Raw genomic sequence first — 72,089 nt, 5'->3', positions numbered from 1 at the left:
GATAGATATTGTGTTAATAGACGTAATTAAGATATATTCCAAGTTTCATTGAATAGTATTGAGTACTTCCGGTTTTATGAGCCGATGAAAATTGTCTATGGGAGTTTCTATGTTAAATTGAATTCACGCATGTAACGTTTTCTCTAATAGTTTTTAAGCAAATATTTTTATATTTTGTCCTTGTAATGAGGGACTAAATGTGCAGACCGGAAAAGTTGTGAGGAAAAAAATTCCGAAAAATAAGGGACTTGCAGGGGTCAGTATTAAAAACAGCCCTTTAGCTATAACTTTTTTATTACTCATCCAATATTCAAACTCTTTTCAGTTATTAGTTCAGAATAAAGAGTACAATTTAAAAATCTGGTCCAAAGAATCACTTTTTGACTCTTTATAGGGGTTTTAAGGGCCTAAAAATGATAACTTTATCACATTTCAAAAAAATTAAAATTCAAGAGTTATCTCGCTTTGCTCAATGACTGGTTAGCATTAAAGCTTTTGGCATAACAAAACTCTTGAGTCTTAAATGAGTACTTTCTTATATATGAATTTTTAGAACTTTTATTTCAGGAAACAAACGATACAGTTGGATAAAAAATACTGAAGTTGTCTTTCTTTGGGCATTTAATTTCTTAAATTTTAACGTGTGGGTATATGCTCATGATATTTTCCTAATTTTGAATATACAGATTCTGAGAGAAAATATGATAACTTTAAATAATGGGTTTTAAGGGCTGTCGAAAAGCCCTTCCTTTTTGTTGGAGACAAAAATAGGTCTAGTTATTATTAGGGCTTTTCGACTTTCGGTCGAAAAGACCTATTGTTATTCTGATGTTTTATTAGGGCTTTTCGACTTTCGGTCGAAAAGACCTATTGTTTTTGTTCTGTTTTATTATTATTTTTACTTATTCTCGACAAACTTTCGTCAGCGATTTTTTAAAAACAGAAAGGAATATTGAAACAATTATGAAATGGACTAATAGCGTTTCTAAATGGCACGCGTATGTCCCTTTTTGGACTTCTGGTTCCGGTACTTCCGGTTTACACAAGCAAAATACGAGAAATAAAAAGAATCAATATATTGTTTTTATTTCTTGAGGAATTTCGTTGTAATTTTAGAGTTAGATTAACCTTGTTGAGTTGTTTAAAAAGTTTCGTGTAGGCGAGTTTCTATCTCTTATCAGTTTTGAGATTTTAGGCCTCTAACTTGAGAAAAGGGGGGATGACAAAACAAAAAAATCAGAAAAAGCTTAGGAATGCTATAAAACGGATAGATATTGTTTAAATAGAAGTAATTAAGGTATATTCCAAGTTTCATTGAATAGTATTGAGTACTTCCGGTTTTATGAGCCGATGAAAATTGTCTAAGGGAGTTTCTATGTTTAATTGAATTCACGCGTGTAACGTTTTCTCAAACAGTTATCAAGCAAATATTTTTGTATTTAATATTTGCAGTAAGGGACCAAATGCGCAGACCGGAAAAGGTCCTGGAAAAGAACTTTTGAAAAATAAGGGATCTGTAGGGATCAGTTTTAAAAACAGCTCTTTAGCTGTATCTTTTTTATTATTCATCCAATTTTCAAAATCTTTTCGGTTAATAGTTCAGAATAAAGAGTACAATTTAAAAAGTATGGTCCGAGGGGCCACTTTTTGATTCCCTATAGGGATTTGAAGGGCCTAAAGATCACAACTTTTTTAAATTTCAAAATTATTTTTTGGAAGAGTTATCTCGCTTTATTTTAAGAATATAGAGCACAAATACTCTTAGAATACCAAGTTTTGCGTCCAAGGACTGAATACTTACTTTGAAATGATTTTTTTGAAAATATTCTTCTGGAAATTTGATGTGTAGCTACTTGTTAAGTTCTGGAGTTATCTTTCTTTTCACACTGCACTACCCATGAATTCCTATCTAAGCAACTGGTTATACCAAGGCGTTCAGAAAATATGGAAATAGATCAGACAAATTTTTTTAAACATTTAAAAAAAAAGGAAACTAGGGCTGTCGAAAAGCCCTTACTTTTTGTTGAAGACAAAAAAAGTTCTAGTTAGGGCTTTTCGACTTTCGGTCGAAAAGACCTATTGTTTTTGTCTTTTTTTATTATTATTATTTTAAGACAAATTTCTGTCAGCGATTTTTTGAAAACTGGAAGGAATATTGATACAAGTTAAAATTGGTCTTACAGCAAATGTATCAGTCTATGAAATACAAGGTTTTGAAGTTCCGGTTCCGGTACTTCCGGTTTTTACAAGGGAAATTGCAAAAATTGTTTGAAACTCAATTCTTTGTTTATTTTTTAATGTAGAGCATTCAAATTTTAGAATTACCTTTATCATAAATAGTTGAACAAAATTGTAAGCGTAGACAACTTTCTATCTCTTACTGTTTTTGAGATATTAAGTCCTAAACTTTAGAAAAGGGGGGATGAAAAAACAAAAAAATTCAAATGACCTTTTAAAATTTATTTGACGCCTGAATATTATTAGGATAGAAGTAATTAACATATATTCCAAGTTTCATTGAATAGTATTGAGTACTTCCTGTTTTATGAGCCGATGAAAATTGTCTATGGGAGTTTCTATGTTAAATTGAATTCACGCGTGTAACGTGCTCTCAAACAGTTATCATGCAAATATTTTTATATTTTGTATTTGCAATAAGGGACCTGATGCGCAGACCGGAAAAGGTCCTGGAAAAAAACGTCTGAAAAATAAGGGATCTGTCGGGGTCAGTATTAAAAACAGCCCTTTAGCTGTATCTTTTTTATTATTCATCCGATTTTCAAAATCTTTTCGGTTAATAGTTTAGAATAAAGAGTACAATTTAAAAATTATGGTCCGAGGGGCCACTTTTTGACTCCTTTTAGGGGTTTGAAGGACATAAAGATCACAACTTGTTTAAATTTCAAATTTATTTCTCGGAAGAGTTATCTCGCTTTGCTCTAAGAATGTAGAGCACAAATACTCTTAGCATACCAAGTTTTGCGTCCAAGGAATGAATACTTACTTTGGAATGATTTTTTGAAAATATTCTTCTAAAAATTACAGGTGTAGCTACTTGTTTAATTCTGGAGTTATCTTTCTTTTCACACTGCAGTACTCATAAATTCCTATCTAAGCAACTGGTTATACCGAGGCGTTTAGAACATTTGCAAATAGATTAGAGATATTTTTTGTTTGACACTTTAAATAAAAAAGGGAAACTGGGGCTGTCGAAAAGCCCTTACTTTTTGTTGAAGACAAAAAAAGTTCTAGTTATTATTTTTCTTTTTCTCGACATAATTTCCGTCAGCGATTTTTTGAAAACGGAAAGGATTTCAGAAATAACTATACAATAGTCTTATAGCATTTTTAAATGTCACCAGTATGTAAGGTTTTGGACTTCCGGTTCCTGTACTTCCGGTTTACACAAGCAAAATAGTAGAAATTAAATGAATCAATATATTGTTTTTATTTTTAAAGGAAATTCGTTGTAATTTTACAGTTAGATCAACCATGTCGAGTTGTTTAAAAAGTAAAGCGGCGGCGAGTTTCTATCTCTTATCAGTTTTGAGATTTTAGGCCTCAAACTTGAGAAAAGGGGGGATGAAAAAATAAAAAACTCAGAAAAGCTTAGGAATGTTCTAAGACGGTTTAGATTTTGTTCAAATAGAAGTAATTAATGTATATTTCAAGTTTCATTGAAAAGTATTCAGTACTTCCGGTTTTATCAGCCGATGAAAATTGTCTATGGGATTTTCTATGTTAAATTGAATTCACGCATGTAACGTTTTCTCAAACAGTTTTCAAGCAAACATTTTTATATTTTGTATTTGTAATAAGGGACCTAATGCGCAGACCGGAAAAGGTTCTGGGAAAAAAATTCTAAAAAATAAGGGATCTGAAGGGGTCAATATTAAACACGGCCCTTTAGCTGTAACTTTTTTATTGTTTATCTGAATTTCAAAATCTTTTCGGTTTATAGTTCAGAATAAAGAGTACAATTTAAAAAATATGGTCCGAGGGGGCACTTTTTGACTCCTTATAGGGGTTTTAAGGGTCTGAAAATGATAACTTTATCACAATTCAATTTTAAGAGTTATCTCGCTTTGCTCAATAAATGATTAGGATATATATTGTTTAGATAGACGTAATTAAGATATATTCCAAGTTTCATTGAATAATATTGAGTACTTCCGGTTTTATGAGCCGATGAAAATTGTCTATGGGAGTTTCTATGTTAAATTGAATTCACGCATGTAACGTTTTCTCAAACAGTTTTTAAGCAAATATTGTTATATTTTGTACTTGTAATTAGGGACTAAATACGCAGACCAGAAAAGGTCTGAGGAAAAAAATTTGGAAAAATAAGGGACCTGAAGGGGTCAGTATTAAAAACAGCCCTTTAGCTATAACTCTTTTATTACTCATCCAATTTTCAAACTCTTTTCAGTTATTTTTTTAGAATAAAGAGTAGAATTTAAAGATTATGGTCCAAAGGGCCATTTTTTGACTCCTTATAGGGATTTTAAGGGCCTGAAAATGATAACTTTAACACATTTCAAAAAAAAAAAAAAATTCAAGAGTTTTCTCGCTTTGCTCAATGAATGATTAGCATTAGAGCTTTTGGCATACCAAAACTCTTGAATCTTAAATGAGTACTCTCTTATATATGAATTTTAGAACATTTATTTCAGTAAACAAACGATATGGTTGGATAAAAAATTCTGAAGTTGTCTTTCTTCGGGCATTTAATTTCTTAAATGTTAACGTGTGGGTATATGCTCATTATATTTTCCTAATTTTTAATATACAGATTCTGAGAGAATAATGTGATGAATTTGAATAAGGGGTTTTAAGGGCTGTCGAAAAGCCCTTCCTTTTTGTTGGAGACAAAAATAGGTCTAGTTATTATTCTTTTTCTCGACAGATTTTCCGTCAGCGATTTTTTTTAAACGAAAAGGATTTATGAAATAACTATACAATAGTATTATAGCATTTTTAAATGTCACCAGTATGTAAGGTTTTGGACTTCCGGTTCCGGTACTTCCGGTTTACACAAGCAAAAAAGTAGAAATTAAATGAATCAATATATTGTTTTTATTTTTAAAGGAAATTCGTTGTAATTTTAGAGTTAGATCAACCATGTCGAGTTGTTTAAAAAGTAAAGCGGCGGCAAGTTTCTATCTCTTATCAGTTTTGAGATTTTAGGCCTCAAACTTGAAAAAAGGGGGGATGAAAAAATAAAAAACTCAGAAAAGCTCAGGAATGTTCTTAGACGGATATATATTGTTTATATAGATGTAATTAAGATATATTCCAAGTTTCATTGAATAGTATTGAGTACTTCCGGTTTTATGAGCCGATGAAAAATGTCTATGGGAGTTTCTATGTTAAAATGAATTCACGCATGTAACGTTTTCTCAAACAGTTTTCAAGCAAATATTTTTATATTTTGTATTTGCAATAAGGGACCTTATGCGCAGACCGGAAAAGGTCCTGGGAAAAAAGTTCTAAACGATAAGGGATCTAAAGGGGTCAATATCAAAAACGGCCCTTTAGCTGTAACTTTTTTATTGTTTATCCGATTTTCAAAATCTTTTCGGTTTATAGTTTGGAATAAAGAGTACAATTTAAAAAATATGGTCCGAGGGGGCACTTTTTGACTCCTTATAGGGGTTTTAAGGGTCTGAAAATGATAACTTTATCACATTCCAAAAAATTAAAATTCAAGAGTTATCTCGCTTTGCTCAATGAATAATTAGCATTAGAGCTTTTGGCATACCAAAACTCTTGAATCTTAAATGAGTACTTTCTTATATATGAATTTTTAGAACTTTTATTTCAGGAAACAAACGATATAGTTGGATAAAAAATTCTGAAGTTGTCTTTCTTTGGGCATTTAATTTCTGAAATGTTAACGTGTGGGTATATGCTCATGATATTTTGCTAATTTTTAATATACAGATTCTGAGAGAAAATATGATAAATTTAATTATGGGGTTTTAAGGGCTGTCGAAAAGCCCTTCCTTTTTGTTGGAGACAAAAATAGGTCTAGTTAGGGCTTTTCGACTTTCGGTCGAAAAGACCTATTGTTTTTGTCTTTTTTTATTAGGGTCTTCCGTTTCCGGAACGGAAGACCCTTTTGTTTTTCTTCGGTTTCTTTTTAGGGTCTTCCGTTTTCAACGGAAGACCCTCTTGTTATTCTATTGTTTTTTTTAGGGTCTTCCGTTTCCAACGGAAGACCCTCTTGTTATTCTATTGTTTCTTTTTATTAGGGTCTTCCGTTTCCAACGGAAGACCCTTTTGTTTTTCTACGGTTTCTTTTTTTTCTTGTTCTTATTATTATTATTCTTTTTATTTTTTTTCCAACTCGAATATTTCAAAAACGCTTGCATCGATTGCTTTATAATTTTTAGGTTTTATGTGTTTTTGAAAGATCTCTATGATATGTAAAAATTATTTGATGACGTCATCAAATTCGTCAGATATTGACGTTTTTCACGTTTTAAAAAGTGATTTTGTCCGGAGCTTTTCTCCTTTTTGATTTAAGATAAAGCTATGATATTTACAGAGCACGTAGAACTACCTTTTTACTTATGACATAAGGCTGGAAACTTAATTCGGACACTTCCGGTCGAAACCGGAAGCAAAACCAATTTTTTTCAATTTTCATGTTTTTTGATTTTAAAAATTAAACGTATGTATCTTACAGTAATTTTCATGCTGAGTACAAAACTGAAATCCGTTTAAAAATTGGACGATGCGTTACAGAGATATCGGGGTTTAAAAATTGATTTTTCCGGAAATTTGGTTTCCGCGTCCTTGGTTTAAAAAATAGCGTAATGTTTATGGTAAAATTAACTCGTACCAAAAATAATTGTTAAGTCGTACTTGAACACATTCGGATTTTTTTTGTTAAGTCGTTCTTGAAATCAAAAAGGTTTTTGTTAATTCGTACTTAAAATCATTCGGATTTTGTTAAGTCGTACCAGGAATAAATCGATTTTTTCATCTTTTTATTTTAGTTACTCTTGTAATTGGTTAAATAGCTCTGCTTCTTACAGGAACTTCGAGCTTTACTTCCGACATTAACGGAAGACCCACTCGTTGCTTTGCAACGAGCTTTGCTCTAGTTATTATTAGGGTCTTCCGTTTTCAACGGAAGACCCTCTTGTTATTCTATTGTTTCTTTTTCATTATTATTAGGGTCTTCCGTTTTCAACGGAAGACCCTCTTGTTATTCTATTGTTTCTTTTTCATTATTATTATTTTTCTTTTTCTTTATTTTTCTGACTTTTTCAAAGCTTAATATCTCAAAAAGTTTTCAACAGATTTACATGAAACTTTCAGGGATTATAAAGCGTTATTGTGCCTCAAAGTTTTAAAATTTTCAACTACAACGTCACTTCCGTTTTTACGTTACGTCAATTTTTAAATTTTAAAAAAGTAATTTTGTCCAGGGCGTTTTTCAAAAACGGTTCAAGATAAAGACTTGGAATTTTCTGTGTTGAAGCAATGATCGTTTTTATTTGGACATAAGACTGGAAATCAGTTTCCGTCACTTCCAGTCTAAACCGGAAGTGTTTTAAAATTTTCGAATTTTCGAATTTTTCGTTTTAATTTAAAATGTTTACGAGGTTTGTAGAGTTTGTTATGCTGAACACGAATCTGAAATCCGTTTGAAAATCGGACGATGCATTACAGAGATATCGGGGGTTAAAAATTGATTTTTCCGGAAATTTTGATTCCGCGTCCTTGGTTTAAAAAATAGCGTAATGTTCAAAGTAAAATTAACTCGTACCAAAAATAATCGCTAAGTCGTACTTGAACACATTCGGATTTTTTTGTTAAGTCGTTCTTGAAATCAGAAAGGTTTTTGTTAAGTCGTACGTAAAATCATTCGTATTTTGTTAAGTCGTACCAGGAATAATTCGATTTTTTCATCTTTTTATTTTAGTTACTCTTGTTATTGGTTTAAGGGCTCTGCTTCATACAGGAACTTCCAGCTTTACTTCCGATATTAACGGAAGACCCACTCGTTGCTTTGCAACGAGCTTTGCTCTAGTTATTTTTCTTTTTCTTTATTTTTCTGACTTTTTCAAAGCTTAATATCTCAAAAAGTTTTCAACAGATTTACATGAAACTTTTAGGGTTAATGAAGCATTATTGTGCCTCAAAGTTTTAAAATTTTCAACTACAACGTCACTTCCGTTTTTACGTTACGTCAATTTTTAAATTTTAAAAAAGTAATTTTGTCCAGGGCGTTTTTCAAAAACGGTTCAAGATAAGGACTTGGAATTTTCTGTGTTGAAGCAATGATCGTTTTTATTTGGACATAAGACTGGAAATTAGTTTCCGTCACTTCCGGTCTAAACCGGAAGTGTTTTAAAATTTCCGAATTTTCGAATTTTTCGTTTTAATTTAAAATGTTTACGAGGTTTGTAGAGTTTGTTATGCTGAACACGAATCTGAAATCCGTTTGAAAATCGGACGATGCATTACAGAGATATCGGGGGTTAAAAATTGATTTTTCCGGAAATTTTGATTCCGCGTCCTTGGTTTAAAAAATAGCGTAATGTTCAAAGTAAAATTAACTCGTACCAAAAATAATCGCTAAGTCGTACTTGAACACATTCGGATTTTTTTGTTAAGTCGTTCTTGAAATCAGAAAGGTTTTGGTTAAGTCGTACGTAAAATCATTCGTATTTTGTTAAGTCGTACCAGGAATAATTCGATTTTTTTCATCTTTTTATTTTAGTTACTCTTGTTATTGGTTTAAGGGCTCTGCTTCATACAGGAACTTCCAGCTTTACTTCCGATATTAACGGAAGACCCATTCGTTGCTTTGCAACGAGCTTTGCTCTAGTTATTATTCTTTTTCTTTTCTTCTGACTCCTTTTTTGCTTCATAACTCAAAAGGTTTTAAACCGATTTTAAAGAAATTTTCAGAGATTTTTGCAAGTTGGCGTCCCTCAAAAATGTTAAAGTTTTGAAGAGAACGTCACCTCCATTTTGACGTGACGTAATTTTTAAAAATTTCAAAAAGTCATTTTGTCCCGGACTTTTCTCAAAAACGCTTTAAGATAGAGGCTTGAAAATTTCAATGGTTATGATTTGGTCGATTTACCTCTGTAATAAGGCTCGAAATGAAAATCTGTCACTTCCGGTCGAAACCGGAAGTGAAACAAATTTTTCGAAAAAATGAATTTTCTGATCAAATCTAAAATGAATATGTTTTTTGTAGAGCTTATTAAGCTGAATCTAACACTGAAAGCTGTTTTAAAATCGGACGATGCATTACAGAGATATCGGGGTTTAAAAATTGATTTTTCCGGAAACTTTGATTCCGCGTCCTCGGTTTAAGAAATAGCGTAATGTTCAAAGTAAAGTTAACCCGTACCAAAAATAATTGGTAAGTCGTACTTGAACACATTCGGATTTTTTTTGTTAAGTCGTTCTTAAAATCGAAAAGGTTTTTGTTAAGTCGTACCTAAAATCATTCGTATTTTGTTAAGTCGTACCAGGAATATTCGATTTTTTCATCTTTTTATTTTAGTTACTCTTGTTAATGGTTTAAGAGCTCTGCTTCTTACAGGAACTTCCAGCTTTACTTCCGACATTAACGGAAGACCCACTCGTTGCTTTGCAACGAGCTTTGCTCTAGTTATTATTATTATTCTTCTTGTTTTTCCTTCTGACTTCTTTTTTGCTTTATATCTCAAAAACTATTCAACCGATTTGCAAGAAATTTTCAGAGATTATGTTAAATAGTTGTCCCTTGAAGATTTTAAACTTTCAGTCATTAAGTCACTTCCGTTTTCTAGTTACGTCATTTTTTAAAATTTCAAAAATTGATTTTGTCCAGGACTTTTCTCGTAAACGGTTGTTTATAAAGACTTGAAATTCTCTGTGATTGTAAATCTGCGGATTTACTTATGGCAAATTTACAAAAAAAAATATTTTGTAACTTCCGGTCGAAACCGGAAGTGATTCTAATTTTTCGGAATTTTCATTTTTTTGAGCGAATAATAAAATTATATGCATGTTGTAGAGTTTGCAAAGCTAAATGCAAAACTAAAATTCGTTTTCAAATCGGATGATGCATTTCAGAGATATCGGGGTTTAAAAATTGATCTTTCCGGAAATTTTGATTCCGTGTTTTTGGTTTTAAAAATAGTGCATATTTCACACTGAAAGTAATTTCTACTGAAAACAATTCGTACTGATAATTAAACTATATATAAAACACAAAATTATATGCATATTGTAGAGTTTGCAAAGCTTAATACAAAACTGAAATTCTTTTTCAAATCGGATGATGCATTGCAGAGATATCGGGGTTTACATATTGATTTTTCCGGAAATTTTGATTCCGTGTTCTTGGTTTAAAAAATAGTGTAAAATTCACACTGAAAGTAACTCCTGCTGAAAACAATTCGTGCAGGTCATAAAACCGGACTCTGTTTTTTAATAGTTAATTAAAGTGTTTATCGATACAATTTAGTTATTTCGATCGATAATTACGTTGTTAGTTTTTATTAGTCTTATTAGTTTTAATCGAAATAATCATCGTACGATTCCCCATTTCAACTCGCCATGTTTTGACGGGTGATACTAAAACAAGTCCCACGGAGAAAACAAGTCCCACGTAAGTCCCACGAAAGTCCCACGGCAAATGCGGCTATATATCGATATAATTATGATTGATTATGATTAAATGTGATAAAATAATATTAATTCACACAACAGAATATTTTTATAAGTTTTTATTACGGATTTATCGACGAAAAATTAAAGATTTTGGTAAAGATAGATAACTCGTACGTAGAATTCGTACGGTAGCAGAAGAAATATGTATACCCGTCGTTTATTGATGGATAATTTAAATTTTCTTTAACAAAATAAAATCTAATAGCAATAAAAAAAAATGACTTTATATTAATTAAATAACACAAACTAAGTAAAAGTTGGGTAAGTAGACAACTCCTACGCAGAATGCATTCGCCCGCCGAGAAAAGAGCACACCTGCCGCTTAACTGATGGGCGATCTTAATGTTTTACTTTTATTTTCTAACTTAAAAAATGATTATATTAATATTGATAAAAAAAAAATTACCACATTTATTGATTAACACTCACTAAATTAGTAAAAATCATGAAAGTAAAAAAAAAATTAACGCAGAATCCATAATCTAAACAACTAATTGCTAATTTTTTTATTTTATTTATTTATTTATTTATTTATTTATACATTTATTTATTTATTTTTTGTATGTTAGTCTTTTATTTCATTGTACTAAAAAAATGCATAGATAAAATTATTAATTTCTTTACGCAAATTTAGAAAAAAAAAAGCGCGAATGACTTAAAAATAAAGGGAAAACTCTACACAGAATTCTTACGACTGTGGATTTAAAATGCACGCCTGCCATTTATAGTTATGTCATTTTATTTGTAAATTATTTCAGGTGGCTGTAATGTTAACATATTGCCTTATGATTATGTTCAGAAGAGAAGTTTACGTATTGCTGTGATTAATTTATTATATTACATGAAGTTGGGTGATACGAGTTTTATATAGTCCGTATATCACTCCTTTTAAGTTTGACCCAGTTCTGCTCTCTCTAAGAACCGTCATGTTGTAAATTTTGAATTTACTGGGTGGGTTTACATACAAAATTTACACATGTTGGAAATTTTGTATTCACACCCACCCAGTAAATTCAAAATTTACATGACAGAACCATGCCTTCATTCAGAGTATTTTTTGGGGAGGTGGGGGGGGGGGGGGTATTCAGGTTTGTCCGGGGAGGGGGTCGAGGTATATTTTTGGTCATTTTACGATGAAAATTTACGAATTTTGATTTTTTTCCCGGGGGGGGGGGGGGGGGATTCCACCCCATCCTCCGAATCCCATCTCGATCAGCTCATGAAAAGTCTGTCGGTAGTGGTGAAAATCTTCCTAAAAGTCAAAGAAAAGATCTTGCATCTACTCCAAGAAAAAAAAAAAAAGAATGATGACTGAAATAAAAATTTGATGGAAGTTCATGAGTTATACTAACATATACATGTATTGTTATTAAATTGTTATTGTCAGCAAGAACATTCTAGTCTACGGCAGCTTACCGTTCACGAGACAGATCCACAATCTTTGGGTCTAAAGACCAACTCTGTTTTAAATGGGTTTTTTTTTCTACATAATGAATGAAAAATCGTCATATTTTCGAAACCCTTACGATAAAAGAGAAGGCTTTGAAAACATGTATAAATATATAGTTGTTTGCTTGTCAATTTTCAGCAAGGAATCAATGTGTTTTCTCGAGATTTCCATTATATTCCCCCAATTTATTCGGAAACCTATGGAAATCTATACATATGTTAAAAGTAACTTTCTACTGAAATAAATGTTTTCGACTTCTTATTTTATCGAATTATTCATAATAACTGCTAGAATCACACAAGCGTATATGCATGCGCGGATCCAGAAAATTTTTCCAGGGGGGGTCCGAAGGATAATTGTATTTGCCAGGGGGGGGGGGTCCGAGGCTTATTTTCGCGATAATTTTACTATGTAAATTTAATAAATTTTCATTTTCCAGGGGGGGGGGTGGGTCGGGACCCCCCCCCCCCGACCCCCCCTCTAGATCCGCGCATGGTATATGTATACAAGTATGTATATTTATAAACATGCATTTCTTTCTCTCTTTCTTTGTCTTCTCTCCTTCTTTCACTTCATCTCTCATCTCTTTCTCCGTCTTCTCCATTCATCTCTCTCTTTCTTTCTCTCTTCATGAACGGAAAAACCATACAAACATCGATAGAGAAAAATACTTCTAAACGTTCGAAAAGCAAAATGTCATTCCGACAATTTTAATGAATCACACTGAACAGAATGCATCGAAGGTCGAGAAATGTTTTACATTTGACAAAAACAGGGACGTATATTCTTAGTATATACGTCCCCGATGAAAAGAAAGTCAAGAATAATGTAAGAATAATGCATGGCTGCATTACCAATTATAATTGATTTTTTAATGTATATACATGTATTTATTGACATGTGCATATGTTTTTCATACGACAAACAATCATTCACTTCACTTTCCCTCAAACGGTTACACGCAGAGTTTTGTATAAAAAAAAGAAAAAAGAAGCGGGACCATTGTCACAATCTGAACACGAACACGTTGATTAATGTATTTTTTTTTATCTCTATAAGTCATGAACTAATTACAAAATAACTTGCTCATTATTTCCTTTACTACTTTACTATAATATGTGGGGCTAATGGGGGGGGGGGGGGGGGGCTACATGTCCAAAGATGATTGGTGATCGTTGGCTCTACCTATACACGTGTATATATACACGTGTTAGTTTCGATTTACAGTCAAGTCGTACACAGACCAACTCGTATACAGGTCAACTCGTATACAAATATTTCCGCATAAAAAAACGAAAGTCAACTCGTATACAAAAATTTCCGCATAAAAAACTAAAAGTCAACTCGTATACAAAATTAATTAGTGGATTTATTACATTCATATACCATGAAATATTGATATGAGAAATTCAAATTCAGCTCCAATATTAATTTTAGGAGGCAATAGATTGCTAGCCGTATATCTTCCTTTTTATTTATTTTTTTAATATTACAAAAGTCAAATATATATGTAATTATTTATGTGACTTTTATATTCACTTTTCATTTTTCACTCATTATATCAATAAACAAATTTTTACCTTATAAATCAATGGTATATTACCTACAGTTCGTCGACAGGAAACACACAGGTTCGTACCATGTTGAAAGAAGTTTGGGAAATTTAGATATATTTTTTTCAAACAAAATAATGAGGAGTATCTTTATTAGCCTTTGAGAAGACATCCGTTTCAGTGGAGAAGCAAGAAACACCGCGCTTGTTGTTTTAACAATTATTGTTTTGATGTGTAGAAATAATTACCAAATAATAATGATTTGATTGACATAATTAATAATCGTTAATTTTTTTGTTGTAATTTCACATCGTTACCGAGTTTATTGATAATGCACAATTATGTACATGTATGAATTTGCTACGTTTTGTGTCTAACTTTTTGTATACGAGTTGACTTTCTAATTATGGTGATTTTTTGTATAAGATTTGATTTTAGGTTAAATATACGGGAAATTTTGTATACGAGTTGACCTGTATACGAGTTGGTCTGTGAACGACTTGACCGGACACCGTTAGTTTCTTGTATATTCTGTGTGAATTGAACGGGTTTTTTGTCGCTTAGGAAACAATAGACCTTTACCTACCTGTATATTGGGAGAAGACCGTGAAGCACACCGTGTACACAACCCCCACCCCATCTCTCTCTCTCTCTCTCTCTCTCTCTCTCTCTCTCTCTCTCTCTCTCTCTCTCTCTCTCTCTCTCTCAAATGTTTTAGGTGACTAGGAAAACAGTTATGAACGAGTAGATCTACGAAACACAAAAAAGTTATGTTTCAAAATACTATGCAGTCCACTTTTATTATTCCCGTTGATAGAGCAAGGTCGCTACATGCAACAGGATCAGAGTTTCTGACACCCATTTAAAACTTATATGTAATCTTTATGTAATCTATATGAAATTGAAGACGAATAACACTCAATCCTTATATATCTCATGTACACTTACACTGAAAACTGAATAAAAAAATATTATAATCCATCAGTGTTTTAACTAGTCAAACTTAAGTATAATTTCAATAGTACATTTATAACCGTAAACATTTAAACATGTGTGTTACTATCTCCAAGAAGCTTATAAAATACAAAAAAACAAAATTGTTTTTGCAAAGGAAAGTATAATTCATTATTATTTACGAAACAGACCAGACATATATTAACCAAGAAGATTGCCATGTCATTGAGTTAAATCATTTTACAACGTTAAACATTGAACCGGGTGCTTTTTTTTTTTACCTCCATTGAAAATTGAAACCAAAATATACCCGGTTACATTCGTTACACTGATATCATGCAATGTAAAATTTTGCTACAGTCTTATGAATGACGTATATAATATTTGTTTTTAGAAACAAAATCAGGACTTGAAGATTTACATATAGTTTGGTGAACTAGGCAGTGAAAGTCTTAGATCTAGATATGAAAAAGAACAGGCTAACGTACTTGTGTAAGCATTCCAGATTTTATATTTATTTGTTCTCCAAAATTCATAATTTTAGTAAATTTATATTGAGAAAGAATATACGTTTAAAGCAAAGTGCACGTACATTTTCGTATATACACAATCAGTTCTGTACAATGTTAGTAACTGTTTACATCTTGAAAAAGTTGGAGAAGATGTAAGAATTTTTCTTTGGCTTTGTAGATGATTTTCGAGCACATACTTTTCATGAGCTGAATCTAGATGGGATTCGGGGGTGGGGGAGGGGGAGTTGGAGTTCCGCCCCCGTGGAACAAATCAAATTTCTTAAATTTCCTCGATCCCCTCCCTTAACAAACCTGAATATACCCCTCAAAAATATTCTGGATGAACGGATGGTTTTTATTACGTTTTAATATTAATGATAATCTGATAGTTATTTGTTGAATCGTTAATTGGTTTAGTTAAATGATATCAAGATCACGCATTTTTGCGTCAGACGAAAAAGTTATGATAATATTTAACAGTATACTTTTTTAAAACACAATAATTCTTATTGAATTCTTATTAATGTATACGAGGGTTATTTGAAAAGTTCGCGGACAAGTTGACTTGTGAGCGGACCATTTACATGATACTAGCAAAACTTTTCAGATTTAACTTTTATTTTCTAAGAAATATGAAACGATTTGTTTGTTTTAAATGCACCATAAAAAATATACAGCTTAATTATTTGATGAATATGCTTCACGGAGCATGTCAGTTGTTTTTTTTTTTTAACTTTTTATATTTTGTACGCATTTTTCCTTATTAAGAAAATGTACCGTTGACGTGCATAAAAATAAGCGATATTTCATATGACATCACAATAACTTATGAGGGTCATTTTATGAAAGTTTTAAGTTGAAGAATTTCTGACCGTTTTATCGCCGAACTTGGACGAACAACGCTTGAAAAATAAGTCAAAAACTATTTATGGACATCTTGGAGCACCGGGCCGTCATTAAATGTTGTGTGCACGCAGGAAAATCTCCGATGGAGACCAAAGGGTTCTTATATGAATGCTACTATTTTTTTTTATAGGAAAAACGTTTACAACTTGAATCACAGAGGTTTACAGCTGGAAAAACTGGGTTTTTTTAGCCCTTGCAGCACCCCCCCCCCCCCCACAGCCGGATCGATCTTGCACTTATAGATTTCGCTTATTTACCTCATCTAAAGTCGAAACTGCAAAAGCTTGACAAATAATGGTTTGAACGTGCATTTTATAAATCGGTTAAATGTCTTAAAAAGTGTGTGGAACTGAAAGGTGTTTAGTTTGAAAAAGAGTAACAAGTTTGACTTTCAGTTTTTTGACGTCACCTGACTTCGTGGAAATACGAAATGTTGCTCCGTAAATCTAATTCACGCAAAGTAAAAATCGCTGTATCTTTTGGGAAAAAAAATTAAAATTCATATCATTTTTTGCATACTTATTTTCAAATGGTAGTCATTTAATAAAACATACGCCATCCTACAAAGTTCACAGTAATTTTGCCGTAAATCACTGTCCGCGAAGTTTTCTAACAACCCTCGTACAGTTGATTAAAAATAAAAACTAAGGTAATGAAAAAATCATATCCATTAATATAGATAGGTATTCGACAAGGGTAATTTAAGCGTACACATGTACATTCCTTCAGGCTTGTGTGTTTCGTATAGACTAGTTCTTAAATCTTTCACTGTATTATAATTTATCATAAAAGCCTCAGTGACAGGCATAATAATTTTTTTTTTATTAATATGATCATTTTTAAGTTAGGAAATATAAAATATTAAATTAACCTATCAGGTAAGCGACAGGAGTGCTCTTTTCTCGGCGGGCTAATGCATTCTGCGTAGGAGTTGTCTACTTACCTGATTTTTACTTAGTTTGTGTTAATTAATGAATATAAAGTCAACTTTTTACTGCTATTAGATTTTATTTTGTTGGAGAAAATTAAAATTATCCATCAATTAAACGGCGGGCATATAGATTTCTTCTGCTACCGTATGAATTCTACGTACGAGTTATCTACCTTACCAACATCTTTGATTTTTTGTCGATAAATCCGTAATAAAAGCTTATAAAAATATTTTGTTGTGTGAATTAATATTATTTTATCACATTTAATCATAATCAATCATAATTTTATCGATATATAGCCGCATTTGCCGTGGGACTTACGTGGGACTTGTTTTCCCCGTGGGACTTGTTTTAGTATCAGCGTGTTTTGACTGCGAACAAACAGCTGATAGCGGTGTGTCTACATTTTTAAAAAAAGCAAGGCCTGCAAGACGTCGATAGTGAAAATTTCAGCTCAACTAACGTATGACAGATTATAAAGGTATGTTTCAATACAGGATATGTCGTATTTACTTTTTCTTTTCAGAGTATTTGCACTTAGTCTTTTCAATCTAATCCGAGATTCCTCTGACTCTAACCTCCGCTTTTGAAGTACGTCACAATATAAAAGCGGGCGTTAGAGTCAGCGGAATCTCGGAATATTATATGTCCAGTGTATTTTCACGGTAGCTGCAGAACTGTAGCTCTCCGGGAAAAAATAATGACAGACCGGAGAGCTACAGGGCCACCCATTGAAAAAATTGTACATGTATATTTATTGCGCAGAAAAACGTGCGCTAGTTTTGGACTGATTTACCTTATTTATACGCAAATTCTGTGAAAACAATTAGTACCATTAAATTCTTCATGCAATTTACTACTGATATCGCCTCTTTATTTGCCTCAGACTTTCTCCGAAACACGCTACCGACCTCGGAAAATCAAGTATGTTGAATTTACATCGAGATCGAGAGTCGCCATTTTTACATGTAAACAAAGTGGACCACATGATTTTACGGGACTGGTGATGGTGTTTAAAAGACTATCCGAGGCAAGTGAAGAAAGGATATCAGTAGTAAATTGCATGAAGAATTTAAAATTAAAAGCGGTGGGAGTCCTAAGGTACACAAGAATAGAATGTTGTAATTAGAGTGCATGTTTGCATGATGATAACTTTACCCAAATATTTAAATATAGCAGATCTTTACAATATCGCCTTCACTGAATTTATAAATTAAAAAACTCAGGCTTGTGTTTAATTAAATAAATATATTTGACAAAGTAAATATTCAATCTAATTAAAATTAGACCTTTTGTCTCGCTCTCTATATGGTTATTGCTTGTGTAACAGGCATGTAAAACAGAGTGCGAGATGAAAAGTCTCAAATTTCATATTATATCAAGCTCAGAATTTAGGTCAATGTTCCATGATATCTATTAAACAGTCTTCTCAAGATATAAGTATTTCACAGAATCATTGTAATTTGAGAGATAAGATTATCTTTTATACATATTGATTCATTTTAGGTAAGCTTTACATGCATATCACATCTACATAGTATGTAAATAATTTTTACTGCATGTGCCTCAGATCTCTCTCTGTCTCTCTCTCTCTCTCTCTTTTAATCTTGGCGAAGACTCATGAAACTGTCAGAGGGCATCTTAATTTTATGACAAAAATATCTCGATCTTGTAAAAGAAATCCAAAGTGCATTGAATTTTAAAATGAGCATGTATTATTAATCCCTCATTTTTATGCGCATTATACATAGTATTGTTTTTAAAACATGTAATTCGTAAGAAAAAAAAACCCTCGCTAAATTTATTCGCAATAAACCCCAGTAGAATTGACAAAACATGGTATACACGTAGCAGAAGCTTATACTTTGACACTGTTTGGATTGGTAATATTCCTTTGTAGTTTATGAATTGAAATATTGCTGTCGCACTTCAAGTAAAACAAACTCTCTCGCTCACTCCTGCTCTCGCTCTCTCTCAATCTGATATGTCTATACCCAAGAAATTATTTTAATGTTATGATATTATGACTTGATATGCACATTTTTGTTTTTGTACTGGCTAAATGTTAATGTCATATATTTGGATATGTCATACTTATAACACTGCATGGTCAGTGTATTTTTTCCAAAAATATTATGTATATGTTAATGTAAACACAGCTATTACAAGTACATGTATGTTAACACAGCTAATTTTTTTTTTTTTTATTTCAGCTTAAAGCAGACTCTTGTTACCACATGGCTTTTACCTGTTGATTCTTGTGGTTTCAGCTCTTGAGGTTAACCTGTCACCTCTACCCACATGCATATTCCTTGTGTTCTACAGACTATCTACTGGTAATTCAAATTAAATTGGATAATGCATGAACAATAATGGAACTTTAAGAAAGCATCATGTCCTATTGTGGTTTGTTCATGTTTGATAAGGAATTATGAAAAACAAAATTAAGGCTGTTTAAAGAAATATAATTGTTGTGAAAATTTGTTTTTCAATAAAAGTATGCAATTATGTTTCCTTCATTTTTTATTTTATAAAGATATTTAGATGTGTTTACATAGTTGAAAAATCACCCAAACTCTTTCCAATTTTCTCCATAAGATTACATGTAGGATATGTAAATGTACATTTGACTTTTGAATAACACCAGCAATGATAATTACTTTTGAAATGAGCAAGAAACAATCTATTTTCATCCTTTTAAGGTATATATGCATAAAAAAGTAGAAAAAAACATGTCAAATTTGAACATTTTTAATGGAATTCTCCTCCGCCTCCAGCTACCCGGGTGTGTTTGAATTTAATTTTATTTAAGGCAGATGTTGAACTTGTTGATCTTACTGTTTTATCATGGTTAAAAAGAGACTAGAAACCAGAATAGATTAGATATTTAATAAATATGATTGTTAACTTACTTTTTTTCATCGAAAAAAGAAATCACATGCAGGAATACTTGTCTATTTAATTATTAAAATGCTACAAATCATTCAAGAAACATAAAAAGATCAAATTTTAGTATCATTGATGATTGTTTTCAAATATGTGTGAGAAATGACTCATAGAAATTGCCACAAGTTTCAGAAAATTAGGTAAAAGATTTCAAACCATGACTTTTTATGAAAATCAAAAGATAGGGGGTGGGTATACATGTAAGGGCATTTCTAAGTTATGTGATGCTTTTATCAAGATTATATCATGTAGATGTATGTTGTATTGAATAAGGTTTCTTATTAAAGGTGGTTGAACAACAATTGACCTCTAAAAGGTCAGGTAAAGATGTTTTACTAAGGAGAACCCTGTAAATCTGTGTTGAGTAAAAGAAATTGGAAATGGTGGGTTCACTTAAATGGCCATATGTTTATTAAACCTCAATGGAATTGTCAATATGTGGTATACTTTTTTCTCAGAATTGCATTAGCTTTCTTATTCTAAGACAAAGACATCTGTTCATAAAATGTACTAAGTTAAAGGTAGCAAGGGACCATTCGGATAAAGTACCCGTTAATATTTTTGTAAAATTAAGGTACATCACTACACCTAGACTTATACTTTTTAAGACACTACTTCACAAGATGGCGATTTAAATGTTTTTTTGAACTCTTAATATCGTTTGATTGGGTTGTATACCGTCATAGCTTAATGGTTAAAGTATTGGGTTTCTAAAGCGTTTGAGTTTTAGTCCGCCTGGAGCTTTTGTTACTGTTTATTGAATTAAATTTTTGAAAATGTAATTGTTCATCCAAATTTGCATATTTTTTGCCTATTTGACTTAAACACTTCTTATCAATTATGATATCTATCATAATCAAGTAATTTTCTGCTGATTTGAGAAAATATTTCAAGGTGTTTTGAGCCACCTTAAGTGATGCTGCACAATTGAAGGCTTATGAGTGTTGCTAAGATTCATAAAATGAATTTTAATGATCATCATTAGAGGGATCTCCCTTGTTGGAATTGGTATGCAATATGAAAACCCCTAATGTTTAATACGTACATGCGAATTGAATGGTGAAACTTGCGGCTAAGACTGTTGTGTTGACTTTACACTGTGAAATTGCAGGTTACAAATGGGAGGTTATATAACTCGAAATTTATGTGGATGGGACATTATATACCTATTCACTGGGTATGAGGATGATAGCAAGTTTATTGTCCTCCAAGACAGCCACTATTTCATGGGGCGAAGCCAAGTGAAATAGTTGCTGTTGAGGGGGACAATAAACTGTCTGTCATCCTCACACAACACAACAGTCTTAGTCTGTCTTTCTGTCAGTAAATAGCTATAGATATCTTAATTATTATCCTGAAGAAAACTTTATTTGTTGGCGATGCAGAATTTCTTGATGATAAACAAATTAGAATTATCCGACTTTGAATTTAATGCTGTGATCGGATTATACCAGAGGTGTTCCGAGTTTAAAAAAGGGAAATTGTATGCTGCTGGTGAATACTTTCGTTGACTATTCACCATGGACAGATAGCATAGAAACTATTTCACAGTTAGATGGAATAGCATGTTTATTCATTGTAATTTTACATAGGAAATATTCACAGAAATATAATAAACTTTACATTGCTAAGTTTCTGACATTTGATGGTGCAACAAGCAGAGTTTGGAAGGTCAAAGGTGACATCTTTTGTATCTGACTCCTTTTCGGCTTTATAACTCAAAAAGTTTATAACCGATTGAGATGAAACTTTGAGAGATTATGTGCAACTATTATGCCTCTAAGATCCTAAAGTTTCTTTGAAAACGACCTTTCCGTTTTTACGTTACGTCATTTAAACAAAAAATTTTAGAAAGTCATTTTGTCCGCAGCGTTTCTAAAAACGCTTTTAGATAGAGGCTTGAAATTTTCACTGGTTATGATTTGGTCAATTTACCTCTGTAATAAGGCTCGAAATGAAAATCTGTCACTTCCGGTCGAAACCGGAAGTGAAACAAATTTTTCGAAAAAATGAATTTTCTGATCAAATAAAAAATGAAAATGTGTTTTCTAGAGCTTATCAAGCTGAATCTAACACTGAAAGCCGTTTCAAAATCGGACGATGCATTACAGAGATATCGGGGTTTAAAAATTGATTTTTCCGGAAATTTTTATTCCGCGTCCTTGGTTTAAAAAATAGCGTAATGTTAAAAGTAAAATTAACTCGTACCAAAAATAATTGTTAAGTCGTACTTGAACAATTCGGATTTTTTTTGTTAAGTCGTTCTTGAAATCGGAAAGGTGTTTGTTAAGTCGTACTTAAAATCATTCGGATTTCGTTAAGTCGTACCAGGAATAATTCGATTTTTTCATCTTTTTATTTTAGTTACTCTTGTTAATGGTTTAAGAGCTCTGCTTCTTGCAGAAACTTCCAGCTTTACTTCCGACATTAACGGAAGACCCACTCGTTGCTTTGCAACGAGCTTTGCTCTAGTTATTATTATTATACTTTTTCTTTTTTTTCTGACTCCTTTTTTGCTTCATAACTCAAAAATTTTTCAACCGATTTCAATGAAATTTCCAGAGATTTTAGCAAGATATCGTCCCTCAAAGATGTTAAAGTTTTAAAGACAACGTCACTTCCGTTTTGACGTTACGTCATTTTTAAAATTTTAAAAATGTCATTTTGTCCGGGACTTTTCTAAAAAATGCTTTAAGATAGAGGCTTGAAATTTTCAATGGTTATGATTTGGTCGATTTACCTCTGTAATGAGGCTATATAATTAATATTCGTCACTTCTGTTCGAAACTGGAAACGAATCAAATTTTTCGAAAAATTGAATTTTTTGATCAAACAAAAAACGTATACGTAGTTTGTAGAGCTTTTTATGCTGAATCTAATGCTGAAAACCGTTTGAAATTTAGAGGATGCATTAAAGAGATATCGGGGTTTAAAAACTGATTTTCCCGGAAATTTTGATGCCGCGTTCTTGGTTTCAAAAATAGTGCAAAATTCACACTGAAAGTAACTTCTACTGTAACAATTCGTACTGATCATTAAACTTATAAAAAAACATAAAATTAGATGCATATTGTAGAGTTTGCAAAGCTAAATACAAAACTTAAATTCGTTTTAAAATCGGATACTGCATTGCAGAGATATCGCAGTTTAAATATTGATTTTTCCGGAAATGTTGATTCCTCGTTATTGGTTTAAAAAATAGTGCAAAATTCACACTGAAAGTAACTCCTGCTGAAAAGATTTCGTACAGGTCATAAAACCGAACTCCTTTTTTATATAGTTAATCAGAGTGTTTATTGAAACAATTTCGTTAATTCGGTCGATAATTACGTTGTTAATTTTTTATTAGTCTTAATAGTTTTAATCGAAATAAATACCGTACGATTGACCATGTCAACTTGCCATGTTTTGACTGCGAACAACAGCTGATAGCGGTGTGTCAGAAGAATGGCCTGCAAGACGGCGATAGTGGAAATTTCAGCTCAACTAACGTATGACAGATTATAAAGGTATGTTTCAATACAGGATATATCGTATTGACTTTTTCTTTTCAAAGTGTTTGTGCACTTTTCAATCTATTCCGACATTCCTCTGACTCTAACCGCCGCTTTTGACGTGCGTAACAATATAAAAGCGGGCATTTGAGTCAGAGAAATCTCGGGAAATTATCTGTCCAATGTATTTTCACGTGTATGTTTTGCACACTACTCTTTTGAATTTCTATTTATTATTATGTATATGTATGTCTTATTTTGTATTGAACAACACACCACACACTGTAAAACTGTGCAATTAAAAGGGGTGGGGGTCCAAAGGCACACAAGAGTAGAATGTTGTAATTAGAGTGCATGTTTGCATGATGATAACTTTCCCCTAAATATTTAAATATAGCAGATCTTTACCATATCACCTCCACTTAATTAATGAATTAAAGAACTCAGACAGGCTTGTGCTTAATTAAATAAATATATTTGACATGGTAAATATTCAGTCTAATTAAAATTAGAACTTTTGTCTGGCTCGCCATTATATTTGATTATCGCCTGTGAAAGAGCATGTAAAACAGAGTGCAAGATGATAAGAACTTTAAGTTCAGATTTTAGATTTATGTTCCCTGATATCTATAAAACATTTTTCTCAAGATTTCATTATTTCACAGAACCATTGTAAATTCTTTGAGATTAGTTTATCTTTTATATATATTGAATTTTATTGATTCATTTTAGGTAAACTTTACATGCAGAACACATCTACATTGTAAACAATTTTTACAGTAAGACTAATGTATGTAATAATTTTTACTACATCTGCCTCAGATCTCTCTCTATCTCTCTCTCTCTCTCTCTCTCTCTCTCTCTCTCTCTCTATTTCTCTCTCTCATGCTTTTAATCTTGTCAAAGCATCACAGAGCAACATCATTTTGTGCTTATCTCTATCTAGTAACAGAAATTAACAATGCTTTAAATTTCAAAATGAGCATGTAGTATCGTGCAATCCCTCATTTTTTCATTGTGCAACTAAAATCCAAAGCTTTGAAAAATTGTTTATGGAATTTTATACATACTTAACATAATATTGTTTTTAAAACCTGTCATTAATTAGAAAAGAGAAAAAAATCCTCGCTAAATTTATTTGCAAAAAAAAAACCCAGTATAATTCATTTAATAAAAAATGGTATAGCAGAAAATTAAACTTTGAGGCTGTTCAGATGAAATACTGTAAGTCGTTTTAATTCCACCGTGTTAAAATTTCATGATTTTTACTAAAGTATCGATTGCGATGGTTTTAATTTCACGCTGCTTAAAAATTCAATTGATCAGAATAGAAGCATTTAAATTTCATAATATTTGGTTAAAGTGTTCAAACTAATGCTTCTTAGGAAAATCAAAAAATAGGGGGATGGTATACATGTAAGGGTATTTCTAAGTGATGTGATGCTTTTGTCATGATAATATCATGTATATGTATGTAGTTTTGAATAAGGTTTCTTATTTAGGGAGGTTGAACAACAGTTGACCTCTATAAGATTAGGTAAAGATGCTTTATTTATGGAGAGCCTTATGAAACTGTGTTAAATAGAGGAAAGTGGAAATGCTGGGTTCACTTAAATGGCCGTATTTTTCTTAATCCTTAATGGAATTGGCAAAATGAGGTATACTTTTTCTCAGAATAGCATAAGCTTTGTAAGTTTAAGACAAGATGACTTTTCAGAGAATGTTAGTGTAAGTTTCAAGACTAAATGGTATTTTCAGATTTCTCATTTAACTGTAATTTTGAGTGGCTTTTGTACCAAAAGTAGTCTATTTTGGGAAAATGGATGATTTTGTTGGTTATATATGTCATTACATGATTTATTAGCTATAATATACAAGGGAAGTAACTCCCTTTTAAATGTGTAGAATGACCACCACTAGAGTAAATTGGCTTAGAAAGTAGGTATTTCCTATCCTGATGACAATTAATAGGCTTAAGTTAATTACCGAGATAAGAATTAATACTGTAAAAGAGTTTTGATCAATTGAATTATTTAAATGATAAATTTGCAGCAATTTTGCTGTCTGATTTCATGAAATAACATTAAGCAACCTGACTTATATAACTCAATTTTTTTAAAACAGCATATTTTTCTTTCAAATAAAATTCACATGTAGACAAATGCAGTTATCAAAGTATACAATATGTCAAAAAACTCAAAGTTTTTGCTCTTTCCTTTCCAAAAGTGATATTTTAGATATATTTACTGAATTCAAAAAGCCACCCCCTCTTTCCAATTGTCTCCATTACCATCACATGTTGGATATGTATATGTACATTTGACCTTGAAATAACATCTGCTATAATAATTACTCTCGAAATGATCAAGAAACAACATATTTTTACCCTTTTATTGTATATATGCATCAAAAATGTAGGAAAACATGTAAAATTTGAACATTTATCATGGAATTCTCATCCGTCCCCAGGTACCCGGTTGTGTTTGAATTTCATTTTAATAAAGAGCAGACATCACACTTGTAGGTCTTACTATTTTAGCAAAGTTAAAGGAGACTAGAAACCAGAATAAATAAGATATTCACTAAATATGATTACAAGCTTACTGTTTCATGAAAACAAGAAATCACATGTATGGCGACATGTCTTTTTGTGAAAAAAAATGTTACATTTCATCCATTTATCAAGAAAAGATCAATTTTCAATATCAGTGATGGTTGTTTTCAAATATGTGTGAGAAATGACTCAATGGAATTGCCACAAGTTTCATAATATTAGGTTAAGGTAACTCCATACTCGTAAAATTCTCTGATGAAAGTTGAAAAACCGAATTAATTTCAACTTAATAGACTTTAATTTCATCAACTGTTAGAAAAAATATACATGTCATCACACTTTTTGAGATGCCAGATAAACATAAACTAAAGCATATTTTAGCATCAGAAAACCGTATTTTTTTTGTTAAAAATAAAATTTTTCTAGGCAGAAATTTGTTTATCTTGTTTAATTTTATTGTCAACTTTATCAGAAAACTAAAACTACAAAAATCTTTTAAAATTCATTGTTGGGATAAGAAAAACTATGGCATTTAATAGACATACAACTGATAGAAAAGTAAGAAAAAGAGTTATTTCCCCTTAGCATCGATAAAATGTATAAGAAATTGGAAATTTTGCATAAAATTTAGCTGCGAAAATATCTTGAACCTACCAATACTTCTAATTACTTCTCTGTTATTATATTCGCATAAAATAAATAAAACTATCTTGCACAAATTTTAAAGAACTCAAAGTTTTACAAAAAAGTATGACATATTACAGAACACTGGATCTACTTTAAAGTGTTCAAACTAATGCTTCTTAGGAAAATCAAAAAATAGGGGGAGGGTATACATGTAAGGGTATTTCTAAGTGATGTGATGCTTTTGTCATGATAATATCATGTATATGTATGTAGTTTTGAATAAGGTTTCTTATTTAGGGAGGTTGAACAACAGTTGACCTCTATAAGATTAGGTAAAGATGCTTTATTTATGGAGAGCCCTATGAATCTGTGTTAAATAGAGGAAAGTGGAAATGCTGGGTTCATTAAAATGGCCATATTTTTCTTAATCCTTAATGGAATTGGCAAAATGAGGTATACTTTTTCTCAGAATAGCATAAGCTTTGTAAGTTTAAGACAAGATGACTCTTCAGAGAATGTTAGTGTAAGTTAAAGGTAGCAAGGGACAGTTTCGGATAAAGTACCCGTCAATATTTTTGTAAAATTGAGAGTTGCTGTACTTGAAGGCTCATGAGTGTTGCTAAAATTCATGAAATGATTTTTAATGATTATCATTAGTTAGAGTGATGTCTCTTGTTGAAATTGATATTCAATATGTAGGCCCCATATGTTAGGTACATGAGATTCAGAAGTAAAATGCGAAATCTGTGGCTATGACTGTTGTGTTGACCCAAACAAAAACTTTTCTTAAGAAATCATATCAAAATCACTTAAAAGTCATATCAAACTCACAAATTCATGATTTTGTTCTATAATTTAGATATGATCCATTAAATGAATCATACCCAAATCATAGATGACAAATAAGGAAGTATGATCCTGATGTGGTTTGTTTCTTGGTTTTGAGTCTGCTATGATTTTCTCGTGATTCTGGTATGTGCTATTATCTTAGAAGGCAACAGAGCATGCGTTTGAAATGATTCTTTAATTGCCAGATAAACTGACCACTTAGAATTAAGATTTCTGCATAACAGAAAGTTGAGTTGCAAATTTTGAATGTTCATCTTGGTGCCTAAATGTGATGTACATGTCAGGAAAATTTGTTATTGTTGGGCATCTTGCTCTATCTTGGCATATTTATAAAGTCAATTTATGGAAGTATTTTGGGAGAATATATTCTTATTCACTTGAGGTAAATAATATTTTATAAAGACTAATTTACAATACACTATCACGTGATTTATTAAGTGAAGCAAGCAACTAATGCATGGATGTACATGTATCATTAGTTCAGACCGGGATCTACAGACCTGCAGCAAGGTTTTGAAATGCATACATAATATTTTAATTTTTACAATTCATGTAATAATTGCTAGAACAGTTTGAAATAACAATATAATTATCATCTAAATTATGGAAGACTTTGATCTTGTGTTGTAATTCAGATTATATTGGCTTAACAATATAGTTCATGTGACATATATGTATACTATTTTTCATATTTGGTAATTGACAATGTATTAAAAATATTAAAAGTATATAATTGTCTGTTGCAAATTATAAATGAAGTGGTCATTTTTTCTTTAAGAAATTATTGTATAATTGTTCTTTAACAGGTCATATAAGAATCATGGTTTTGATATGAGTTGTACGTTAGTTACAACAGATCATACCAGGACCATGGTTTTGATACGAGTTGTTAGTTACAACAGATCATACCAGGACCATGGTTTTCTTGCAATTTGTTTAGTTTTACAGATCACCCGAGAATCATGATCCATTAACTCATTTGCATGTGAAATTTTCCTTTACCAAAATCATCTCAAAACCATGATTTACACACAAGCCATTGATATGATCCCGTAGGCTATTTTTTCTGTTTGGGGACTTTAGACAGTGAAAATGCAAGTTACAGACAGGAGGGTAAATAACACGAAAAGTAGGTGGATGAATATACACCAGTAAGTTTCTGACATGTGATGGTGCAACATGCACATTGTACGGAAGGTCAACCCTTTGCAGGGAATTGGCTGGGGGAGGTCTAAAAAGCTGAAAAATTAGCAAAATATGGAAGGGTCAATATCTCATAAAAACCAGTATGTAGACAATTTTACAGGTTTTGACTAGTAATTTTCTTCAGAAATTGGCCTTATAAAGAGTGAATTAAAGGTATTTGTGCTGAATGGGAACTGAGGAAATTCTAGTTACAGGGTTCCGAAGACACACGTCCCCAGGCTACAATGAAATGTATCAAAAAAACTGTCCTGTGCCATCTAATGTCATGAATCAAGATATGTCATACTAATTACACTGCATGTTCAGTGTATTTTTTTTCAGTAATACTATGCATATGTTAATGTAAACACAGCTATTATTAGTACCAGTACATGTATTAACACAGCCTATTGATTTTTTTAATTTCAGCTATTGGTGGCCACATGGTTTTTACCTGTTGATTCTTTTCAGCTCTTGAGGTTAACCTGTCACCTCTACCCACATGCATATTCCTTAATGTGTTCTACAGACTATTTACCAGTAATTCAAATTAAATCGGATAATTCATGAACAGTTACTGTAATGGAACTTTAAGAAAGCATCATGCCTTGATGTAGTTTGTGTTTGATAAGAAATTATAACAAACAAAATTATGGCTGTTTAAAGGAATTTACAATTGTTAGCTGTGAAAATTTGTTTTTCAATAAAAGTATGCAATTATGTTTCCTTTTTTTTATTTTTAGCTCACCTGAGCCAAAGGCTCAAGTGAGCTTTTCTGATCACAAATTGTCGCTGTCGTTGTTGAAAACTTTTCATATTTTCATCTTCTTCTCAAGAAGCACTGGGCAGATTTCAACCAAATTTGGCACTAAGCACCACTAGGTGAAAGGGATTCAAGTTTGTTCAAATGAAGGGCCACGCCCTCTTTATAGGGGAGATAATTGAGAATTGTTGAAAATTTGTTGGTATTTTTCAAAAACCTTCTCAAAAACTATTCGGCCTTAAATGCTTAAACTTGTGTGGAGGCATCCTCAGGTAGTGTAGATTCAAGTTTGTTCAAATCATGGTCCCCGGGATAGGGAGGGGCCACAAGAGAAGGATCAAGTTTTACATAGGAATATATAGAGAAAATCTTTTAAAATCTTCTTCTCAAAAACTATTAGGCCAGAAAAGCTCAAATTAAAGTGGAAGCATCCTCAGGTAGTGTAGATTCAAGTTTGTTCAAATCATAGTCCCAGGTGGTATGGTGGGGCCACAATGGGGGAATGGATTTTTACATAGGAATATATAGAGAAAATCTTTAAAAATCTTTTTCTCAGAAACTAATCAGCCAGGAAAGCTGAAACTTATGTGGAAGCATCCACAGGTAGTGTAGATACAAAGTTGTGAAAATCATGACACCAGGGGTAGGTTTGGGCCATAATGGGTGGGTGGGGGGGGTCAAAGTTTAACATAGGAATATATAGAGTAAATATTTAAAAATCTTCTTCTCTGAAACTAATCAGCCAGATGATTCTTTATTATTGTTAAGACTTTGGCCCCAGGACAGTTCTTTGGCCTCACAAGAAGGTTCAGAGTTTGATGTAGGTTTATATCCCATATATAAACTATTGTTAAGGATCTTTTTGAGAACTGCAATACTCAGCATGCGATATGACTATAAAATCAATATAAAATCATCCTTTTAGAAAAGGAACTAATGATCATAAACATAAGAATATTTAGGGGGGAAAATGGATTTTATTTAAACAGGATCTACATGTATTATTGTACATTGTCCAGATAGTTTGCATTGTGCTTCCATTAAGCTGATTTTATCATACCTATTGTTCCTCAGGTGAGCGATGTGGCCCATTTGCCTCTTGTTTTAGTTTTTTTTTTATTGTTTTTCAATATTAAAAATTAAACATATGTAACTTACGGTAATTTTCATGATGAGTACAAAACTAAAAGCCGTTTTTAAATCGGACGATGCATAACAGATATCGGGGTTTAAAAATGGATTTTTCGGAAATTTTGATTTTGCGTTTTTGGTTTCAAAAATAGCGTAAAGTTCAAACTCGTACCAACAAAATAATTCGATTTTTGTGAAGTACTTTGACACCTTTGGAATTATTTTTTTGTTAAGTCGTACTTAGAATCGTTATGGTTTTTGTTAATTCGTACATAGTATCATTCGTATTTTTTTATCTTTTAGTTTTAGTTGCTCTTGTTTTTTATTTAAAGACTCTGCTTCTTGCAGGAACATCAAGCTTTACTCTTTACATCACCGGAAGACCCACTCGTTGCTTTGCAACGAGCTTTGCTCTAGTTATTATTATTATTTTAAGACAAATTTCTGTCAGCGATTTTTTGAAAACTGGAAGAAATACTGATACAAGTATACATTGGTCTTAAAGCAAATATATCAATTCATGAAATGTAAGGTTTTCGTTTTCCGGTTCCGGTACTTCCGGTTTTTACAAGGAAAATTGCAAAAACTGTTTGAAACTCAATTCTTTGTTTATTCTTTAATGTAGAGCATTCAAATTTTAGAATTACCTTTATCATAAATAGTTGTACAAAATTGAAAGCGCAGACAACTTTCTATCTCTTACCGTTTTTGAGATATTTAGTCCTAAATTTTAAATAAGGGGGGATGAAAAAACAAAAAAATTTCAAATGACCATGAAAAAATTATTTGACGCCTGAATATAAATAGGATAGAAGTAATAAATATATAGTCAAAGTTTCATTGAAAAATATTGAGTACTTCCGGTTTTATGAGCCGATGAAAATTGTCTATGGGAGTTTCTATGTTAAATTGAATTCACGCGTGTAACGTTTTCTCAAACAGTTATCAAGCAAATATTTTTATATTTGGTATTTGCAATAAGGGACCTAATACACAGACCGGAAAAGGTCCTGGAAAAGAACTTCTGAAAAATAAGGGATCTGTAGGGATCAGTATTAAAAACAGCCCTTTAGCTGTATCTTTTTTATTATTCATCTAATTTTCAAAATAATTTCGGTTTATAGTTCAGAATAAAGAGTACAATTTAAAAATTATGGTCCGAGGGGCAACTTTTTGACTCCTTATAGGGGTTTTAAGGGTCTGAAAATGATAACTTTATCACAATTCAATTTCAAGAGTTATCTCTCTTTGCTCAATAAATGATTAGGATAGATATTGTGTTAATAGACGTAATTAAGATATATTCCAAGTTTCGTTGAATAGTGTTGAGTACTTCCGGTTTTATGAGCCGATGAAAATTGTCTATGGGAGTTTCTATGTTAAATTGAATTCACGCATGTAACGTTTTCTCAAACAGTTTTTAAGCGAATATTTTTATATTTTGTACTTGTAATGAGGGACTAAATGCGCAGACCTGAAAAGGTATGAGGAAAAAAAATCCGAAAAATAAGGGACCTGAAGGGGTCAGTATTAAAAACAGCCCTTTAGCTATAACTTTTTTATTACTCATCCAATTTTCAAACTCTTTTCAGATATTAGTTTAGAATAAAGAGTACAATTTAAAAATTATGGTCCAAAGGGCCACCTTTTGACTCCTTTTAGGGTTTTAAGGGCCTGAAAATAATAACTTTATCACATTTAAAAAAATTAAAATTCAAGAGTTATCTCGCTTTGCTCAATGAATGATTAGCATTAGAGCTTTTGGCATACCAAAACTCTTGAATCTTAAATGAGTACTTTCTTATATATGAATTTTTAGAAGTTTTATTTCAGGTAACAAAGGATATAGCTGGATAAAAAATTCTGAAGTTGTCTTTCTTTGGGCGTTTAATTTCTTAAATGGTAACATGTGGGTCTATGCTCATGAGACTTTCCTAATTTTTAATATACAGATTCTTAGAGAAAATATGATAAATTTGAATAAGGGGTTTTAAGGGCTGTCGAAAAGCCCTTCCTTTTTGTTGGAGACAAAAATAGGTCTAGTTATTAGGGCTTTTCGACTTTCGGTCGAAAAGACCTATTGTTATTCTGATGTTTTATTATTAGGGCTTTTCGACTTTCGGTCGAAAAGACCTATTGTTTTTGTCTTTTTAGGGCTTTTCGACTTTCGGTCGAAAAGACCTATTGTTTTTGTCTTTTTTTATTATTATTATTAGGGCTTTTCGACTTTCGGTCGAAAAGACCTATTGTTTTTGTTCTGTTTTATTAGGGCTTTTCGACTTTCGGTCGAAAAGACCTATTGTTATTCTGATGTTTTATTAGGGCTTTTCGACTTTCGGTCGAAAAGACCTATTGTTATTCTGATGTTTTATTAAGGTCTTCCGTTTCCAACGGAAGACCTTATAGTGATTGTAATGTTTCTTATTAAGGTCTTCCGTTTCCAACGGAAGACCTTATAGTGATTGTAAGGTTTTTTAAGGTCTTCCGTTACAACGGAAGACCTTCTAGTGATTGTAAGGTTTTTATTAAGGTCTTCCGTTTCCAACGGAAGACCTTATTGTTTTTGCTTTGTTTCTTTTTCCCTATTATTAAGGTCTTCCGTTTCCAACGGAAGACCTTATTGTTTTTCTTAGGTTTCTTTTTCCCTATTATTATTATTATTTTTTTTTTTCTTACCGATTTTGTGCACGCGATATCTCGGAAACGGCTCAACTGATTTACGTCAAATTTTTAGTTCTGATAGCTATTGATCTGAACCTTGTTGGAAATTTTTTTTTGTTGATGACGTCACTTCCTGTCTTGAGATATCGTGGATTTAACAGTTTTTATAGGGGTATTTTGTACCGAGAACTCCTCTTTTACCATTTAAGATATGATGTTGAACTTTTCAGGGCTGATAGACGAAAGACTGAAATAGTGTCTAATGGTCTTTAATCATCTTTATCTCAAAAAGCGCCGAAGCTCGCCCGAGCTCGAAAATGAAGATTCCAAAGGCGTCGTGATTTTTGTTGGTTTACTTTAAATATCTCTTTTCCCGAAAGTATTTTGTTAAAACATGTAGAACAAAAAAACTTAATTAAATCAAGAGCTTTTATTTGAGATCAAGAAAAAGGGGCTGGCTCTTCAAATTAGGGGCTGAGAGGGCTCTAAAGTCTTTTAATAATAACTTTAAACTGTGAAATATTTTTTAATATGTTATAGAAACAATTATGTTCATCGTAACATTAGTTATGTATACATGATAAGTGTTTGCTCCTATGTTACGTAATAAGGGATTTTCAGGGGCCAGAAGTCCAAAATTTTGATCGTCGATACCTCAAAATGGAGAAAAAATTTGAAATGCGGTATTGAACAAAAGATGCTATAAATATTGTGGTTAACGATATGGAACTATACTTTCTTTGTTATCCGGTCCCTAAAAGGAGTTATAGGGTTGGCCCCTAAAGCGATCTTTTTTCAGATATCTCGAGAACGGTTCATAATTTGTAAACGCTTATTGAACCAAATGTGTTTGAAATGAGATCCTCGATTCACATTTTGTTTGATTACAAAATATATATAAATACATCAGGGTTAAAATGATGTGCATTCAACAGTATGAACAATTTTTCTCTTGAAACGCCCTTGTACATGTAGTTTATCAGGTTTCAATGTGATGTATACGGGGATTTTGTATTGCAGCAGACGCGGGTGATAACTTTGAAAAATTGCGCGATCGAGGTATTCTGATTTTGCTCCTGTGTTTTTTTTCGATTGAAAGTTAATTATAATGTGTCAATGAAGATATCATAGAAATTTCTCTTTCATCGATCAATCGGATCTCCTTTAGATGCTTATTTATTTTATTTTTTTATCAATATGCTGAAATACTAAATGTTTGAAAATCTTGAACAACATCGGTGCATTAGAATACAATAAGAAACGTATTACTTTACATATTTCCCGGTACCTTTTACTAGTGATCAGAAGAATTTAGTTTACGAAAGATAACTCTAACGTATTGTGAAAAGAAAATCAAAGACGACAATGGGGAGTTATCTATCTTTTATTGTTAATGTAGTATCGTCATTCTCACCATGAAAATTGTGTTTAATGGTCCCTGTTTCGATTGTGATGATCGGCAGGCCATTCAAACATTTAAGAAATGAATTTAATAATGTTTCTATTGATCGACGTATCAAATGAAAAATTGACCGGAAACCTTAATTAATGCACGTAGTTATTCCTATAAACATAATTAAGAAATCAATGTAGATTGAAAAAAAAAATAATTTCATTGCAAAAATCGCGCGAAGCCGTCAGAATATTACACAATATAATATACACAAATTAGATGATTAGATTCTCTTTACGAAATTTTATCGTACAAGTTAATCAGTTGGGTTCAGCGAGGTGAATAATTAGAACAGCGGATGGTACATGAACTACGCAGTTACGAGATATTGGAACTTGCTGCAAGCAAATCAGCGTTACAACGCCTAAAGATATTTAACAGCATAAGAAGTACAAGCTATTTAAAGTGTTAAGTTATATTGATCTCTCGGACTCGGTAAACAGTGTAAGTTTAATTTTGGGAATAAAAACATTAATTTTGTATTGCAATCTGGCATCAGCTCGGCAAAGCCGCCATTGTGAAACAGTACATGTATTGACCCATTTTCAGAATTCCTTTAACGTTATCACGTGGAAGTCGTGTAGGGGTCCTAGTGAACAAAATTATATTTTGATATGTTATTTAGTTGTTGTGTGTCCTTTGTTCTTGTATTCGATACTTTAAAGGTGATTGTTACATCGAAAATCGGAATTATCTCTGGTTAAATTCAAAGTCCGACAACTCGATTTTGCTTTACTGACTATTTAGACACTGGCAATGTTATTGTTCTCCTTCACTGTCCAAGTATCTATTTTACACGCTATTGTAATTAACACAGCATTTATTATAATATAAAATGCATAGCCAGTAAAGAGGTGTAAATGTTATGATATAACTTGCACGTTATTCATATTTTTTCCCATATACACACATATTTATTGACCCTTTTGCCATAACAGTTATTAACTCTTGTACTGCTCTCTTGCAGGGGCAAATTGATATACTTGTCTGAAGTTTTAGTATGTAGAAAATTAAATGACGTAATTTAAACAATTGATGTCGCGTCATATTTCAAACTATGTCATTTTGTCCTGCAAAAGAGCAGTACCACAGTTTATACTGTGAAAGGGTCAATTCAGGTACTGGCAGTGTGCGACCATTTCTCACCGAGTACCTTTTCTCGCCAGTACATTGTGACGTCATTTTATCAACACATAAAAATTTAGATGAAAAATGACGTCACAATGTATTGGCAAGAAATGGTACTCAGCGAGAACTGGTCACACGCCAGTATTGTATTATATAAACATGTAAGTTATATCACAAAGCTAGTGATTTGGACCATTGTGAAAGTCATCTAGTCATTAGTACCATGATTATTTTGTACATGTCCATCATTTTATATACTTTGTTTAAAGAGAGTTATAATTCAACACACATATCCCCGTTGCATTCTTTATTTATAAGGTTCCATCAAAGTATAAACAATTTCCTTATTTTTTACAATATGAATATGGATTTTTTAAATACATCTTTTCAAAAGTAATTACATGTTCTAGTTAGCATGGGTTTGAAAGATATATGTAGTTGTTTAATATCATTCATTTGATATTGTTTTATATAAATGATCACAAAATAGTCATAAATAACTAAGTAAGACACTGAAAAAAAAGATACTTATATTTAATCCTGTTTCACCCCCCAAAAGGAATGGGTTGGTGGGTGGATTTTGTTTTTTATTAAAAAAAATTTTTTTGAATGGCTTGACCTGCCATTTTAGTTTTCAAGATCAATATCACAAATCTCATCATTTTATTTCAGATGGATACTTTTTTGAATAATTTAAGATGAATAATACAAATATAAAATTGACCATAATAAAATTCAATGGAAAATCAAAGTGTTTAAAATATAGATATCCAGATAATATTGATTTTAATTTAAAAGTCTATGTTGTTATATGAGTCTTCAAGAAACATTTATAAATGGTTTTCCATGAGTCCTGTGATAAGCATTGAAAACATTTTCATGACTTTGACATTATTACATGATTTGAAGCTGATTTTAATGGGAGAGGGAGAAAACATCTGAAATGTTGACATGGGAAAAAATATTTATCAATTTAAAAAGTAATTTTAGAATACCGGTATTACTGATCGATGATAAGATTAATCACTCCCGGATTGAAACACTAGTATAGTCGTAAAGTTTTAATGATTGATATTTTTATTTATCATGATTATGACTATCTTTGCAAAACAACTGTGCAAACTTAATAGATACATTGAGTTTTAGTGAATTAACTGAGCTCATGATAAGCATGTGAATACATATTTATACTAATATTGTAATTGTAAATAAATGGTGGGAGGGTGAGATATTTAACACCCCAACTGAGATTTATTTTTGTGCAAGCTTCTAACAATTTGACTAACGCAGGTGTAATAGACTTGTGTGAAACTTAGACATAAGCCCATTGACTAAATCAAGATCGGCTGAATCAGGATCCTCCAAAGTTTTAGGAATGATTGATCTAAACCCAAGTCAATTAGTTTGTGGTGGCCTGTTTTGTTTTTAAGCAATCAATCAAGCAATCAGGTTGTACATCATATTTTTTTGGTCATTTCAGTAGAATATTTACACAGAATTAAGGAAAAAAGTAAATCTATGACAAAATTTGCCGCACATATATTACTTTCATTGCCCAAAATATATTTTAAAATGATATGCTTATAAGTACGTGTGTGATGCTGCATCTAAAATGGTCTGATTGACAGTCGGTGTATCTAAGGAAATTGTGTTTTTTGTGTGAAACATTTTTTTTCAGTATTAGGTGGTGGTAACAGTCCACTGATTTTAATATCTCAAATATGGTTTGCTTAAAAGGACATGGTGATGAGGCCTAACAAAAAAAAATAGTTCTTTCCGCTTTCATCCTGAAAGAAAGTAGGGGTGGTTGGTCTGAATTTTTTTTTAAATTTTTCAAATATTTTTTTTTCCTTTAATATTGTAGTATCCATACATGCTGGTTAGAAACTGACAGTGCTGAATGGTATAAAATGAGAAATACTTTTAATATCATTCCTGACTATTAAGCTGGTCTTAAGAAAATACAAAAATGATATTATATATCAGATACTTCCTATGCCAACGATGAGAGCATTATTAAAATCTACAACTCATGAAAACATACAGCCATTATTGATTTTGAAACAAAACGTTTGAGTTACACTGATTTGAGAAGAGTAACTGCTTCAAGCGTTTTTGTGACCAAAATTTTGAGTATTTTTTTTTCCAAATCAGATGAAAACAAAAATAAACGATTTTCCATCAGAAATCCTTTAGGAAAATTTTTGAGTCGGGGGGTAAAAGCTAGGGTCGGTCGGGAAAGCGGAAACAAACGATTTTTTTTTTTAGGCCTGACTTGATTTGGAAATTCAAGTTTCATTGTCAAATTGAATTGTTGACTTAGCTACACATTCCTGCAAACAAGTTTATAAGTATTTTGATGAATCATTCAAGCTTTTATTAGCTCACCTGAGCCAAAGGCTCAAGTGAGCTTTTCTGATCACAATTTGTCTGTTGTCTGTCGTTGTCGTCGTTAACTTTTCACATTTTCGTCTTCTCAAGAACCACTGGGCAGATTTCAACCAACTCAAATTAAAATGGGAGCATCCACAGGTAGTGTGGATTCAAATTTGTTCAAATCATGGTCCCCGGGGTAGGGTGGGGCCACAATTGGGGGATCAAGTTTTACATAGGAATATATAGAGAAAATCTTCTTCTCAAAAACTATTAGGCCATGAAAGCTCAAATTTGAGTGGAAGCATCCTCAGATAGTGTAGATTCAAGTTCTTTCAAATCATGGTCCTCGAGGATAGGATGGGGCCACAATAGGGGAATGATTTTTTACATAGGAATATATAGAGAAAATCTTTAAAAATCTTCTTCTCATAAACTATTAGGCCAGAAAAGCTCAAATTATAAACTGCCGGTCTACTAATTCGCAAACATCTTGTCGAGTTTGAAATTAATGCGTGACTTTGAATTAGAGGTATACAAACACTTTTTTAAAGTCCGGTGAATGATTAGTTTTCAAGCATGTGTTTTACATTGATCGATGAAAGAAGCCACTTCCAGTGATTACATTACTTAAAAGACATTCCCATATTATCCCCAGCAATGAAAGAAAAGGTTTGCAATTCTTCAAGATGATTGAATATATCTTTTAACTTGGCCATAACAGTAAACTTGACTTGCAGTTAAATTATTGCAACACTGCATGATTTGTGATAAGGGTGTAAACTTTTTTTTTGCTATTGAAAAAGAATATACAATTTCCAGTGATTACATTACCTAAAAGACTTTCTCATATTATCCTCGGAAATGAAAAAAAAAAGGTTTGCAATTCTTAAAGATGATTGAATATATCTTTTAACTTGGCCATAATAGTAAACTTGACTTGCAGTTAATTTATTGCAACACTGCATGATTTGTGATAAGCATCTAAACTTTTTTTTTCCTATTGAAAAAGAATATACAATTTCCTAAAAGTTGTAATTTCTCTTATATGTTACATTTTGGTAGCTAAGGTTATTTCTAGTAAGCAAAGGCAATTGTGAAAGTTGCTGCACTGGAAGATTATTTTTCCCTAAAATCAAAATAGCTTAATAATTTGATGGTAAATGCATGAAAACTTTTTGTTGTACGGGTTGATTGTACTAAATTTCAAAAATCTTTCATTTTTAAGTTGAAATTGTTAATTACGATTATCAGAAACCCCTACTACATAATTTAATACATGCATGTATATAAAAATATGTGCTTTGAAATATGCGCAAAAAGGCCACATGGAATGCTACTGTTTTTTGGTTCTAAATCTATGTTTTTCCACCACTGGCAGTATTGACATTTGTTGATTCTCAGTTTAAAGACTGGACCTGGATAATTCTTAAGCTTCGGACACACAAAGGGTTCAAAGTTTGATATAGGTTTATATTTATTTGAATAGACGTTTAAGATCTTTTTGAGAATGCCAATGCTCAATATGTTATACAAATACAAATATACAGATTTCATTGGCACTAACACAATTACAATAATTGGGAAAGGGCAAATGAATATACAGGAACATTATTGTATGTTTACAATAACTGCATGTACAGTATATAACTACAGTCAGTTCAAGCATATCGTTTACAACATACACCCTAGCATAGCATGGCATTGAAATCTCATAACATATCATAAAAATCTCATACCATGGCATCAGAATCAGGGTTGGCAAAAAAGCGGGAAATACTCATATTTCCCAGGACGGTGGGAAATACTGGTAATTCCCGGGAATTACTGGTATTTCCCGGGAAATACTGGGAAATAAAGTACAACTACATATTATAGTACTTCAAACTTATACATTAGTCTTAATCAAATCTGTAGGGATGTAGACAATAGTACACCTTGTCAGCTTTTTGACATTTTATAATGTTCTTTGATTTTAACAAGTTTTGACTGCCCAGTAATGCATTGGTTATCTTCTTATGAATACTCCAAACATGGTTCAATCATTGACAACATTGTTGTTTTGTTTTTAAGACTAGTCAGTTATAGGTGAATCTATACAGTTATCATAAACATGATATCAAAAGTTCTATTTTCTGGTTATTTGGTGAATGTGAAAATGGTGCAAAAAAATTGTGAAAAATAAAGTGTGACTGTGTCACTACCTCAGTATGCAACACACCTAAGAAGAAGCCAATCAGCCCCACTTATAGTATATATCTGCCCAAAACAGGAGCACAACACTGTCAAGTGTCATTTATTAAAACAACATGTGTGATTATTAATTGTTATTTGTAACACCTACAGTAATTATAACAGATTATTTTGTGCTTTGAATTATAAATCTGTAAAAAAGAAAACTTGAAGTTCAAAAAGCTGGACTAAAATTTGTTCTTTAGCAGCTATAGAAGTCTTTGGGAATAGGTGATTGGTGAATTTAAGATTCATAAACTGGCAGTGAAATGGGAAAGTAGCTAGGATAAATTGGTTTTTGATGCTTATTGTTAATATCTTTTATCATAATCATATGTTTTGCATTGAAAAAATTAAAGAAATAAAGATTATAAATTTGTATTTCCCAGTATTTCCCAGATTAGTGAAAAACAGTAGTATTGACCGGGACAGGAAATACAGGTATTTACCACCGGTAATTCCCAGCAGTGGTATTTCCCGGCCAACCCTGATTCAGAATTTCATACCACAGCATACAAACTCAATACAATCTCATACGTCATAGCATTCAAAATTATTAAAACCCGGTATTAAATATTTTTATCTAAAATAATAAATGTTCTCATTGCAGATTAGTGCTTAAATCTGACTTCTAATAATTTTACTTCAAAATGTTCAGAACTCTTTTGCGTATATGTTGCACTATCACATGTCAGAAACTTACTGGTGTATAGTTTACAATGACCCATCCACCTACTTTTCGTGTTATTTTACCTCACGTCTGTAATTTGTAATTTCATTGTGTAAGGTCAACACAACAGTCATAGCCGCAGGTTTTGCATTTTACTTCCGATTCTCATGTACCTAACATATGGGGGCCTACATATTGCATATCAATTTCAACAACAGACACCCCTCTAACTAATGATAATCATTAAAAATCATAAGCCTTCAAATACAGCAACTCTCAATTTTACAAAAATATTGACGGGTACTTTATCGGAAACTGTCCCTTGCTACCTTTAACATACACTAACAGTCTCTGAAAAGTCATCTTGTCTTCAAATTAAAAAGTTTATGCTATTCTGAGAAAAAGTACACCACATTTTGCCAATTCCATTGAGGTTTAAGAAAAATATGGCCATTTAAGTGAACCAATCATTTCCACTTTCTTTTATTTAACACAGATTCAAAGGGTTCTCTATAAATAAAGCATCTTTGCCCAATCTTTTAGAGGTCAATTTGTTGTTCAACCTCCATAAATAAGAAACCTTATTCAATAATACATACATCTACTTGATATTATCATGATAAAAGCATCACATCACTTTTAAATACCTTTACATGTATACCCTCCCCCTATCTTTTGATTTTCACAAGAAGCATTAGTTTGAACACTTTAACCTAATATTATGAAACTTGTGGCAATTTCCTTGAGTCATTCCTTACACATATTTGAAAACAACCATCACTGATATTGAAAATTGATCTTTTTTGGTAAAAAGATGATTTGTAGCATTTTCATTCACAAAAAGACATGTCGCCTTACATGTGATTTCTTGTTTTCATGAAAAAATAAGCCTATAATCATATTTAGTGGATATCTTATATATTCTGGTTTCTAGTCTCCTTTTAATTTTGTTACATTAGTAAGACCTACAAGTGTGATGTGTGGTTTTAATTAAAATGAAATTCAAACACACCCAGGTACCTGCGGGTGGATGAGAATTCCATGAAAAATGTTCAAATTTTACATGTTTTTCTACATTTTTGATGTCCATATACAATAAAAGGGTAAAAATATGTTGTTTGTTCATTTCAAGAGTGATTATCATAGCAAATGTTATTTCAAAGTCAAATATACATCTACATATCCTACATGTAATGGTAATGGAATCCATTGGGAAGAGGGGATGGCTTTTTCAATTCTGTAAATACATCTAAAATATCATTTTTGGATAGGAAGGAGCAAAAACTTGAGTTTTTTGACATATTGTATACTTTTCTACATGTAAAGTAGTACTTTATCCGAAACTGTCCCTTGCTACCTGAACTTTTCTGTCACATTTCTCAGAGATGGCTGAACAGAATTGTACAAAACTCTTGGATACGATAGGCCTGGCTATATAGATGTGCAATCTGGTTTGATTTTTCTAAATCGGGGTTGGCCAACCACTTTTCTGGGGGGTCAAAACGTTGGGGGTCTAACATTGGACCTTATGGGAAAAATTGTAGACTCTATTGTAAATGGTTATAACTTGAAAATGGACAAAGGTAATTATATAGGGTTTTCAGAATCATATATTGACTGTTACATGCAATATATAGGGTTTATTAGACCTGACCCCTGGGGTCATCCCCACCCCCCCCCCCCCCACCCTCCCCCTAAAATTGGAAATGACCATATATCTCAAAAACTGTTAGAATTCTGAGCTTTAAACCATATACCGGTATATTCTTGTTCCATGTCTTAAGGGGAATCAAATGTTATGTAGATCATGGGCCCTTGGGGGTGGTCCTGACCCCCCTCAAACAGGAAGTGCCCAAATATCTTGAAAACGGTCGAGATCCCCACCCTTAAACCATATATATTCTATTTCCTTGTGTCAAGGGGAATCAAATGGTATGTAGGTCATGGCTCCACGGGGGTGGTCCTGCCCCCCAAAAACAGGAAGTGCCCAAATATCTTGAAAACGGCTAAGATCCCCACCTCTAAACCATATATATTTTAGTTCCTTGTGTCAAGGGGAATCAAATTGTATGTAGGTCATGGGCTCCGAGGGCGGTCCTTACCCCCCTCCTCCCCCCCCAAAACGGGAAGAGCCCAAATATCTTGAAAACGGCCGAGATCCCCACCCCTAAACCACATACATTCTTGGACCTATTGGTAAGATGAATCACATGGTAAGTAGGTCATGGGCCCCGGGGATGGTCCTGACCCCCCCTCAAACAGGAAGTGCACAAATAACTTGAAAAAAGTTAAGATCCCCACCCCTAAACCATATATATTCTTGTTTCATGTGTCAAGGGGCATCAAATGGTATGTAGGTTATTGGCCCCAGGGTTGGTCCTGACTCCCCTCAAACAGGAAGTGACCAAATATCTTAAAAACGGTTAAGATCCCAACCCCTAAACCATATATATATATTTGTTCCTCGGTTTAAGGGGCATCAAATGGTATGTAGGTCATTGGCCCCGGGGGGTGGTCCTGACCCCCCCCCCCCCAAACAGGAAGTGCCCAAATATCTTGAAAACGGCTACTAACTCAGCCCCTTTTATATATATTTATTCTTGTTCCTTGGGTCCTGGGGAACATCATGAAACTTCAGAAATAAAAATAATCAAGTTCTAAATCTTTTTGTCTGTAAAGTTTGACCCATCTACCAATGATGGCCTCGTTCGTTTGGGAGACTTTATAATCTCCCCGATTATAATTACATCTTGTTCTTCATAGCATAGCACACAAATCGCATTGCATTGAAACCTCGTAGCATATCATTAAAAGCTGATACCATAGCATGACATAAAATTGTAAAAGATATGCATCGAATGACTGTATGAAATTATACTGTTCTGAAAGTGGCTCAACATAAGAATATCTAGGAAACATTTTAAAAATCTTTAAATACAGGATTTATTTTATTCATTGTCCCAATATTTTGATTATAACTTCATTAAGCTGATTTTCTAATGTCTCTTGTTTCTTAAATGAGCAATGTTGCCCATTTGCATCTCTTATTTCTATAGGTAATAACTAAAGTGCTAGTATTAATCCATTATATTTGTTATATTACTGTGGTTTCATCAATATTCATTGAATACCAATTTTCGTGGATTTCGTTATTAATTTGATCCACAAAATTAAGTGTTCATTGAAGTGCAATTTCTATCAACATTTTGTATTGATAGGGTCATTGGCCACAAATTTATGTATTCTTGAGACTGTGATTTTCACTTTATCCTTGAAAATTGATACCCTTGAAAATTAATGAAACCACAGTAATTCCACTTATGCAGTGGTAAAACAGTTACTGTTTATTTGAAATTTGTGCTTATTTTTTATATTTTTTCCATTACATATATTGCGGACAATTTTGACATGGATTATGGATACAGCTCACATAAAAGAAAACCCGGTTTGCTGTCAAATTGACAGCTTTTCAGTTGTTTAGTTTTATTTACATATTCTGTTTGTAAATAATTCATCAACAATTTTACCTTAAACTAAGTCTTAATTGCAAACAATTTTTTTAATGAAATTCGCTAGAGCTACGTCACTAAAATTTCTCGACACAAACCATTCCTTTCTGAACAAATGAGAATAACATCATTGGTTTGTTAAATGCTTAAATCCCATGATCCAATTTACAAAATAAAATCGTCAAGAATAAAACTAATATTAGATTATTTGATGTTAGAATTTACTTGAACAAAGTGCGGAAAATTTGATAATTTTAAATACGTCTCGACAGAGTAACATAAAATAGCAAAATGTATATCCACATAGGTGAGACCTGTAGGTCTGCAGCATATATAGGGGTTGTAGGGATAGTGATGATAAAAGACAAACATATGGGGGACAGTGCCTTTATATGAGTGGTGTTCAGCTTTATGCCCATTTCAATTACCGTAATAATAATGCCTCTTTCTTTTAATGATTTTCAGTTGTTAAAAAATACTTGGCAAATATGAAGGTTAATTTTAAAAAAATATATTTCCTTATAGATGCCAAAAAGAAAAAGACCAGTTAATGAACGAAAGCGACGAGAAAGAAATAGAGAAAGAAGAAGGCAGCAAAGACAGAAACCTGTCGACGAAGATGTACCACAAGTTGTAACGATATCTTCTGTCCCCTGCGGGACAGAGGATGGAGCATGCTTAGCTCCTCCCGGTAATTTTCCGGGGCTTGGTTCTATGGGGTTTCCACCTAAAGAGGAAAAACCCCTGGCCAGGGTGCAGGCCTCGCCTCGAGTGAAAATGCATTCACCTGCCCTGAGGTTGCCATCTCCTCGGGGAAGTCGTCTGTTTGTCCATGAACAGGACAAGGCACCGTCCCCTGACTCCCTAGAAAGGGTTTGTGCTCCACCGAGGGCACCTGGACCGGACACCGTGCACGTGTCCGGACCAGCAGGTCAGGCGCAGCTGGAAACCTCTATGTATGGAGGGACCAGCAGGAAAACAAAAGATGAGGGCTACTTAACGGAAAACAAAAAGGAAACTGAACGGAAAACAAATAGATATGAACATGAAAACAATGAGAAACATATTTCAGAGATAGATAATGAAAGAAACTTGAACAAAAGACATGCAGATCAGTGTTCACCACAATCAGGTAATGAAAGTGACAATGACAAATATTGCTCAGTTCAAGGTTCATTTCATCAAGCTGATCCTTTGTTTCTAGAAAACTCTGGTACTCAATGTGTTGCTAATTGTTTAGCAGGATTAGCCTATCACAAACTAAAGAATGCAAAGTTTTGGAAAACAGTTGACATGGACAGAGCTTTAATCACAGGCGACGAGCTGTACACATATTTGCAAAGAAGCTCAACAATTAATGATAGGTACCTACTTGTAGAAGAATTGCCAGAACGTTTTGAGTGTTTTGATCACTGTTACAAATTTCATGCAAATGAATCGATCACAACTGTTATTATGGCTGATGATAATTTAAACTATGCAGATTTTAATGCAGTACACTTAGATGATGCAATTCAGATTGCACTTGCAGACAATGATGGATGTTTTGTGTGTTTTGGTGGAAACACTCTGCTCTTAGGCAAAACAGAATGTGGCTTTTTTGCTTTTGACTCCCATTCTAGATCTTTAAATGGAATGTGTAGTGTTACTGGAAAGAGCACAAGAATTTTACTTAAAGATTATAAAGAAGTGTACTCACATCTTCAAAATCTTGCTCTCTCTATGGGGTATTCAAGAAATGTTGAGTGTAACTTGACAAGTGTTTCCTGCAAGATGATTTCATTGGAGAACACAAATTGTTGGTATGAAGACGACGGAGATAAGGGTATATCACAAAAAGAAAAGTTGTCACTAGGAAGAAAAGATGAAACACCTGATGAAAACGATGATTTGCTATTGGTTGGTTGTGACAATGTACAATATGATTATTTTCCAATTGATACAAAGTTGAAAAAACAGCTATGTGAGTACTTAAATATTCCTTACATCAGCACTGACAATTCTAGTGACATCCAGTGTCATAGGACACATATCAGCAAACCAAGACATGAACAGGCGATTTCAGGAGACGGAAACTGCTTCTTTAGAGCTATTTCATTCAGTCTAACAAACTCTGAGGATTACCACAATATAATTCGTAATGCTGTTTGTGCTCACATGATCAAAAACAAAGACTTATTCAAACCGTTCTTACGTGATGGTTTACAGTCAGTTGATCTCTACCTCTCTTCTACCCAAATGTTACAAGAAGGTACGTGGGCTACTGAGGTTGAAATATTTGCAACAGCTCACTTACTGAATGTTGATATTTATACATATTCTGGAGAATGTTGGTTAAAGTTTTCAGTCTGTCAAATAGAAACTGGTATGCAAAGCAGACCTGGAGCAATTTACCTAAATCATCATCAACAAAACCATTACAATATTGTGCTTTCTGTAACTGGAGAGGAATCGGATTTAACCCCAATGCAACAAAACAAACATCCCCAAGAGTATAAAAAACGACACCAAAACCGCAGACGTATGAAGCAAGAAAGGGAATCAAAATCAGACATGCAGGGAACATCTTGTGCTGCCGAGACACGAAAAATTTCTCAAAGAAAGAGATACCACGAAGACGTGGAATTTAGAGAAAACAAACTAAAAGCAGCCTATATTAGATACTCTGAAGATGAGCAATTTCAAGCTAGTGTAAGACGGGTGAGCAAGGAGAGGTATAGAAATGACATCGAATATCAAAACAGAACGAAAAAAAGACCCAAGATGAAGTATTCTACAGATGAGAAACATAAAGACAGTGTCAAAAAAGAAAGTATTCTGAAATATGCCACGGATTTTGATCATAAGGAATATGTCAAAAAGAAAAGTGTTGAAAAATATGATATGAATGAAAGGCATAGAAATTGTGTCAAAAACAGAAGCATCGAGAAATATGCAACAGATGAAGAACATAGGAATAAAGTCAAAATGAGGAGCATCAAGAAATACGCAATCGATGATAAACACAGAGAAAATGTAAAAGCAAATAGCAACAAAAGGTACAAGATGGATAAAAAACACAGAATGGAAGTCAATATTTCAAGTACAAAGAGATATAGGGAAAATGAAATATTTCGGGAGAAAAAGCTTTTAGCTGCAGCTAAAAAATATAAACTTGATGACACATTCAGGTCAAAGACAAAGGCTTCTAGTAAAGATCTCTATGACTCTTCTGCAACTATAAAAACAGAAAAGAAGGAAAGAGTTAAACGTCAAAGACTTGCTAAAAAAACTATCTTTGAAAATCAGGAACAGGTTATAAAGGCATTTAAAGCAAAGGCAATGCAAGGAAATGATTATTCGTGTTGTTGTTGTGATCGACTACTGTTTCAAAACCAAGTTCAAAGATGTGAACGAAAGACCTATGCCAAAAATGAGCAAGCAGCAAATGTTGCAGACATGTGCATTCAGGATAAATACAGTCACCAATGCACAAATTCATGTCCTGAAAATTGCATCAAATCAAAGATATGGATTTGTTACACTTGTCATCGGAAAATATTGACAGGAAATATTCCTGCAGAGGCAGCTATTAACAAAATGGCACTGGAGGATATTCCAAAAGAACTGAAACAACTAAACAGCCTTGAGAAACACTTGATTGCTATGCATATTCCATTTATGAAAGTATCTGCTCTTCCTCATGGAGGACAACAAAATATTCATGGACCAGTCGTATGTGTACCATCAGACTTGAAAAAAGTTACCAGGTTACCAATGAAGCCGGATGATGATATGTTACTTAGAGTAAAACTGAAGAGAAAGTTAAATTACAAAGGGTATGTTGAATACCAGTTTGTTGATCCAATACACATATTTGAGGCTTTGAATTTTTTGAAACAGAACAACCACTGGTATAAAGATGTATCAATTGACACAAGTTGGGAAGGAAATGTTGAAAATGATCATGAAATATCTGGGAAACATGACTTATTATCAGACGATGATGATCCGCAGACCATTGCAACAGATACTTGTTTACAGCCTGTGGATATTGCCCAAGAAGTCCTTGATCATTACTTTGATGACATTTACAATATTGCCCCGGGTGAAGGAAATAATCCAGTGAGGATGTTACAAGAACAAGGCAATGAAGCAAAGACGTTTCCGTATCTTTTCCCTAGTGGACACTTTTCCTGGAATGACAATAGAGACACAAGGATAACATTGTCAAGATACTTTAACAATCGTCTTATGAGTACTGACGACCGATTTGCAAAAGACAGCAATTATATTTTCTTTAGTCAGTTTATGTCTGATTTGAATCAAGTGATAGAGAAAACACAGATATCTATTAGGAAAACGGTCACAAGATTAGGAACTTACGAAAACGTGACGGCAAAAATGGTACAAAATCCTGAAGTACTTTCTAAGTTGATGAAAAACGACGAGGCTTTGCGATTTATGCAACCTATACGTGGAACACCAGCGTATTGGTCAGCTGCACAAAAGGATCTGTTTGCTATGCTTCGCCAGTTAGGAATACCGACTTGGTTTTGCTCGTTTTCTGCTGCAGAACACAGATGGAATGATGCAGTTGCAACAATATTAAGGCAACAAGATGATAACAGAGATCCCAGCAAGTTGGATTGGTCTGAAAAAAATGAGGTGCTTAGAAGCAATCCTGTAACAGTGGCCAGAATGTTTGAGCACAGATTTCATCTTTTTCAAACTGAGGTGATATTTTCTCCATCGGAACCAATTGGGAAAGTATCAGATTATTTCCAAAGAGTTGAATTTCAACAACGAGGGTCACCACATATGCACTGCTTATATTGGATTGAAAATGCTCCAAAACTTGATGAAAACGGAGAGGATGCCGTCTGCAATTTCATAGACAAATATATCAGTTGTGCAGTGCCATCTGAAGAAGAAGACATGGAGCTCAGGAATACAGTATTGGCTGTTCAACAGCACAGCAAAAAGCATTCAAAATCATGCCGAAAGAAGGGCACAGATTGTAGGTTTAATTTTCCAAGACCACCATCTGCATGCACATTCATCAATTCGCCACAAGAAGAAGAAAACGATGATGATGTTAATGTTTTAAAACAGGAACACTCAAGTGCTAAAGAGATATTGCTTCAAGTATGGAATAGTGTGCAAGAAATAGCAAATGAATCAGACAGAACGGAAGATATTTTTGAGCATCTAGGTTTGACACAACCAGAATACGAGGAAGCACACAGACGATTAGCGAAGAAAAGAACAGTTGTTCTTAGAAGACAACCATGTGAACTTTGGATCAATCAATATAATCCATGCCTCTTAAAAGCTTGGGATGCCAATATGGATATTCAGTTTGTTTTGGATCCTTTTAGTTGCATCGTTTACATCATTTCGTACATATCAAAGTCTGAGAGAGAAATGGGAATGGTGTTAAAACAAACAAAAATAGAGGCAGAAGAGGGAAATGAAAGTGCCCGTACGACCTTGAAAAAAATTGGGTCTGCATATTTGAATCATCGGGAAGTAAGCGCACAAGAAGCTGTTTATCGTGTATGTAACTTAAAAATGAAGGAATGTTCGAGAAAAGTTGTCTTTATACCTGTAGGTGACAACCCCACTAGATTGACTAAACCTCTCTCTCAGCTTGAAAGAAAACAAAAGACAAAAGATCATGGCAGTCTTGACGATGACGGTGATGAAGAAGATATCTGGATGACAAATATAATAGAAAGATATGAAAATCGACCATCAAAGTCAACGTTTCAGAATATGTGTCTGGCAGAATTTTGTTCAGAATTCAGAGTACTAGCAAAGTCCCAGGTTCCTAAAACTTTCAATGAAAATGTCTTTGAACTGCAAGATTCGAAAGGATTTGTCCAAAGAAGAACACGCACAAAACCGGCAGTAATCAGATATCCAAGATTTAATGAAGAGAAAATGTCTGAGAAGTATTACCAATCTATCTTACAGTTGTTCTTGCCATACTGGACTGTTAGTCAATTGAAACCACCTGGGTTTGATACGTTTCAGATATTTTATGAAAATGGACATGTAAAAATTAGAGGAGTGAATGCTCTGCAATCAGTCAAATCAATCGTTGACACAAACCGAACACGTTATGCTCAAAATGAACATTTACTTGTAGAAGCGCAAGAAACGTTCGAAAACATCGGGGAACCAGAAGATGCATGGGCACATCTTTGTCCAGAATCAGAGTTAATGAGACAAGAATGCACTATATTAAGAAATGTACCAGCTGATTTGAATGTCACAGAGGAGCTTCCAGATATGCAAACTGATAACAACTCGGATGTACTTTACAAAGTTCAACAAAATTCACAATCCAAAGACGAGATGTTGCAAATCCTGCAAAATTTAAATGACACACAAATGAAGGTTTTCTATTTAGTTCGAGAGTGGTGTTTAAAGAAAAACTTTGGAGAAAATCCAGATCCACTGCACATTTTCATAACAGGTGGTGCAGGAACAGGCAAGAGCCAACTTATCAAATCCATACACTATGAGGCGTCACGCATTCTTGGAAAAAATGTGACACGTCCTGACTGTGTTTCAGTGCTATTAACCGCGTTTACTGGAACAGCTGCATTCAACATAGGAGGAAATACAATTCATCATTTATTTTCACTACCGAAATGTATGCGTTTCCCCTATGAACCTTTGGGAGAACAGACTCTAAGTGAAATGAGAGTTCAACTAGGAGATCTCAAAATTCTAATTATTGATGAGATTTCGATGGTATATAAAAAAATACTGTTGTATGTTCACGAAAGACTTGTGCAAATCAAAAAATGCAAAGAACCTTTTGGTGGAGTGTCTGTTATTGCAGTTGGAGATTTTTACCAGCTCCCTCCAGTAAAACAACGAAAAGATGAAAGACTTTACAAAGACAATCCACTTTACCCAGTTGATTATTGGCTTGATCTTTTCAAAATGATTGAGTTAACCGAAATTATGAGACAACGTGACGACATACCGTTTGCAACAGCGCTAAATTCACTTCGGACTAGAGTAGTAAAACAACCACTGTCAGAAGAAACAAATTCCATCCTGAACGAATGCATAAGGGAAGGTCCAGACGATGCTCTCCACGTATATTCAACAAATGATGAAGTAAATGACTACAACTTAGAGATGCTTAAAAAAACCTGTAAAGACCTTGTTGAGATTGACGCCCAAGACTTTACTAAAGATAGATCGACAGATAATCTATTCTTAAGAGATAAGCCAATAACAAAACCTGGAACATGCAGTCTTTCAGCCACTTTGTTAATGGGAGATGGAGCAAGGGTAATGCTGACAAGAAACTGTAATGTTGATGACGGCCTTGTAAACGGAGTAATGGGACATGTATCTCATTTTGTATATGGTCAGAACCATGCAGCCAACTGTGTTGTTGCAATAGGAGTAATATTTGACAATAATAATGTTGGGAAAAAGTCTGGAAAAAGAACCAAAAATGGAAATGCTGTTCTGATTGAAAGAGTTCAAGAGGAGATACTACAACAAAAAAGTAAGAACGTTGTACGACACCAGTTTCCATTACGATTGTCATGGGCTTGCACAGCACACAAAGTACAAGGAATGACAGTTGACAAAGCTGTTGTTAATTTAGACCGCACATTTTGCCCGGGGCAAGGCTATGTTGCATTAAGCCGAGTTACCTCAAAGAAAGGATTATTTGTTGAAACCAACAAACCAGAATTATTCAAGAAAAAGATATTTGCTGACCCAGAAGTCCAAATAGCCTTAAAAGAAATGCCAATATTGGTACTACCAAACTTTGATACTCTCAAAGATGGATTCACAATATTTCTTCATAACATTCAGAGTCTCAATAAACATTTCAAAGATCTTAAAAAGGATCCTCGATGTTGGAATGCGGATATCATATGTCTAACAGAGACTTGGATCAAATCTGGACAAAATGTCAGTGCATTCGAGATCGATGGTTTCAGTTTTCATCAATCGGCTAGAGGAGATGTGTATAATGACAGCAATGCTCAAGTTTTACAACTACAGTCTTCAAAGGGTGGTGGTGTTGCTGTTTACATTAACCAATCTGAACAGGAAAACCATGTTCATTCGCTGCCTGAAAAAAATTTAGAAGGCATCTGTGTAAAGTGTATGTCAGGAGACATGGTAATTTTAACTGTATATCGTCCACAGTCTTTGAGTGTTACTCACTTTTTGTTCCAACTTGAAAAACTGATAGAATACTACAAACTACAAAATCAGAACTTTGTTTGTCTTGGTGACTTCAATGAGGATGCCCAATCACCAGGCCCTATTCAGACTTTTATGACTGACAAAGGTTTCAAGCAAATAGTTGATTTCAAAACAACGGAAGGTGCCACTACTCTTGATCATGTATATTTGTCATCATCGATTAATGCAAAAGTACAAAAAATACCAACGTATTACAGTTATCACGATGCACTAATGTTGAAAATTAAAAGAAACGCATAATGCGTGTGTGTTGTACTCAGATCTGTTGCCTGTAATTATTATAGATCACTTGCTTAGCAGTAACGTTTAAAATTTATTAGTATGTCTTATACAGCAACAAAAGTTGTCTCTTAAAAAAATTTAAGAAAACAAAATTGAATGTTCCAAATTAATATTTACAAACTTAATATGGTACATTTATAAGCCCAATTAAAGTCTAAAAACCAATAACTAATAGTACACTCCTTCGAATATTTATTTAGTATTATGTAACATTGTCAAAATATATCTGTTTTTTCATTAAACAAAATAGAATAAAGACAAAATTGCTTTCTATCAAAGAGTTACTGCATGTAGATTCCTTATATTACGCGAGCACTTAATTTCGCGATTCCTTCGTTTTGCATCAAATTGCGAGAATATGAAATCGCAAAAACAGAATTTCTACCATAGTTTCAATTACTTTACATCTGGCAGAAAAATTAAAGCGAGATTTTAAAACCAACGAGATGTGCTTTTCGTGTTTCTACACGGAAATTGAATCCACGCCTTTAGTACCTATAATCAATATAAACAATCATTGTAAATGTATTGAATATCTCAAAACCATATAATTGTGAAACATGAAAAGAATATAAATGAAAAATATTTTTGTTCAGAAACATGTTTAAAGGCCGAAAATAACAGTGTAAAAAAAGTCATTGTAAAGAAAAGTAAAATGCCAAATCTTATTTATCGAAAATAAAACGTTTAAGAAACACTAAGAGGAGTGAAGCTATCAATAAACTGCGGACAAACTTTAAATCGGACGAAAGAAAAAAAAAATCGTTATGTATGAAAAGCAATATATGCTTATTTCGAAATGTTGCAGAAATAAAAAGATACATATCTTTAAACATTTTGTTTGTGGAACTTCAAAACATGATTTAAATTTTCAGAAATGGCTATTTCTAGCTCTTTACTAGTGAATATTTCGTAATAATACAATACAATATGAACATTTTAATAATCTCATGTTACTTAATTGGAAGTTTTTAGCAGTCAGGAGTTCAAAACATTTGGAACCTAAAATAAGGTAATCAAAGAGGTCTTTTATTTATAACTGTTAATTTGGGGATATTTTGTAATTGATCATAGAAGCTAAAATGATTACCTAAATGTTATGCACCCACAATATAATGATTTACTCGTGTTCCGTAATTAGTAGTTTTTAAGGGTCACAAATACAAAATTTTGCTCACCCATATCTCATAAGGAAAATATCTTGGTAAACAGTTTAGAAGAAAATATGATTATAATGAACTACTTAACAATATCTTACCATCAAATTCTCATTAAACAGTCCCGACAATGAGATAAAAGGTCGCCCATTAAATATTCTAGCTTAGAACAGTAACAAAATTCCAAACACTTGATGTATTTACCTTTGAATGCCCTTTTATCTAATACCAAGAACAAGGAGTTTGCCCATAAAATTGGGGACCAAGAGACACTTGTTGAACAAAATGTATTTCAAATTATAAAGCCTTACATTTAATATAAAGAACAACAGGATGGTCACTCGAATTAGGAACCAAGAGGGTTCTGAATGTTTCCGACCAGCCACTTACACCTCAAATAAAAAAAAAATCTCTTGCACTTAGAATGAAAACACGTTCTTCTATTTACAAATTATCTGTAGCTGTTAAAATGCAAACTCAAGGTCATACAATTTTCTCAATTTCTAGATCGGACGGAAGACCTCCTCGTTGCTCGCAACGAGATCGTGTCTAGTTATTTTTCTTTTTTTTCTTACAAATTTTGTCCGCGCGAGTTCTCGGAAATGGCTCAGCCGATTTTTGTGAAACTTTCAGATCTGATAGATATTGATCTGAACCTTATTGGAAATTTTTTATATTGATGACGTCATTTCCGTTTCCGATATTTTAACGTAATAGCGATTTTTGGAGGCTTAGTTTGTCCATGCAACTACTTCTAAACTATAAAAGATATTGAATTCAAATTTTCAGGGATTGTAGACAAAAGATTGTAGATGTGTATGATGTCAATCAAATTTGTCTAATTAAAAAGGCGTCGAAGCTCGCCTGGACCTGAAAATTGAGTTTAAAAAAACATCGTAATTTTTTTAGGTTTTCTGTGTTTATCTCTTTTCTGAAAAATATTTTGTTAAAACATGTATTGCAAAAAACGTTTATATTTACAGGACCTTTCATTTGAAACCAAGAAAAAGGGGCTGGCCCCTCAAATTAGGGGACCAAAGGGCTCTAAAGTCTTTAATCTGTATCCCTTTACTGAGGGATATTTTGTGAAAAATTATAGAAGCAAATATGTTAATCTCACAGTTATGTATATAAGCAATGCAATGATTTTATCATGTGTTACGTAATTAAGGAGTTTTAGGGGCCAAAAGTCCAAAATTCTGATCACCTATATCTCAGAAAGGAACAATATTTTGAAATGCAGTACAGAAGAAAAGTTGTTCAAAATGATGTTTTCAACAATATGCAACCTTCAAAATTTCGTTAAACAGCCCCTATAAGAAATTAGGGATCGGCCCCTAAAACCTTCTTTCTCATATATCTCAAAAATGGTAACGAATTTCTAAACACTTGTTGAAAAAAATGTGTTCAAAAATAAAAGACCTTTTATTTGATATAAAAAAAAGGGCTGGCCCCTAAAATTAGGGGTCCAAAGGGCTCTAAAGTCTTTTATCTATAGCCCCTTACTGAGGGATATTTTGCGATACGTTATAGAAGCAAATATGTTAATGTTAAAGCTATATATCGAAAAAATATAATGAGTACATCATGTGTTACGTAATTAGGGGTTTTTAGGGGCCAAACGTCCAAAATTCTGATCACCTATATCTCAGAAAGGAAAAATATTTTGAAATGCAGTACAGAAGAAAAGTTGTTCAAAATGATGTTTTCAACAATATGCAACCTTCAAAATTTCGTTAAACGGCCCCTATAAGAAATTAGGGATCGGCCCCTAAAACCTTTCTCATATATCTCAAAAATGGTAACGAATTTCTAAACACTTGTTGAGAAAATTGTGCTCAGAATTAAAAGACCATTTATTTGATATCAAGAAAAAGGGGCTGCTCCCTAAAATTAGGGGTCCAAAGGGCTCTAAAGTCTTTTATCTATAGCCCTTTGCTGAGGGATATTTTGTGATACGTTATAGAAGCAAATATGTTAATCTTAAAGTTATGTATCGATGAAACGTAATGAGTTTATCATGTGTTATGTAATAGGGGTTTTCAGGGGCCAAAAGTCCAGAATTCTGATCACCTATATCTCAGAAAGGAAAAATGAAATGAAATACTGAAGAAAAGTTGTTCAAAATGATGTTTTCAACAATATGCAACCTTCAAAATTTCGTTAAACGGCCCCTATTAGAAGATAAGGGATCGGCCCCTAAAAGTTCATTCCTTTATATCTCAAAAACGGTGACGAATTTCTAAACACTTGTTGACAAAATTTGTTTAATGACTTCTGATTTTTTCAAGAAAAAGGGGCTAGGCCATTAAATAAGGGGATATAAGGACTTTAATGTCTTTTATCTATAGCCGTTTACTGAGTGCTATTTTGCCAAAGGCTATTAAAGATGAATTAGGTATAATGTTTTTATATCCTGTCAATGTAATGATTCTCTCTTGCGTTACCTAACTAGGGTTTTTTTAGGGGTAACCAAGTTTATTCTTTTCTATCTTTTTTCCATATTATGTTTTGTTGTTGAAAATCAAAGTCGATGATGTCATATTTCTTATAAAAATCGGACGGAAGACCTCCTCGTTGCTCGCAACGAGATCGTGTCTAGTTAAGGTCTTCCGTTACAACGGAAGACCTTCTAGTGATTGTAATGTTTTTTATTAAGGTCTTCCGTTTCCAACGGAAGACCTTATAGTGATTGTAATGTTTCTTATTATTATTTTTTTTTTCCTTTTTTTGTCCACAAGATTTCTCAGAGATGGCGGGATGGATTTTCTTGAAATTTTCAGGACTGATAGAAAATGATAATATCTCTAGGCGTTTTTTTCATTTTTTCAAAATTCACTTCCTGTCGTCCGTTTCCTGTCCCGCGACAAAAAGCTATGGACAATAAGATCTCAGAAACGATAAAGACTTGAACCTCCAAACTTTGAGGGATGATAGACCTATAGTTGTAGATGTGTTTAAACTATTTTGTTTTGTTCGTCGTAACTTCCGGTCGTCACCGGAAGCACTTCAAAAATAACTATTTTTTCGCATAAAATTTATTTTCGATAAAATAAATATATAAGTATAAATCTATGCATAGGTTATCTATGCGATGTTAACTCAACAAAAAAATTCGACTTCCGGTGAGATATCTCAAATATCTCAGGAAGCTTTTTTGAAACACATTTTGTACAAACGAGATCTCAGAAACTATAAGCGATCAAAGCACAAAACTTTCATGGATGATAGACATTTGATTGAAGATGTGTTTAACCGGTTTCGTTTTGTCTTCCGTCACTTCCGGTCCACACAGGAAGAGTTCAAACAAATCGAGCTGTTTATCAGTTTAACTTATTTCCATTGATATTTGTAGTGTGCTGGATGAGAAATGAAGTACAAAGGGCAAGTTTACAAGATATATTAAATACAATTTAGATTGAGCACTTCCGTTTGTCCGTTTCCTGTCCCGCGTTGAAAAAGCTTGTATCAACGAGATCTCAAAAACGGTAAAAACTTGAACATCCAAACTTTGTGGGATGATAGACCTATAGCTGTAGATGTGTTCACACTATTTTGTTTTGTTCGTCGTAACTTCCGGTCGTCACCGGAAGCACTTCAAAAATAACTACTTTTTCGCATAAAATTCTTTTTCCATAAAATAAATATATAAGTATAAATCTATGCATAGGTTATCTATGCGATGTTAACTCAACAAAAAAATTCGACTTCCGGTGAGATATCTCAAATATCTCAGGTAGCTTTTTTGAAACACATTTTGTACAAACGAGATCTCAGAAACTATAAGCGATCAAAGCACAAAACTTTCATGGATGATAGGCATTTGATTGAAGATGTGTTTAACCGGTTTCGTTTTGTCTTCCGTCACTTCCGATCCACACAGGAAGAGTTCAAACAAATCGAGCTGTTTATCAGTTTAACTTATTTCCATTGATATTTGTAGTGTGCTGGATGAGAAATGAAGTACAAAGGGCAAGTTTACAAGATATATTAAATACAATTTAGATTGAGCACTTCCGTTTGTCCGTTTCCTGTCCCGCGTTGAAAAAGCTTGTATCAACGAGATATCAAAAACGGTAAAGACTTGAACATCCAAACTTTGTGGGATGATAGACCCATAGCTGTAGATGTGTTCACACTATTTTGTTTTGTTCGTCGTAACTTCCGGTCGTCACCGGAAGCACTTCAAAAATAACTACTTTTTCGCATAAAATTCTTTTTCCATAAAATAAATATATAAGTATAAATCTATGCATAGATTGTCTATGCGATGTTAACTCAACAAAAAAATTCGACTTCCGGTGAGATATCTCAAATATCTCAGGTAGCTTTTTTGAAACACATTTTGTACAAACGAGATCTCAGAAACTATAAGCGATCAAAGCACAAAACTTTCATGGATGATAGACATTTGATTGAAGATGTGTTTAACCGGTTTCGTTTTGTCTTCCGTCACTTCCGGTCCACACAGGAAGAGTTCAAACAAATCGAGCTGTTTATCAGTTTAACTGTTTTCCTTTGATATTTGTAGTGAAGTCGATGAACAATTAAGTAGAAAGGGCAAGTACACAAAAAAATTTTAATTACAATTTACATTGAGCACTTCCGTTTGTCCGTTTCCTGTCCCGAGACAAAAAACCTTGATTCATGGAGATCTCAAAAACGGTAACTACTTGAACGATCAAACTTTGTGGGATGATAGACCTATGTATGTACATGTGTTTACACTATTTTGTTTCGTTCGGCGTAGCTTCCGGTCGTCACCGGAAGCACTTCAAAAATTTGTTTTATTCATTTTACATAAAATGAAAATATCAGTATACAATCTTACATATGTCATCTATATAATTTTAAATTGGCAAATAAATTTTACTTCCGGTGAGATATCTCAAATATCTCTATGTAGCTTTTCTTTTTACAAATTTGATGTCCGCAATATTTTCGTCATTGTAAGTGATTGAGACACGAATCTTTCATAGATTGTTTGATAGAATTTTGATTGGGGATGTGTTTAACGGGTTTAATTTTGTCAACTGTCACTTCTGGTTCTTACCGGAAGGGTTCAAACAAATCCTGTTTTTAACAAGTTTAGCTGACTTTCTTGGAATTTCATCGAGCCTGATAAACAGTGATGTACATTAAGCAAATGTACGAGAAATACCAGCTTTTGTTTTTATTAATCACTTTCGTTCTTCCGTTTCGGTCCCGAGACAAAAAATATTGTTTCAAAGAGATCTTAGATTTGGCAGAGTCGTGAACAACCAAACTTTGAGGAAAGATTGACTTATGATTGTACAAATGGTTAACATTTTTGTTTAGATCGGCGTTACTTCTGGTCGTCACAGAAAGTACTTAAAAAATTGATTTCTTTTTCATTCTCGTTGTTTTACATGTAAGTAACGTCTGGATATATCATTCACAATAATTATCATATCAACTTTTTTTTTGCATGTAAGAGAAGCAATGTCTTACAGTTAAATTGATACATGTATATCAGAACGGAAGACCTTTTTGTTGCTTTTGCAACAAGTGTCTAGTTATTATTAAGGTCTTCCGTTTCCAACGGAAGACCTTATAGTGATTGTAAGGTTTTTTATTATTATTATTTTTTTTTTTCCTTTTTTTGTCCACAAGATTTCTCGGAGATGGCTGGATAGATTTTTTTGAAATTTTCTGGAATGAAAGACAATGATAATATCTCTAAGCGTTTTTTTCATTTTTTCAAAATTCATATCCGGTCGTGCGTTTCCTGTCCCGCGTTGTAAAAGCTTGTCACCTCGAGATCTCAAAAACGGTAAAGTTTTGAACACCCAAACTTTGTGGGATGATAGACCTATAGCTGTAGATGTGTTTAAACTATTTTTTTTTGTTCGTCGTAACTTCCGGTCGTCACCGGAAGCACTTCAAAAATTACTATTTCTACGCATTAAATTTCTTTTCCATAGAATAAACATAAAACTATAATTCTATACATAAGTTACCTATGCGATGTTATATCAACAAAAAAATTCTACTTCCGGTGAGATATCTCAATTATCTCAGGTAGCTTTTTAAAAACACAATTTGTACCCGCGAGATCTCGGAAACTATAAGCGATCAAGACACTAAACTTTCATGGATGATAGACATTTGATTGAAGATGTGTTTAACCGGTTTCATTTTGTCTTCCGTCACTTCCGGTCCATACCGGAAGAGTTAAAAAAAATCGAGCTGTTTATCAGTTTAACTGTTTTCCTTTGATATTTTTTAGTTAGATAAATGAAAAATAATGTACAAATGGCAAGTATACAAGAAAGATTGAATACAATTCAGATTGAACACTTCCGTTTGCCCGTTTCCTGTCCAGAAACCATAAACCTTATTTCGACGAGATCTCAAAAACAGTAACGACTTGAACAACAAAACTTTGTGGGATGAAAGACCTATGTATGTACATGTGTTAACACTATTTTGTTTTATCCGGCGTAACTTCCGGTCGTCACAGGAAGTACACCCAATTTTGATTTTTTAAAAATATTTTGGTTATTTAGCATTGAAGTAACATTTAGCTATAGAAATACAAAAAGTCATCTACACATGGTAAAAAAAGTTCTACTTCCGGTGAGACATCTCATATATCTCAGATAGCCTTCTTTTTTAAAAAACAAAGTATAAATAAGATCTCAGAAACTGTGATAGGTCAAGACACAAAGCTTATATATATTATATCCATTTTTCTGTTTACAAGATAACTGGATTTTTTGTGCAGATTAATACATGAGGAACGGAAGACCTTTTTGTTGCTATAGCAACAAGAGTCTAGTTATTATTATTATTTTTTTCCCAGTTTTTGTCCACAAGATATCTCAAAGATGGCTGGATAGATTTACTTGAAATTTTCAGGATTGATAGAAAATGATCATATCTCTAGGCGATTTTTTCATTTTTTGAAAATTCATTTCCTGTCGTCCGTTTCCTGTCCCGCGACAAAAAGCTTGTCACATCGAGATCTCAGAAACGATAAAGATTTGAACATCCAAACTTTGAGGGATGATAGACCTATAGTTGTAGATGTGTTTAAACATTTTTGTTTTGTTCGGCGTAACTTCCGGTCGTTACCGGAAGCTCTTCAAATTTTTTTGTTTTTACGTATTTAATTTATTTTCCATAGAATAAAGATATTAGTATAGATCCTTACATATGTCATCTTTACAATGTTGAATAAACAAAAAAATTCTACTTCCGGTGAGATATCTCGATTATCTCAGGAAGCTTTTTTAAAACATATTTTGTACCCGCAAGTTCTCAGGTACTGTACGTGATCAAGACACGAAACTTTTACTAAACATAGACATTTGATTGAAGATGTGTTTAAACAGTTTTATTTTGTCTTCCGTCACTTCCGGTCCACAGCGGAAGAGTTCAAACAAATCAAACTGTTTATCCGTTAAACTGTTTTAATTTGATAGTTTTTGCTACTTCGTTGAATAATAATGTAAAATAGGAAAGTAACAAGATATAAAAAATTTAAATTTCATTAAGCACTTCCGTTTGTCCGTTTCCTGTCCCGAGACAAAAAACCTTATATCGACGAGATCTCAAAAACGGTAATGGCTTCAACAACAAAAACTTTGTAGGATTATAGACCGATGTATGGACACGTGTTAACACTATTTTATTTCATCTGGCGTAACTTCCGGTCTTCACAGGAAGTACACCCAATTTTGATATTTTTAAAAATATTTTGGTTATTTAGCATTGAAGTAACATTTTAGCTATAGAAATACAAAAAGTCATCTACACATGGTAAAAAAAAGTTCTACTTCCGGTAGACATCTCATATATCTCAGATAGCCTTCTTTTTTAAAAACAAAGAATAAATAAGATCTCAGAACTATGATAGATCAGGACACAAATCTTCTATATATTATATTCATTTTCTGTTTACAAGATAACTGGATTTCTTGTGCAGATTAATACATGAGGAACGGAAGACCTTTTTGTTGCTATAGCAACAAGAGTCTAGTTATTATTATTTTTTTCCCAGTTTTTGTCCACAAGATATCTCAAAGATGGCTGGATAGATTTACTTGAAATTATCAGGATTGATAGAAAATGATCATATCTCTAGGCGATTTTTTCATTTTTTGAAAATTCATTTCCTGTCGTCCGTTTCCTGTCCCGCGACAAAAAGCTTGTCACATCGAGATCTCAGAAACGATAAAGATTTGAACATCCAAACTTTGAGGGATGATAGACCTATAGTTGTAGATGTGTTTAAACATTTTTGTTTTGTTCGGTGTAACTTCCGGTCGTCACCGGAAGCTCTTCAAATTTTTTTGTTTTTACGTATTTAATTTATTTTCCATAGAATAAAGATATTACTATAGATCCTTACATATGACATCTATACAATGTTGAATAAAAAAAAAATTCTACTTCCGGTGAGATATCTCGATTATCTCAGGAAGCTTTTTTAAAACATATTTTGAACCCGCAAGTTCTCAGGTACTGTACGTGATCAAGACACGAAACTTTAACTAAACATAGACATTTGATTGAAGATGTGTTTAAACAGTTTCATTTTGTCTTCCGTCACTTCCGGTCCACAGCGGAAGAGTTCAAACAAATCAAACTGTTTATCCGTTAAACTGTTTTTATTTGATAGTTTTAGCTACTTCGGTGAATAATAATGTAAAAGAGGAAAGTAACAAGATAGAAAAAATTTAAATTTCATTAAGCACTTCCGTTTGTCCGTTTCCTGTCCCGAGACAAAAAACCTTATATCGACGAGATCTCAAAAACGGTAACGGCTTCAACAACCAAACTTTGTAGCATTATAGACCTATGTATGGACACGGGTTAACACTATTTTATTTCATCCGGCGTAACTTCCGGTCTTCACAGGAAGTACACCCAATTTTGATTTTTTAAAAATATTTTTGTTATTTAGCATTGAAGTAACATTTAGCTATAGAAATACAAAAAGTCATCTACACATGGTAAAAAAAAGTTCTACTTCCGGTGAGACATCTCATATATCTCAGATAGCCTTCTTTTTTAAAAACAAAGAATAAATAAGATCTCAGAACTATGATAGATCAAGACACAAAACTTATATATATTATATTCATTTTCTGTTTACATGATAACTGGATTTCTTGTGCAGATTAACACATGAGGAACGGAAGACCTTTTTGTTGCTATAGCAACAAGAGTCTAGTTATTATTATTTTTTTCCCCTTTTTTGTCCACAAGATTTCTCAGAGATGGCTGGATAGATTTTCTTGAAATTTTCAGGACTGATAGAAAATGATAATATCTCTAGGCGTTTTTTTCATTTTGTCAAAATTCACTTCCTGTCGTCCGTTTCCTGTCCCGCGACAAAAAGCTATGGACAATGAGATCTCAGAAACGATAAAGACTTGAACATCCAAACTTTGAGGGATGATAGACCTATAGTTGTAGATGTGTTTAAACTATTTTGTTTTGTTCGTCGTAACTTCCGGTCGTCACCGGAAGCTCTTCAAAAATTATGCTTTTACGCATTTAATATATTTCTCGGAGAATTGAAATATAAGTATAAATGCTTACATATGTCATCTATCCGATGATTAATAAACATAAAAATTCTACTTCCGGTGAGATATCTCAAATATCTCATGAAGCCTTTTTTAAAGTAAATGTTTGAACCCCGAGATCTCAGAAACTGTAAGTGATCAAAACACGAAACTTACAGGGATGATAGACATTTGATAGAAGATGTGTTTAACCGTTTTTATTTGGTCGACCGTCACTTCCGGTCCACACAGGAAGAGTTCAAACAAATCAAGTTTTTTAAAAGTTTAACTCGATTTTTCAGAGATGCATGGGTGGATTTTCTTGAAATTTATAGGACTGATAGAGAACGATAATATCTCTAGGCGTTTTTTTCATTTTTTCAAAATTCCCTTCCTGTCGTCCGTTTCCTGTCCCGCGACAAAAAGCTATGGACAATGAGATCTCAGAAACGATAAAGACTTGAACATCCAAACTTTGAGGGATGATAGACCTATAGTTGTAGATGTGTTTAAACTATTTTGTTTTGTTCGTCGTAACTTCCGGTCGTCACCGGAAGCTCTTCAAAAATTATGCTTTTACGCATTTAATATATTTCTCGGAGAATTGAAATATAAGTATAAATGCTTACATATGTCATCTATCCGATAATTAATAAACATAAAAATTCTACTTCCGGTGAGATATCTCAAATATCTCATGAAGCCTTTTTTAAAGTAAATGTTTGAACCCCGAGATCTCAGAAACTGTAAGTGATCAAAACACGAAACTTACAGGGATGATAGACATTTGATAGAAGATGTGTTTAACCGTTTTTATTTGGTCGACCGTCACTTCCGGTCCACACAGGAAGAGTTCAAACAAATCAAGTTTTTTAAAAGTTTAACTCGATTTTTCAGAGATGCATGGATGGATTTTCTTGAAATTTATAGGACTGATAGAGAACGAAAATATCTCTAGGCATTTTTTTCATTTTTTCAAAATTCCCTTCCTGTCGTCCGTTTCAAACAATTCATGTTGTTTAAGAGATTTACTGTTTTTGTTTGACAATGTAAGACAAATTCATAGTCAATAAAGTTCTGTTGTGTAATGGTTAACAAACACTAACTTTCATTTTCATCGAACACTTCCGTTTGTCCGTTTCCTGTCCCGAGACAATAAACCTTGATTCTTAGAGATCTCAAAAACGGTGACGACTTCAAAAATTATGTTTTTACGCATTTTATTTGTTTAGCACAGAATTGAAATATAAGTATAAACGCTTTCATATGTCATCTATCCGATGATTGATAAACAAAAAAAAATTACTTCCGGTGAGATATCTCAAATATCTCAGGTAGTCTTTTTAAAACAAATATTATGACAGCGAAATCTCATAAACTGTAAGTGACCAAGACACGAAACTTACATGGATGATAGACATTTGATAGAAGATGTCATTTTGTGAACCGTCACTTCCGGTCCACACCGGAAGAGTTCAAACAATCCAATTGTTTAAGAGATTTACTGTTTTTGTTTGACAAAGTAAGACAAATTCATAGTCAATAAAGTTCTGTTGTGTAATGGTTAACAAACACTAACTTTCATTTTCATCGAACACTTCCGTTTGTCCGTTTCCTGTCCCGAGACAAAAAACCTTGATTCCTAGAGATCTCAAAAACGGTGACGACTTGAACAATCAAACTTTTTGGGATGATAGACCTATGTATGTACATATGTATACACTATTTTGTTTTGTTCGGCGTAACTTCCGGTCGTCACCGGAAGCACTTCAAAAATTATGTTTTTACGCATTTTATTTGTTTAACACAGAATTGAAATATAAGTATAAGCGCTTTCATATGTCATCTATCCGATGATTAATAAACAAAAAAAATTGCTTCCGGTGAGATATCTCAAATATCTCAGGTAGTCTTTTTAAAACAAATATTATGACAGCGAGATCTCATAAACTGTAAGTGACCAAGACACGAAACTTACACGGATGATAGACATTTGATAGAAGATGTGTTTAACCGCTCTCATTTTGTGAACCATCACTTCCGGTCCACACCGGAAGAGTTCAAACAATTCAAGTTGGTAAAGAGTTAAACTGTTTTTGTTTGACAATGTAAGAAAAATTGATAGCCAATTAAGTCCTGTTGTGTAATGGTTAAGAAATACTTACTTTCATTTTCATCGAACACTTCCGTTTGTCCGTTTCCTGTCCCGAGACAAAAAACCTTGATTCCTAGAGATCTCAAAAACGGTGACGACCTGATCAATTAAACTTTGTGGGATGATAGAAGTATGTATGTGCATGTGTTTACACTATATTGTAATGTTCGGCGTAACATCCGGTCGTCACCGGAAGCACTTCAAAAATTTGGGGTTTTTTCATATTTTATTCATTTTACATAAAATGAAAATATCAGTATATAATCTTACATATGTTATCTATACAATGTAAAATTAGCAAATAAATTTTACTTCCGGTGAGATATCTCAAATATATCTCTGTAGCTTTCCTTTTTACAAATTTGATGTCCGCGAGATTTTTGTCACTGTAAGTGATTGAGACACGAAGCTCTCATGATTGATAGAAATTTGATTGGGGATGTGTTTAACGACTCTAATTTTGCCAACTGTCACTTCCAGTTCTTACTGGAAGGGTTCAACAAATCATGTTTTTAACAAGTTTAACTGACTTTCTCAGGTGTTTCATCTAGCTTGATAAACAGTGATGTACGCTTAGCAAATGTACGAGAAATACCAGCTTATGTTTTTATTAATCACTACCGTTTGTCTGTTTCCGGTCCCGAGACAAAAAATATTGTTTCAAAGAGATCTTAGATTTGGCAGAGACGTGAACAACCAACCTTTGAGGAAATATTAATTTATGATTATACAAATGGTTAACATTTTTGTTTAGATCGGCGTTGCTTCCGGTCGTCACAGAAAGTACTTCAAAAATTGGTTTTCTTTTCATTCTCGTCGTTTTACATGTAAGTAACGTCTGGATATATCATTCACAATAATTATCATATCTACTTTTTTTCTATGTGAGAGAAGCAATGTCTCACAGTTAAATTGATACATGTATATCAAAACGGAAGACCTTTTTGTTGCTTTTGCAACAAGTGTCTAGTTATTAAGGTCTTCCGTTTCCAACGGAAGACCTTATAGTGATTGTAAGGTTTTTTATTATTATTATTTTTTTTTTCCTTTTTTTGTCCACAAGATTTCTCGGAGATGGCTGGATAGATATTTTTGAAATTTTCTGGAATGAAAGACAATGATAGTATCTCTAGGCGTTTTTTTCATTTTTTCAAAATTCATTTCCGGTCGTGCGTTTCCTGTCCCGCGTTGAAAAAGCTTGTCACCTCGAGATCTCAAAAACGGTAAAGTTTTGAACACCCAAACTTTGTGGGATGATAGACCTAAAGCTGTAGATGTGTTTAAACTATTTATTTTTGTTCGTCGTAACTTCCTGTCGTCACCGGAAGCACTTCAAAAATTATTATTTCTACGCATTAAATTTCTTTTCCATAGAATAAACATAAAACTATAATTCTCTACATAAGTTACCTATGCGATGTTATATCAACAAAAAAATTCTACTTCCGGTGAGATATCTCAATTATCTCAGGTAGCTTTTTAAAAACACAATTTGTACCCGCGAGATCTCGGAAACTATAAGCGATCAAGACACGAAACTTTTATGGATGATAGACATTTGATTGAAGATGTGTTTAATCGGTTTCATTTTGTCTTCCGTCACTTCCGGTCCATACCGGAAGAGTTAAAAAAATCGAGCTGTTTATCAGTTTCACTGTTTTCCTTTGATATTTTTTAGTTAGATAAATGAAAAATAATGTACAAATGGCAAGTATACAAGAAATATTGAATACAATTCAGATTGAACACTTCCGTTTGCCCGTTTCCTGTCCAGAAACCATAAACCTTATTTCGACGAGATCTCAAAAACAGTAACGACTTGAACAACCAAACTTTGTGGGATGATAGACCTATGTATGTACATGTGTTAACACTATTTTGTTTTATCCGGCGTAACTTCCGGTCTTCACAGGAAGTACACCCAATTTTGACTTTTTAAAAAATATTTTGGTTATTTAGCGTATAAGTAACATTTTAGCTATAGAAATACAAAAAGTCATCTACACATGGTAAAAAAAAGTTCTACTTCCGGTGAGACATCTCATATATCTCAGATAGCCTTCTTTTTTAAAAACAAAGTATAAATAAGATCTCAGAAACTGTGATAGATCAAGACACAAAGCTTATATATATTATATCCATTTTCTGTTTACAAGATAACTGGATTTTTTGTGCAAATTAATACATGAGGAACGGAAGACCTTTTTTAAGGTCTTCCGTTTCCAACGGAAGACCTTATAGAGATTGTAATGTTTTTTATTATTATTTTTTTCCCATTTTTTGTCCACAAGATATCTCAGAGATGGCTGGATCGATTTACTTCAGGTTTTCAGGAGTGATAGAAAATGATCGTATCTCGAGGCGTTTTTTTCATTTTTTCAAAATCGACTTCCTGTCGTCTGTTTCCTGTCCCGCGACAAAAAGCTTGTCACATCGAGATCTCAGAAACGATAAAGATTTGAACATCCAAACTTTGAGGGATGATAGACCTATAGTTGTAGATGTGTTTAAACACTTTTGTTTTGTTCGTCGTAACTTCCGGTCGTCACCGGAAGCTCTTCAAAAATTTTTGTTTTTACGTATTTAATTTCTTTTCCATAGAATAAAAATATTAGTATAGATCCTCTATAGATATATCATCTATGCAATGTTAAATAAACAAAAAAGTTCTACTTCCGGTGAGATATCTCGATTATCTCAGGAAGCTTTTTTAAAACATATTTTGTACCCGCAAGTTCTCAGGTACTGTACGTGATCAAGACACAAAACTTTCACTAATCATAGACATTTGATTGAAGATGTGTTTAAACAGTTTTATTTTGTCTTCCGTCACTTCCGGTCCACAGCGGAAGAGTTCAAACAAATCAAACTGTTTATCCGTTAAACTGTTTTAATTTGATAGTTTTTGCTACTTCGTTGAATAATAATGTAAAATAGGAAAGTAACAAGATATAAAAAATTTAAATTTCATTAAGCACTTCCGTTTGTCCGTTTCCTGTCCCGAGACAAAAAACCTTATATCGACGAGATCTCAAAAACGGTAATGGCTTCAACAACCAAACTTTGTAGGATTATAGACCTGTGTATGGACACGTGTTAACACTATTTTGTTTTAACCGGCGTAACTTCCGGTCGTCACAGGAAGTACACCAAATTCTGATTTTTTAAAAATATGTTGGTTATTAAGCATGGAAGTAACATTTTAGGTATAGAAATACAGGAGGTCATCCACACATGGTAAAAATAACAAAAAAGTTCTTCTACCGGTGAGACATCTCAAATATCTCAGGTAGCCTTCTTTTAAAAAAACAAACTACCCCCAAGATCTCAGAAACAGTGAGAGATCAAGACACAAAACTTTTATGGATAATGGACATTTGAATGAACATGTGTTGAACGGGTTCCATTTGGTCGTACGACACTTCCGGTGCTCACTCGAAGTGTTCAAGCAATAAAAGGTTTTTTGTTTTTTTTTAACATTAGAATCTTTTTAACATTTTACTCAATGTTATGAAGTTGTATATTGTTTTATTATTTTTTAATGTTTTAATATTGTTTTAATATAAACTTACCGTAGGTAAATGTACTAAAACATCTTCTTTTAATTTCTTAAATCACTTCCGTTTGTTCGTTTCCGGTACCGAGACTAAAAACCTTTTTTCAAAGAGATATTATAACTTACAAAAACTTGAACATCAAAACTTCGAGAAAAGACAAAACAATGTATGAATGTATGTTCACTATGTTCTAAATGATCCGGCGTAACTTCCGGTCGTCACAGATAGTACTCAAAAATTGACATTTTGTCTTTTGTTTTTTTTTATTTCTTTGGAATTCCTTTACAGTATATGTTATATCCATTTTCTGTTTACAAGAGAAATGGACTTTTTGTACAGATTAATACATAAGAAACGGAAGACCTTTTTGTTGCTATAGCAACAAGAGTCTAGTTATTATTATTATTTTTTTCCCAGTTTTTGTCCACAAGATATCTCAAAGATGGCTGGATAGATTTACTTGAAATTTTCAGGATTGATAGAAAATGATCATATCTCTAGGCGATTTTTTCATTTTTTGAAAATTCATTTCCTGTCGTCCGTTTCCTGTCCCGCGACAAAAAGCTTGTCACATCGAGATCTCTGAAACGATAAAGATTTGAACATCCAAACTTTGAGGGATGATAGACCTATAGTTGTAGATGTGTTTAAACATTTTTGTTTTGTTTGGCGTAACTTCCGGTCGTTACCGGAAGCTCTTCAAATTTTTTTGTTTTTACGTATTTAATTTATTTTCCATAGAATAAAGATATTAGTATAGATCCTTACATATGTCATCTTTACAATGTTGAATAAACAAAAAAATTCTACTTCCGGTGAGATATCTCGATTATCTCAGGAAGCTTTTTTAAAACATATTTTGTACCCGCAAGTTCTCAGGTACTGTACGTGATCAAGACACGAAACTTTTACTAAACATAGACATTTGATTGAAGATGTGTTTAAACAGTTTTATTTTGTCTTCCGTCACTTCCGGTCCACAGCGGAAGAGTTCAAACAAATCAAACTGTTTATCCGTTAAACTGTTTTAATTTGATAGTTTTAGCTACTTCGTTGAATAATAATGTAAAATAGGAAAGTAACAAGATATAAAAAATTTAAATTTCATTAGGCACTTCCGTTTGTCCGTTTCCTGTCCCGAGACAAAAAACCTTATATCGACGAGATCTCAAAAACGGTAATGGCTTCAACAACCAAACTTTGTAGGATTATAGACCGATGTATGGACACGTGTTAACACTATTTTATTTCATCCGGCGTAACTTCCGGTCTTCACAGGAAGTACACCCAATTTTGATATTTTTAAAAATATTTTGGTTATTTAGCATTGAAGTAACATTTTAGCTATAGAAATACAAAAAGTCATCTACACATGGTAAAAAAAAGTTCCTCTTCCGGTGAGACATCTCATATATCTCAGATAGCCTTCTTTTTTAAAAACAAAGAATAAATAAGATCTCAGAACTATGATAGATCAAGACACAAAACTTCTATATATTATATTCATTTTCTGTTTACAAGATAACTGGATTTCTTGTGCAGATTAATACATGAGGAACGGAAGACCTTTTTGTTGCTATAGCAACAAGAGTCTAGTTATTAAGGTCTTCCGTTTCCAACGGAAGACCTTATAGTGATTGTAAGGTTTTTTATTATTATTATTTTTTTCCCAGTTTTTGTCCACAAGATTTCTCAGAGATGACTGGATAGATTTATGTGAACATTTCTGGAATGAAAGAAAATGACAATATCTCGAGGCGTTTTTTTCATTTTGTCAAAAATCGTTTCCGGTCGTCCGTTTCCTGTCCCGCGTTGAAAAAGCTTGTACCAACGAGATCTCAGAAACGGTAAAGACTTGAACATCCAAACTTTGTGGGATGATAGACCTATAGTTGTAGATGTGTTTAAACATTTTTGTTTTGTTCGGCGTAACTTCCGGTCGTCACCGGAAGCTCTTGAATTTTTTTTGTTTTTACGTATTTAATTAATTTTCCGTAAAATAAAGATATTAGTATAGATCCTTACATATGTCATCTATGCGATGTTAAATCAACAAAAAAATTCTACTTCCGGTGAGACATCTCAATCATCTCAGGTAGGTTTTTTAAAACATATTTTGTACCCGCGAGATCTCAGAAACTATAAGTGATCAAGACACGAAACTTTCATGGATGATAGACATTTGATTGAAGATGTGTTTAACCGGTTTCATTTTGTCTTCCGTCACTTCCGGTCCACACCGGAAGAGGTCAAACAAATCGAGCTGTTTATTAGTTTAACTATTTTCCTTTCATATTTTAGTTAGATAAATGAAAAATAATGTACAAAAGGCAAGTATACAAGAAATATTTAATACAATTTACATTGAACACTTCCGTTTGCCCGTTTCCTGTCCAGAGACCAACAATCTTATTTCGACGAGATCTCAAAAACGGGAACGACTTGAACAACCAAACTTTGTGGGATGATAGACCTATGTATCTACATGTGTTAACACTATTTTGTTTAATCCGGCGTAACTTCCGGTCGTCACAGGAAGTACTCCAATTTTGATATTTTTAAAAATATTTTGGTTATTTAGCATTGAAGTAAC

At 33.0% G+C, this 72,089-nt stretch overlaps 1 protein-coding gene and 1 long non-coding RNA gene across 2 annotated transcripts; both read left to right on the top strand.

The window, feature by feature from the left end:
- Positions 1–23,329: 23,329 nt before the first annotated feature.
- Positions 23,330–29,373, top strand: LOC136271438 (uncharacterized). Its single transcript, XR_010709332.1, has 2 exons — positions 23,330–23,451; positions 29,081–29,373. It is a non-coding gene; the product is annotated as an uncharacterized lncRNA (long non-coding RNA).
- Positions 29,374–45,096: 15,723 nt separating this feature from the next.
- Positions 45,097–53,046, top strand: LOC136271915 (uncharacterized). Its single transcript, XM_066072501.1, has one exon. It carries the CDS (start codon positions 45,097–45,099, stop codon positions 53,044–53,046), a length of 7,950 nt encoding a protein of 2,649 aa, XP_065928573.1.
- The last annotated feature ends 19,043 nt before the right edge of the window (positions 53,047–72,089 follow it).

Source organism: Magallana gigas, chromosome 9, assembly GCF_963853765.1.
Source record: "Magallana gigas chromosome 9, xbMagGiga1.1, whole genome shotgun sequence".
NCBI lineage: Eukaryota > Metazoa > Mollusca > Bivalvia > Ostreida > Ostreidae > Magallana > Magallana gigas.
The sequence above is the reverse complement of the archived record's forward strand: the minus strand, read 5'-3'. Positions and strand labels throughout refer to the sequence as shown.

Coding starts and splice junctions, on each gene's coding strand:
- LOC136271915 (XM_066072501.1), top strand. CDS start 45,097: ATGCCAAAAAGAAAAAGACCAGTTAATGAACGAAAGCGACGAGAAAGA.